Genomic DNA, 72,089 nt, shown 5'->3' on the forward strand with positions numbered 1-72,089 from the left:
AGAGGACTCCCCACACTCATGGTGGTGGTGGTAACTCACAACATCAACATCCACATGTTAATGGGAAACGCAAAGAGTATTGACGAGCCGAGCTCACGCATCTCTGCCAGAACATTCCAGCAGGATTCATCATTTCCTGGCTATCTGCAGAGAAAAAACAGTGGTGGGCTGCGGGCTTGCCGTTTCTTCAGAAATAAGCCATCAACAAGCTGGAAGACAGTCAATTAGCCTGGCGCCCCCCCTCTCAGCAGGCTGCTAGTTCCCTCAATGTCAATCACTGTAGATAGCTGTCAGTCACAGAGAGAGTCTATGAGGGGAAAAAAGTCCTGAAGAATCCCATAATACCCCTGCTGTGGCTCAAGGCAGTGTGAATGATTGGATATGTTGAATCGGAGCGTCTGGTCTGAGGCCTGTTGGCTCCATGCCTCACCCAGCCGCCACCATTCTGTGCCGGCACCACTCCCTGCGGTCTGCTCCCATGCTCATTTACAGTCAGCTTGTGTTGTTTTCATGTGATCCATTTTCTCCAGCCCTGCTACAGACTTCTGGGCTTCTGTCTGCCTTGTGTCCAGCTCCCTCTGAGAGGAGGAGTTGGAGACGGATACCCGCTGAGTCGAGCAAAGCTGCTCCATCACCGGCCTGATGCACCATAAAGGACCACGAAGGACGCCCAGAACCTATTAGCAGTCTCTCAGGGTTCAGACTCCTGTTTTGACTAACTAGAAAGGACAAGCCAGAAAAATTCAAAGTGTGAAGAGTTGGAAAGTGTCTTGCTTTGCAATGCAGGCCTTTGAAGAAGTTTTGAGCTTTAGGAAAAAGGATGCGGCGGATGAAATGTTTTTGATCCTGTATAAGGTGCAAACTAGGCTTACTCGTGTTGGACACTAATGGAAAAAAGTTATGAAACAGTCTTTAAACCACACTGAAAAATCTGATCTATCGGTGCCTATAGAAGATTGAGCCACCTTGGCACAAGATAACAGAAATGTGTGAAGGAACTCTGAATGGACGGGCTTGGTTTTTTTTTTTTTTTCAAACAGAGCTGCTTTCTAGTTGTTGAGTTCATTTTTAACTTCCAATAGCTACCCAGGCCAACCATTGTCTTCTATTTTCAGCAAATCAATGACTCTCAAAGCGCTATTGACTGATGACTTGCACATAGTACATGGAGATACAAATATAGCTCTCTTGGGTGGTGAAAGTTTATTCACTGATAACACTTACACTTCTTCAAAACAGATGAAATGTCTCCATTTGTATTTTGTGTTCAGTACAACATTGACTTAATTTCTATACGCTTAATTGGAGCTATATTCAGAGACTGAGGCCTTGCATTTTCATGCTCTATATGTAATATAACGTTACCAAAAATCCATGATTAAAGTGGGATTTGTGCTTTTTAAAGTTAATAGTAGGTGCAATTGTATAGTATGAGCTGACAGTAGCATATTGTGACAAAGTGGGTTAGCCTTGTCTGTCTCCTAAAACCACTTGTCACTTGAACTATTCATTACATTACATTACAATACTCTTTACAGTTCTTTGTTTTGCTATAATTTACTTTTGCTTTTGTAACATGGCAGCACTTACTATCCCAGGTTTGTTTGTGTTAGCAGCAAGTTACAGTTCACATCAGAGTACAAAGTAATTTAAAGCACACACTCAGTCTTTAGTTGTTATAGTTACTTTTATTTAGTTATAGCTTCACATTAGTGATGTTACGAGATGTGCCGAGGCTTCGAAGCGTGTGTCGAGTAATGGAGGGGGCGTTTCCGTGAAGCGTGTATCGAGGCTTGCTTCATTGAGGGGAGGGGCCGAAAATGATGACGTCCGAAGCCTCGCTACCCGGCTGTACCATGTGACTGCTTCGGCAAGTGGTTCAGATTTTGCTGCGAGGTTTGACAGCCATATAAACCCCTCAGGCTCCGTTCAAAATGTGGGTGTTTGATGGAGAGTTGCGGTCTGTTCAGACTTCGGATAGAGTTTTGATAGTTTGGACACTAGAGTTTGGACAGCGTTTATATAGTTTGGAGAGTTTAGAGAGAGAGATGGTTTGAAGATTTAGGAGTGAGAGGAGGACAGGTAAGACAGAGCCAGCTAGAAAGAGGGGAGTCAGGTGCGGACCTGTTGCGACTCTGGTGCGGTCTTGGCCTAATGGTTAAGTTGCACGCCTATGATATAATTGGCCCGGGTTCTAGCCCAGCCTGCAGCTTTTTAATTGCATTTTCCCCCCACTCTCTCCCAGTTTCTACACTGTCCTCTCCTCTATAAATAAAAGTAGTCAAAGCCCAAAAAATATAACTTAAAAAAGAAAGAAAGAGGAGGATTTCCCCTGTGTGGCAACATTTTTATTTAATAACTCCTAACTCCTAATAACACAAGCATATTCAGTGCCCTCTTCCTAGTTCCACAATCACTTTCACTGTCCTCTGCCTGCTTAAGCCAATTCCATTTTCCTAAAGTGACAGAAAAATATAATTACACAACCTGCCATATCATATGATAATACCATTTTGGGAAAATGTACACACACAGAATACATTCAAAAATATTTGATCATACACATATATGATAATTTATGTACAGAAATTATTTGGTCATACATTTTTTTGTAATTCATAGTCATTCCCATAACAGACACAAAAATTAAATGCATCACACATTATGTGGTTAAGATCCAGCTGCTTGTAATGATAAACCTGGCCAGTAGGTGGTTTCGTGTGCACATGAAGCTTCGAGTAATGAACCCTTTCTCGAACCAATTGGCTCAAGTGGTTCGAAGCCTCATGAGGCTTCATCTCACCATCACTACTTCACATATTATCTTCAAATGATTCTCTGTCAATACTTACCTTTTGTTTGCTTTGTTTAATGTACCATGTGGTGCCCAGCAGCTTAAAAGAGCTGGCCCATCACTTCCTGGGTATTTATAGGATTGTTGATGTCATCACTGACATCATTGGGTCATACCAAGTGTGTGTCTGTGTGTGTGTGTGGGGGGGGGGGGGGTTCTGAAGTTTTCTATTTCCTTGTTTTATATTGATTTTTGAAAACATATTTTTCTGTTTGAAACTCATTTAGTTATAGTTATGAGCTAAGGTTAATTTGGAAGTTTATTTAGACTTCTGTGTTTCAGAGTATTGAAGTTTTGTTCTCTTGTGTGCTGTATTCCACTCAGCTGCTCTCAGCTGCAGCCAATCGGGTAATTGGGCAGTCTATAAAGATGGCAGAAGTGTGCTTTGTAGGAGGAGAGGAGACCATGCTGCCTGAAGCACATGTGTTATATTAATTCGATTATGAGTTAATTTGCTTTACTTTTCTTAACATTTTGTTGATTCGGTTGAGTTGACGTGTCCTTAAAAACACTGTAAATAAATACTCACTTCTGGAAAAAAAGACACCTGCAATGTTGCCTTCCTACCACCTTCCTCAACACTGAAGCCTGACTACACTACACATATACAAATCATAAACAAGATAAAGTAAGTGTAACTCTGCTGGAATATATTGATCAGCTATCTTGCTGGGCTCCAATCCATGAATTTGCAAGTCAAATTGGGGCAAATGTCAAAGTAACTTCAGGAAAGCTGAAGAAGAAGAACACGAAGCACCCTGCAGCAAAGGTAATGTCCGTGCTCTTGCTTTGTCTCTTTGCAGTTCACTCTCTGGCATGGTCCTGGTTGCCCCTGACTTAGTACAATGTGTCCTAATAATAACACATTGCTATGCCCAGTATGTGGCAGGAAGAAGATTGGTACAGTGTTAGGCAGCATCCCAATTTGTGTGACTTATGCTCTCATTGAAGCCAAATGACCAAGGTGTAAACAAACTGCCTGTTGGAAACATAACTCATATATGCAGCAGACCACAACAGGCGGAGAGTTATTTAGAAAAAAGTGCAACAGAAGGTACAAATTCTTCTTAAGGTCACAGTGCACAAATAAAAGGAAGCAAATAGGATGGGAATACTCTTCAAGATCCAACTATGAATCTGTTCCCCTCACCTACCACAATAACTATTTCTGATATGAATAGAGCTTCCATTTCTCAGCCAAAATTCCATCAAGCAATTTTACAGAAAATATATAGTGAGCTATCCAACTTGGCAACAATGGAACATGGCAGGACATCCAAACAAACTTCAAGAAATAGATAGGCAACAAAAGGAAAGGAAGACATCAGAGGGATGAATTGTGAGTGAAAGAGGCAGCAGACTTGAATTCCCCCAAACACCTCCAAGCATTTGAGAACCCTGAAGAGGATTTCAGCACCTCCCTTACAGAGAACACACCTCAGCACCACTGAGACTGAGTGAGCTGAGAGGTCATTGAGACTCAAAGCCCCCTGAATGCTACGAGGGAGGGAAAACAATAAAGATTAAAGCTAAGGTTGGTAGCCACGGAGAACACATTGTTTGGGTTTTGCACTACGTCAACTCGTCTCACTCAGTGGTAAGAAAACACCAAAACATTATCATAGTGAAAGTTAAAAACACAAACAAACATGAAATGTACGCAAAGGAGGCGGGCAGAACGGCAAGACGGGATTTGATTGGTTTCATAAATTGAACCTAATAACAGGGATTTGTTGGTGTTTTCCCAGGTTTACTCCTGCTGTAGATAGCTGCTTTTTTCCACTCTTTTTAAAAAACACTATGTATTGATTGCCATTGTGACATAAAGATCATTTTAACCAGTATAACAAAAAGTGTATCTAAATCTGACTACCAACCCCAGCTTTAAGAGAGAAAAATGCAAATGATGCCAAAAAGGAAAAAAGGATGTCTTTTTGTTTTTAAAGCCAAATCTAATATTGCAATTTATACGCATAATGAACTCCAGAGGTCCATGTCATTTCTTCTTTTACAGCAAGCTGTTAAAAGTTACTAGATTTGTATTCACTCTGTGTATCAATAGGAAGTGGCCAGCTCTTAGTTGCTTAAAAAGCTAATTACTGTGAAAGATTTTTATTGATTCAAGACCGAAAATATTATCTTGAGTTAGCATCACATTAGATTAAATACAATTTGTGTGGTTACAATAAAGTGCTTTGATGCTAGAAGAGCATCCCTACATTACAGTTTTTTTGTTTTCAAAATGCTCCATTTCGATCGTTTTTATGTCATTTTATTTTTATTCTTGTTCAGTTAACACATTTCTGTAAATGATAGAAACATCTGGCCTTATCTATGTGAGTTACATGTACATTTCAGAGTTAAATACTACATTGTATGTCGTGGAAGGTTGTATCCAACTCGGATTGGACTCAAAGACCTAGTCTGATCAAAATCCAACCATTTTTGATAAATTGTGTAGAAATGGGAATATTTAACGACATCTCGAGGTCAGATTCTCAATTGAATCACTCCCCCGCTCACTCCTTCAGTCATTGAAGCAACTGTGGCCTTTGTGGACAGACACAGCAACTACTCTCTTCTTGTAAGTCTTCAAAGTTGCACGGCCACTCACTAAATACAAAAATGTGTCCATTCTGTGCAAAGGTAGAAAGATGGCGGCGTAAGATGGTGCTCTCCGTGGACGAAAACCTTACTCTATGTCAAAGAAAAGAGGTTCATTCAAAGTTAACAGAGCAAAACTATTTTATTAGTCATGTGATTCTGAATTAATTTAAGCATATTCCTGACTGTTACATTCAATGTCCCCCAAGTCTGTGCTAAATGTCGTTAATTATTCCGCACAACACCTTTAAAAGCTGGAAATTAGAAAGATCTTGTAGTCTAGACGTTTTACATTGAACAATGTGGAATCTGCCTGCAGTCTGCAGTACATGTTAGAATTTTTCCGGGAGAAGTGGGGGAATGCTCCGAACATGAGCACAATTTACCAGGGGGGTCGTTAGACACACATCAAGTTTGAGCCTGTCATAATTGAGCACTGTACACTTCTGTGGCACTAGGGGCCCGGAGCCTACGCTGTTCACCTCGCACCTTGCTAATGGCCATCTGTGGTCATTATAGCCCACCAATGAGTCATACCCACGCTGCTGAATGCAGCCTCTGCTCCTCCAGGGCCATCGCTGCAGGTTCCTCTACAACACTACCACTGCCGCTGTTGTTGTTGCTTACTGTGGCTGTTGTTATTGATGTTTATTCTCTCATTCTACCCCCTCAAACACACCATGCTACTCCACCAGTATGCCTGCAGTCATGCAAGGCGTTGTTTATCTGCCAGCAAGATGGGTGAGATACACATACACACATACACATGCCAAATATGGGCTCTCTAATGGAGGATCCTCTCACGCTGTTTCTCCTCGCAGAGTATATCCTTTTCATTCTGGTTCAATCCCCCGCTCTTACTCCACATCTCCTCTATTCAGCTCCTTCAATCTCTCTCTGTCTCTCTGCACTAGTATATCAGCCGGTGTCCGGGCCCAGCTGTGGATTAGATCACTGTGGGTAAACCCATAGTGCTGTTCTATCAGGCCTGAGAATGGTGGGGCGTTTCATCAAAAAACTCATTCCTCATGTGAGAACTAATGCACTGTAGGCCAAGTCCCGGCTGTGCCAGACCAGGATATGCGGATTCAGCGACTGCTGCCCCCAGATAAAACCCCAACAGCAAAATAAAAAAAAAGCACAGCCCATAAAGGGATGTGGGGGGGGGGGGGGGGGGATTTATCGGCCTGCAAGTCAGGCCGAAGGCGACTTTATCTGTTTGTGTTCAGGGGCGGACAGCTACATTTCCACAATGTGTCTACACTTCCTGCTGTGTGAGCACGCATTTATATGAGTGTTTGTCAGTGACTGCTGTGTGTATGGATGATAGTGTCCAATCATGTCTCAACATCAGTGCGTGAGCATGCATCTTTCTCAATATATCTTGGGTTTAATTGGCTGTTGTGCACTGGTTGATGAGGTTACAGCAGGGTAGCATGTATTGCTCTTCCTACCCACTAGTGGGCAGCTCCCAGCAGGCTTTAAACCAACTATACAATCCAGCTGCCTCCCTGTGGCTTCAGTAATTACACCAACCATCAGGACAAAGAGTGAAGAGGAATACCAATGAGGGAAGACAGAGAGGACAACAAAGCTGCCATAGCAGCAGAGACTGTCATTTAGATGTGCATGGATGCTGCCTATCATGAGTGAGAAGTCACTTTCAGAGGCTGGAAACCTTAATAACCAAGGGAACAGTTGCTTCTCCATTCAAAAAATTGCATATGAGCAGTGGAAGGTGGGCAAAGACCCCTGCAAGGCAAAAACTGGATGTCAAATTAAGTATGACAGACGTAACTCAATTACTCTGCACAGATTTTTCTTTCCCACATCCAAATTGACAACTATGGCATGTGGCCTATTTTTCACAGTTAAAGATACAGTATATTGCTGTGTTGCACGCAGGGCGGCTGTTAGGATATATTCTGTCACTTATTTGGTTCAGAAGGGGACTGTCTTCTGTTTCAGGGGACGAGCAGCAGAAGACGCCGGAGGAGAGAGATGAGGCAGCAATCATACCAAACGTCCATCTGCCTCTGCCAACTTCAAGCGCCAAGGTCTTCTGGGAGAGAAAAGAATCAGCTGAAGCCCTTTTAGACAGGCCATTATCTGGACCAGATTCCCTAACCTTCAGGGCAGCACAGTGATAGCTCCATCTCAGGGGAGATAGAAGATGGAGAAAAACGGAGATGTATTAAACAGAGAGAAACGAGAAATCTGCATCCCTCCTTGGCAGAGGCTGTATAGAGAATAAGTCCTGTGTTTTCATTGATAAATGGCTACAGAGAGAGTGAGTGGGCATTGTGGCTCACTCTATCATCCAAACAACAGTATCTCTCTCAGGGAGTCCTTCCGCTTCCAAACCACCCCTACTGGCTTTGGCTTTGGACGGATCTGCCAAGCCTCCTCGCATGTAGCCGCCAAACACAGAATTATCCATTGCTTTCTCGCACCCTCGCTCATTTCCTCCTTTACTTCCCCTTTCCCCATCCAACCCTTCAGTGGAATGAAGCCACTGATAGGCAGATGGGCAGATGGGGATCGACAGCGTTCCCCGGGCGGAAAGCTAATTGGGAGAGACTGGGAAAGTGTTTGGCGCTGCTGAATAGTCCTGACATGATGGGAAAATCAATGCACACTTCCAGTGTATTTGCATCATGCTGAAGTGAGAGACCACAGCCTAATTTTCTCTCTTCTGGGAGTCATTAAGAGTTTTGTTTCAACTCTGACCCCTCCATCCAGCAGCTCAGCTTGAGTCTGATTGAAGTGAGCACAGCTGGTCTTGAGGGAGTCGGAGAGTTGATAAAAACTATAACATTTATGCATTTCTAATGACCACCACATGCTGTACTTAACATACTGACTGTGAAGCGAGCTGTTGGACATATTGTCATGCCAACTATATGCAAATAAACATGGAAATAACTATACTTACATGCTGAACACATGTACTGTACATGAAGCATGAACAGAACTTTACACACTTGCTGACAAGATATGTTTATGCTCCAGCTAACCTCCTGTAGGTATTTCAGTCTTTTTATGAGGTTACTGAGGACAAGCTTCTACCTCAGGCTTCTCCCAGTCCTGCTACGAGAAACAGAGTTAGCTTACTGGATGTGATGTGAGTACCACCCTTTACTGCATTCCCTGTTTGCTGTTTCAAAGTGTCGGCACCATAGACTGAATCCGTGACTTCACCCATTTGTTTCTGAAGCGCTGTTTTGAAAGCTATCGTTGGTGGGAGCCATATTGGACATGCTGAACTCAAACTAACTTCTGTAAAGCTAGTGTGAGATAAAGAGGTGGGTTTTGAGCCTCCTCTTAATCTAAATATCTTCGAAACTGCCACATTATGTAACCTCAACAGTGTGTATGCTTTTTTCGATTACCGGTACTTCCGGAGCCAGCCTCAAGTTGACACTTGCAGAACTGCAGTATTTAACACTTCTGCATTGGCTTCAATTCTTGCAGCCTGAGGTTGCAGCTTGGTCGGCACCTAAGCATTGTGGACAACCATGAGGGTACAAGACCAGAAAACAACTGTCTGAAAAATGCAAATGGCATGAAAATAGCCGCGGCTATCTCAACAGCACACTCTGTGATCCTGTTTTCTGAGTTTTTTCTTACTAGACTTATCAGTCATTTGGAATTAAAATTCCCCTTGAATTAGTTGCTTCAGAACATCCCTGGCTTCCATCAATCTGGTTGCTAAAAAAGACAATAAAGGACATGAACTGCATCCACAGACTGTTTTAACAGAGCTCTAAAGACCAGTGCATGCAGTCAGGGTAGTAAAAAAGACAGATCAGAGTGAGTGTGTAAATCCAATAAAATCAATGACCTAGGATTCACTCAAAAAGGATCAATGCTTGTATTGATTAAAGAGATCAGTGAGTAATGCTTTGGTCTGATATCAGATCTGTCGTAAAGACCTGGTAAAATAGATTTTCCTGCAGTAGCTGAAATTCTAGTTCCATCAACTGAAGTCATGAAGCATCAGACAGCCTTTGTGTGTTTTTATGGTAAATCACGATGACGTCTACATATGAATAATTCAAATTTAGGGACTCAATTTTAGAGACACTTAAAAGAAGACTGGATTTGCATAATTATGAGGAAGGTACTTTTTAGTAATGTTAATGAAGCTCTGTGGGTCAAGATTTCGATCACATACTTTTGATAATGTGTGGCTCTGTTGGGAATCAATACTTTACATATTCAGTAAGTGCTCGGCATCACTTCCCCATTCCTTCTAACCACCATGACTGCGCTCTGAAACTGAAATGTCTCTAAGGAAGTAGAACTATGCAATGCCATTCATCACTGGATTCATGCCATTAAATTCACCATTATAGCTTCACTGACATTTAGAAATGTTATTCACGATTGGAAATAAATATGTAACACCCAAGAAATGTTTCTGAAAGTAAAATGCAATATATTGATACGGCACACATTAATTTGCTTCACTGAAGGTGAAATGGACCTTGATTACAACCAAAGGCAAATACATCTTGAAACCCGTGCATGCTTCTGTAGGTCTGCGCCTTCACAAGTGACTCACTACCAGGAGAGGACACAGAGTTAGAATCCCTGCTCCTGAAAGAAGAGCCCACCTGCAGCTCCTAAAATGAGAGATGGTGGAACATAACATAAATGTAGTGCCTTAAAATCAGTAAGCCTACAGGGGACTGCTTCTCCCTGCATGCAGCAGATTGGCCTCATCATTTTCCAACTGTGTGACAATGGAAAAGTGGCCCCTGATTCTGCAAGAACTCCTTTCTTCTTTCTACATCAGGTCTGATTGTGCGCAAGCCAACATAGCTTCAACAATACAAGCCACAAAACACTTTGTATGGTGTTTTATGGGAGATGGTATCTGAGTCTGTGCCATCACTTACAGCTTGATGCCCTAATAGAAAGACTTGCTAGAATGCTGACTACACTTAAAGTGTCCTTTCATCTAAATTAAAGGTTTTTTTATATTCATACGTACCTCTGGTGGTATCTAAGCATGCAGATGTGTTTTGTTTTTTATCTGCTGATATTTAACAATAGTTTCTCCTCAGGCTTTGAGGCAACAATGACATGTTTCTTTGTCTTAAATTTTTTTATTAATTTGTCTTTCCTTAAACAATGCATAGATTCCCTTGATAATCTACATATGTCAGTGAGAATAACCTTCAACTAGAACAACTCTTCTTTCTTCAGAAACGCTGATGCTATCGGCAAGCATGGTTTATAATCGTGTCACAACAAGAGGCGATATATACCTCTGAAAATGACTTCTTACTTCTCAGTAATTCTGTTAGGACAGGCGGTTAAAGAAATGACTTTTGGCTAGTACCTCATTTTCTGTGCTGCATTTACATCAGCAACATAAATGCTATCTCCTGATCCATTACACTTCATGGATAGCGCCTGTTCATGTGTTTCAAGTACTGGTAGGTCTCAGTTCAACATTAGACATACACATGATTCACTCAGCTTCAGCATGAAGTGGTATGACCCCATTATGAAACCGCCTTTCTTGTTAAATGCATGCAATTTGCAGATCTTCTGTTTTCTGAAAGAGCAACATCAGGATAAAGATGTGTGAAAAGGAAAAATGCAAACTTTGTTTAATCTGTCCTCAAGAAAATTTAACAAACTATTAGTTTGTATAGTGGAGATTAGATCATTCATTTCCAATGCATTCCAGGTAGTCAGGAAATTTAACTGAATGCATTAAGGATGTCTGTACAATAGGTAAATAAATTGTCATCCAATTACTGCTGATGGGTATTGGGATGTTATTGCAGCAGTTTTCGTTCTGCCCCCTTTTGCTCTCCACACACTTATTTTTCCAAAAGCGCCACCGCCTGCTGCATCTGGACTGGTTGATACTACTCAGACTACAGCGGTACTACAAACAAAAACCAGAACACTATCCATAATACAAATCTGGACCCCTATTTACAGATTCTGTGTTTTACTCAACCTGCATGGCAAGAAAACGATCAAGAACTTGTGATAAAGCACTTTTTTGGGGGTTGATTTAGACAAACTTTGACTTTCCAAACAAGCGTAACATTTTGGTAACTTTGTGCTGAAATTTATGAAGTCATCTTTTTTCTTCACATCTTTCCTACATGTTGAACTGCATCAATGCAGTGTGTCAGTATGCAGCACCACCTTATCCAGGATCTTAGGGCTGATACATTTCATCTCAGGGATTTCATGTGCAGCAGTCCTAAACCTGATGGGTTGTTCTTATCTCTATACACAGCAATGGGATCTTAACCTGTGCATTCACTCTTTGTTCTGCAGGGGGAAAAGAGGCAGACTCTCTAGTGTCTCTTTTTTCCTGCTTGTATCAAAACAGACATGGAAAACTTGCAGTGTATATATCTCCGAGTATTCAAGGATGACTACTTTACTGTTTTGACTTCAACCAGGGTGTTAAACACAGATGTAAGACATTAGTGGCACTGCATCACAACAGTCTATAATTTAACTCTCACCGCCTGTGTTTGATGTAGAACAAGCAGAGTGACGATCAAAAGGCACAGCTTGATATGAGCGGAATTAAACAGAAGCGCGGAGAGAAAGATCTGAAGAGCAATGTGACACTGAAAAAAGAGAGAGATAAAACAATGTTCCCACCACATGGACAGAGCAACTGCTCCTCTTAGTTAAGTTCAGTGTCAGAGTCGCACATCCCTGCTTAAAGACCTTACGCCCCGTGCAAAAGCTCAAGACAAATCAGAAAGATGAGGAGAAATTCCTGGTTGTCATGGAAACATCATCCGTCCAGGTGACATTGCCCTTATTGTGACAGGCTCTTCCTTTACAACGACAGGTGAAATGAAAAACAGCCAATTCTCATTCTCTACCAGCCAGCTATTATATATGAATCCTGCCCCCCCTCCTCCCCCCCTCCCTCTACACCTCTCATCCATTTCCCATCTTTTTATTTGCAGCTCCCATCTTAGGAAGACAAACCTCCATGTCGATCTCCTGTTCTGTCAAAGAAACCCCAACACAAACTCTGAGAAGTTGTTTATAGTGCACAGACAGCTCCCTCCCGGGGTTCTGGTGTCCCAGAAAGCCTTGCAAATGCAGTGGGAGATTAGCTTTCTGAGATATTTTTCTCCTCAACATTTTTTTCTTCCCCCCAAATACTGAGGAAATTCATGCAAATGAGTGAATACCATTGATCATTTGCTATCTATGCAGATATGCATTTGACAGTTCTATATGGATATTTTTCCTCAGTAGGGACTGCTTGAAAGAAGAATACTGCAGTACCCTGGGGGTATGTGGAATATTCCGCCTGGGCTGACAGGTGAAGACTTTCAGTTGTGTAGGTTTTTATATATGAGACACTTTGTTTAACTATAAAGTTCTATATGGTTGCATAATACACGAGCAGGGATTCTATATAAAATACAGTCTATGCATTGCACTGAATGTAATGACATGTACTGCCTGGCTCATGAACCCTAAAAACACAACTACTATTACAGGGGAACAGGAAGTTAGAAAATCTTCATGAGAAGTTGAAATTATTGCAAATCATCTTACGACCAAATATTTGAAACTGTTTGGAGGACTTCGAACTCTATAATAAGCACAGAGGAAAACAAGTCTTGCATATGCAAGCAGGAACACTGATTCCTCTCAAGTAAAAGAGGCACAGCTGTTGGCTCTTGACTAGATTCAGCTGTTGCACTTCTGAAACTCAATTTGAAAGGAACTGTGACAGGTAAAAATAATCTTGCCACACATTTTGGAAGTGACTGTTCCGACACATTCCGGAGTGTGGACAAACTGCATCACCATTGAGTGTGATTCCTTCGCTGAAGTACTATTGGTAGGATCAATAACATTAATTAGCAGCAGATGCCTCGTAGGTTTTTTTTCTTTCCCTCTGGAATATTTTAATAAAACCTACGCAGCATGACTCATGTATTGCCTACATGGTTCACTCTCTACCTCTCTCTATAGGTACTCCTTTGTGTGCAGAGGTATGATTGTATAATTGTGTGCTGTGAGAACAAAAAGAGTTCAATGTATTAGATATCTCATACTTAGTATTATAACATATTTTCTCAGGGCTCCTTGAGGGCTTCAGCAACAAATTTGCACACAAAGTTTTCAAAGCATTCATCCACCCATCTCAAACATTTCTTGTTTCTGTACGAAAGGTTTTAAGATTGTAACATGCACTCATTATTTTGGCTTCTAACTCTTCCATCTTTGCTGTGGCAAGGGTGAAGCACAAAATTTAGAAGCATTAGCGGTGATACAGGAGTCACACTGCGTTAATTATAGTGAACAGATCAGTCATTACTCCTGAAAAGAACCAAGCAGATAAAATAATTGCATTAAGTGTCCCTCTTTTAGAAAGAAGTGAACTCATTTGACCCCCCACAGAGGTGTACGATTGCTCGGTCAGGACCCTGAAAGTAGTATGGTCCTGGATGGCATAACAGGCATTACAGAGATCAAGACTTGAATGGGTCTGTTCATTCAGGAAAGCCCACTGGTAGTCACAGCAAGGGAAGTGTTTACTGCTGAAGTGTCTACTTGTGGGTATTAACCAAACCCCATACAGAAAGTAGGCCATGCAAATGATGCCGAGGAAGCCCAGGGAAAAAGACGGCTATAGAAATAAAGGCACAAAGACAACCAGAAGCCCACACAGAAAAACAGGACGCACTGAACAGACCAACGAAAAAAAATGTGCACCACAAAAATTCTGGTGTCCTCAAAGAGGGGATGCAAAGCTGCTGAATCATAGCACCAAAGAGACAAGAAATGCGGGTGAAATAAACATTTAACTGGAGCAGGCTAAACAGATTTATGCTTGGTGCTGAGGGACTGTGATGGCTAAGTCTGCAGACTACTGTGAGTCACTATGTACACCAGTTAGAGTGCAGAACCTTGAAAGCTCTGAGATCTCAGACCCACACAGTCCGGGAGTAACTGGGGATTACATGCAGGGGTAAGGAGGTTGAAAACAAACTCAGCAAACTGTTATACTGAAACCACAGTAAGCTAACAACCGTGGCTTGTGTTTTGGACACGTTCCGTCTTAGAGGGATCATTGCATCCATGGGCTTCCCGGGGAGAAGCTGTATGATATACTCTTACTTACACAAAGCCAAAGTACACTTCTGAGAGGGTTCACGTCTTTGTTGTAAACCTTTTAGTTTCCACCCAAACTTAAAGGAATAACATCTGACGTACTCGCCAGGACTTTTTTTTTTTATCTCATCTGAAACAGAGTTCAAAGCGAAATGCCACCAAGGCCTTGTGTAATATTGTGAAGACAATCACAAGTAAGGTTTGACATTTGAAGCATTATTACAGGGGAGATTGGAGAGAAAGGGGATTTTTGGCTTTCGGAGTGTAAAAAACAACTTCACCTCGACCCTCCACTGGTCTCTATTTCTGCCTGTGTCCTACCCCATTGAAAATAAGAGGTCAGAAGTGGGAGGCAAAGAAATATAGTTTTGATGAAAGAGTCAGAAATGGAAAGAAAGTAAAAACAGCAAACTGCTCTGAGGAGAATGCAGCTGAGATATAAGATGACCTTGATACATATATGGGCCATCTTTACAGGCAAGAGAAGGGGGAAGAGATGAAAAATGATCCCTGAAGATATTTCTGATATTACGGTCCATCAGCGATACGGCATATCTGTTCCAAGTAATTATCACCTTCTACTCTATCATATTTATTATCAGCCATTTTCCCTCTATCTGATAAAGTGCAGATGAACTGATTCTTGAGATACTCCGGATGCAAACAATCTCATCAAAGAAATGATGACGATTTTAATATTTGAAATTGAATGAATTATTCTAATGATATAAGCATGAATGAGAAGTAAAAGGAGCAGCAAGATTACTGTTTCACTAAATACATTTTATTACCACACATTTTCTTCTGACCACTCAGCTTGATGTTTTTACATCTAGAATACATGAACAAATATTAGCTTTAATTTGCAATCAGGTTTTAGTCCTCACAATGGTTGTAAGCTGAAATTGTACTCACTTTCTATGTCCTGTTCTTTCAGCTTGAACTCTGATAAAGACCTGTGGCCTGTTGCACCAGCTCTGTATAAGTTGTTTCTTATTTGGGGTGTAGAATCTCCACTAAACCATACGTTGAAACCAATTAGTTTGTATCCTGAGTTGAGTCATTTTTTAAGTTGCACCATGCAGACACAAGGTTCAACTTAGAGCCAGAACGTCCAAACCATTGACTGTATCTACATTCTAAACTAACCCAAATAATGTTGCATAAAATATGTTTTTTTTTGTTATCCATCCATTCCTTTTAAGTGCTGACTCATGCCTGTTTTTCTGGGCTAACAGCTGAAGATATCTTCTGTTAACTATAGTTAATGACAGCAAAGTAAAGATACGTAAATTATCACAAGGCACTGTGATAAGTTGATAATGCATATGCAGTGCAAAATTATGGCAGTGACATTGAGTGGTGAAATGGTCAACTACAACATCCGTTAATGAAAGGGTGCTCTATTATCATGCAGAAAGAATGATATTTGCTAGTGGAAAATGAGAGCGGGAGTACACATCAAAGTTATCATACATATTAAGCTTGATTGGCGTAATGTATCGTGGAGAACATATTGCGGATACAAAACAGCCATCAAAGCTCTCTGATTCTCTACATCCTGAAAATTATCCCATATTCCAAAACAATGCAACATGACAACCAGGATTTTTACAAAGAACTTCATAACATACTCGAGACGATTTTTAATTTTTAAATTATGCTATTTTGGAACTATTTGAAGTGCCAGATCTTAGAAATGATGTTCAAACTAGGCTACGTTTGAACATATGAAGAGCTGGTGCAACCTAGTGCAGATCATCTCACAGCCACATAGTCCAACTCTTTAAAGATCCCGCTGGTCATTCTGTGTTTCTTCCAATGGTTCTCTGGACATGGAGTGTGTGCAGTGGTATTTACCAGGACCAATTAGTTGAAACAGGGTTGATAGGAGTCCAGACATGTAACCACAGCAACTAATGCATCGCAATCCAAAACATGTGAACCAAAAAAGGACTCTGTAAAGCTGCAGAATTCCCCACGGGTTCATGATAATGTTACTTGATCTAATGGTGAATCAAAACAACATTAAATGATTAAAGCAGCTCAGAGAACCCAGTTTAAAATCAACATCATTTCCACAGCAAATAAATGCTTTAAGGCATGTATTTTTATTTTTTCTGTGTTATTACAATTCACTAAGAAATTGGGTAAATTGTACTTTGCTGCAGTATCTCTACATTTGATGTGGAGTATATAACCTTTCCCCACAAGAAAGGCAAGCAAACCCTGATGAGTTAATCATGTAGCTCATTATAAAGCTAGCATGGTGCACGCGAATGTCAACAGTTAGTCTTGATCAGTATTCACAGTGCAGTCATTTTCAATGGTCATGGCCACTGGTGGAATAACTGCCTCATTATTCTGGGCACAGAACGAGTGGGCCGGGCCTCGGCATCTCGGAGCGTCATTAAAGTCAGCATCTTTGAGCATAGCAGCCTTGGCCCTGGTTACAGCTGCTGCCATGGCCTGTTGTCCCGCCATGCTAGAGGGAAGCATTTAGTGTTTTCATGTGCCAGTGTTTGCAGATTAGTGCCGTGATCCACACGCAAGAGGTGCAGCGCTCGGGGGCATCGTGCCATCCAGCTGCATAGTGACCACCTGCATTGTGAGACACACCGTATATCTCTAAAGACAATGTGGGGCAGGCAATCTTTGTCGCCTTCAGCTGGGCTTTTGTCTTGTCCTCTGGTGGCAGCACAGGCTACAGCACAGACAACACTAGCTTCGCCTAAGCTGCCCTCAGCAGCAGCATGTGCTTGTTTATCACATCGGAACATATTGTCAGCATTCGGTCAAGCCCAGAAAGATGGCAAACTGGACAGGAAGCGGGAGAAAGGGGGGAAGAGGCTGAAATTTACAGGGAGAAAAAATGAGGGAAAGCATTACAGGGAAGCTGAAAGAGCAGAGGAGGGGAAGGGAGCATCAGAAGATTGGCGAGTGTGTCATGGACGGGAGAGACTAATTAAGGAAGGCTGGATTAATTAGGCTTCCAGTCTGCCTGCCTCTCATACTCCCACTGAGCTTCATGCCAGTACATGCCCCAAACAGACTCCCCAAAGCCAACCCATCTATTGTCCCACTCATTTTCCATTCATTCATTGGAATGTGTGTTTCCGCTGCAATACACTACGGGTTTAAAGCTATGCTGTATATTTGGTAAATTACAGTCTACACCTGAAAAAGGCAGACATAACCTTGGACTGATAGATTACACTTGCAAGCCCAAGACATGCTCACTTAATAATGCTTAAATTTATAATTACATGTGCTTATTTTCTGCAATGATGCAAGTTTTTTAATGCATAATGAAAAAGACATTTCAATAAGTTAGAAATGTAACTTGTAACCCTGGTAAAACGGGTCCCTCATGTATAGTTTTTGTTGTCCCACATTCCCACACTCTGTGCCTCTGCTGCCCCTGTCCATCATAAAGCCAAACAACCAGTGTCACCCAGACATTCTAGCATCTGTCCCCCATCTATATTTCACGTTGTGCAGCACCAGTTCTTTTCTGAGTATCCCCTGTGAGAGCATATTGACATTAAAACTACTCAACTTTGCTACCCGACATTGCAACCAAAGGTGCATTTCGACCAAGAGTTCCAGGGTCTTTTAGCCCCCAGAACTACTTTACCCTGAACTAAAAGGTTCCTGCCCCCCCATTGTTGTCTGCGTTTCTGTCTGCGGGCGGAAGTCCCGGGTAGATTGTGCAAATCAAGCCAGTGACGTATGGAGAAAAAACATTATATTAAATAATATTTTGAAATCTTAAAAACTAAACTAGTATGCATTCCCAGAAACTCCCTCTGTGTTTCAACAACTGTGTTAACTCCACAAACACCATTATGTTCAACTGAAAGTCCCAGGACCTTTGGAAAGTACTGCCACCCTTTTCAGGGGTGAGATTATTTACCCCTGAACTAAATTTAGACCCTGGTTCCTCCGGTCTAAATGCACGTAGTTCAGGGGTAAAGTCCCTAGTTCCGGGGTAAAGTTCATGAGGTTGAAAAACGCCTCAATAGTAAAGGGAATTTTGGACCTTGGGACTTGACTTTTGACTCCTCTTGACCTGCTATTTAGGTGATGATGCGGCTGGGTTATGTGTTTGCTGTGATCATGTAGACATGAACTTACAATAAAGTAAATAATTCGTATTTCAAAACTTAAAACAGCAGTGAGTAAGATAGGCTTGTGTTCTTATCAGAGCCTTCTCAGAATCTTCATCTTATTTGCTCTTCCCACTCCATTATTGTCTGGCCTGAGCAAATTGATTCAAGCCCTTCATGTTGAAGAGGCTGAAGTGGGTAAAAATGGGTTCATATTGGTCTTGGACAGATACAACAAAGCTTCTACATCATATTCAAGGCAATGCTCTCAATGACTTTTTACTGTCACTGCCTGATCAGAATAAAATGAACAGGCTTAGCAGGAGAGGACAGATCTGATGAGAGAGCTTCATCGGGTCATCTAAAGCCAAACCCTAAACAGTTACGGACGTAGGCCTTCTTCATGGGAGTATTGGAAGAAACTTTTAGGATAACCTTTCAGCCTAATGTAATAAGTGGTCTGAGAGAAAAGGAGACCTTTACACCTTCTTTCGGATCTGTTTTCTGGCTTTGAACTATCATGATGATGGGAGACTCTGGCGGAGCAGAGGTCGTTCAAGTATGAGGGTGTTTCTATTTGGCTTGGTTCTACACATTTCAGACTTGCATCCCCCCTTAGAGGTGAAGGTGAAAGCCTTTTTAAATGCCAGAAAATCCTGCAGTAAAACGCTGCTCTTACAGCATGGGCAACAACTGGCCTCAGAAAACAGAGACTAAAAGACACTCAGAAAGCAACAGTAATAAGAGAATGGTTCCTTTTTTATGGGGATTTTAAATGGGGGGGGGGGGGGGGGGGGGGGGGGGGGGGACTGGTTTAAACTTGTATTCTAGGCTGTTCTTCACTTCTTCTACAAGGCAAAGGTATATTATTCTGTCATATGTTTAGGTTATATTCGTCAGTTTGGTTGTAGGTTGATGGAGTTATGTATGCATGCAGTGAAGTATGCAGCTTTGTGTACTGCAGAAGTATTTTTGAATTCCTTTCATTTTGTTTGTCCGTTTGTTTTCACCTGCTACAAAAAGCTGCATACCACAGCTTTACGCCAGGAGCTCAGCCACAAACCCTAAAAAATCAATATTGAAACTATATGGAATAGGTCATTAGGGTGAAGTTGTTAATGGGATAAATGAATCAACTATTAATTCTATTAACAGCAACAATGTAGGATTTTAGGAGATACACATAAAACACATATTTTCAACATCCATGTCATGTAGACTTTATTTGAGGGCAATCTAAGTTTCATCCAAGCCTCTTAAATATTTTCATTTTATTTAGATGTAGAATATTCAAACTGCCGTGATGGTTTTTGGTTATGCCAGAAGTCCTTCCTTTGTCGTGGATGTCTGCGTCAAATGTATTTCAAACCTACATTTATCTCTCCTTCACCTCATCCCCTTGGCCCTGCTTTGGTGGAATATGATGGGATGAATATTTATTGTGGGTCCTGGCTTTGATGGGCTACACAGAAAGGTTGGAGAAAAAACAAAGTGAGAAAAGGCTGGTGTCACCATTTCTGGCCTGATTGACACTCTAGCTTGCAGCAAGTAATTCATTCTGAGAGGGAGGCACAAGTGCCCTGCTCCTTCTCCAGCCCAAGTTTATGATAATCCTAATAAATTATGATGCGCTGCATAGGCATTAAAAACCCTGATTGGCACTAAATCAAACAAGCTGCGCCTCTCAGGTCAGAGAGCTGAGGGAGTGACTGTGTGTGTGCTTTGCCCCACTCTCTCCCGACGCTCTCTAACTATCAATTTCTTTCTGTCCTTAAATCCACCAATACTCCAGTTCCACCTGCCCATTTCTCTCCCCTCCGTCCCTTTGTCTACTCCTGTCTTTTGGCTCAACTTGTAATTTTCCATTGCTGTTCTGTTACAGACCTTCCCAAGCAGTGGACTTGATAAATTCTGGTGACAGTGTGAAATGTTGCCCACCAAAAACTCTGAGACATGGAGTTGGGTTGTCAGTACTACGGGCATAGAAGTTATCGTACCTTTACCGTATAAGTCATGCATATCTGCATTTCTATGTATGCGTTTTTATCCTTTTTGCAGATGATTTAATTTGCAGGTGAAAGGATGACCAGATTGACACCCAGCACTTTAATTTTACCCAAGCACCCTAGCAAACAGTGATAATTATTCTACCCTCATCAGCTATAGCAGTCATAGCTGCAAAACATCATTGTGTTACCCTAAGTCTGGTTGTTCATTAAAAAAGTAAGAAAAACTCCACCTGTCCTGATTAAAACGGGTTGATAATATCTGCTCAAGTGTTTAATTTGTGGGCAGTTCATCTCTTGAGAGAAGCATGGGAATGCAGAATTTCAATTACCACTGGTCAAATCTGCAGATATTCCAGAAACCGTTCTGCATTCTGAAAATAGCATCCTGTTCAATCTTTCTTTAGACACGAAAGGGCTCGGTTATGTCACAGTAGAGAGGCTGCATTCTAAAAACAGCCATGCATATGCCGCAGAAGTGAACCATCCAGTGGATCAGAACACTGCTGAAGGACGACGGCTGAGCTGATTAAAGTTTTCTATTTGCATTGATTGTGATGCACATTCCATCTTAAATGTCCACGTCACAAAAACCACTTCCCCCCTCTTAAGTGAGAGCAGCTAGTAAATCACATTCCCTGATGAATGTTTTAATGCTGAGGGTAGTGACCCCATTCATTCCCAGACAGACTGCATGCTAATGGTTATAATCAGTGGCAAAATAGCAGTGGGGATCATATCTCAAAGGCTGCATATCAGATAAGATGAATGAATGAAACATCAGACACATAGCAGATGAAAGAGCTGTCTATTCCTGGATTCCTTGGACTCTCATTGGACGAGAGAATGACAGGCAAAAGAAAAGTAAGGGAAAGGACATCGATAAATACAGTGCAGTTAAAGCTGCAGCTTATTAGAATGGTTAAATAATCAGTATTTCTGCAGCAGTTCAACACAGTAAGAAGGCAAAAGCAGTTTTGGAGAAGCTAAAGCAGTTGTGCAAAAGACACAGAGTGGGAGATTATTGTTGTGAATGATTTTACAGTATCCTTTTTTTTAAATATTCAACAAAAAGTTTTAATAGAACATCAATTTTGGAGCACAAAGAGGATTTCAACCTTCCCTCACACAGACCTGAGAATACAGTATTGGCAGAGCTTTTACTGCATGAGTCATTTCAAGGGAGAAAAAAAGTAGATTTCAACATCATTGTTCAAATAAATAAAACCGTTTTAAACACAAATATTTCAGATTCATGGATACACAAACAATCTGGGTACAGTTCCAAAGGAGAATATTAAATACTGAAACAATTTGAATAGCCAAATATGCTCTTGGCAGTGTTCTTGATTGAGAATGCTAACAGCTAATGTCTATTAACAGTTGCTAATATATTCATTTACATTTATAAAAGTCTGTCAATACTGTACTGGCAATTGGCAGCCTTTAAATGTTGATTTTGAACTCTTAAACTGAGGTCAGAATCCCTTCCTCAGCCTATAACAAAGAGTACTGTAGAACAGTCGGCTATATTGTCCTTGATGAGGAAGTATTGGAAGTTATTTCCAACCCGTGACCTGAGTAGGGAGTGAAAAATGGTGACGCCTCCGGCTTTAGGATTTGTTTTAACCTCTGCGTCGTTCTCTTATAGTGTGAGCAAGCCAATTTAAATAAACTTTAAACATAAAATGCTTGTGAGCTGAACATGTGCATACTTACAACTATGGAGGCATGTGCCAAATTTGATTTTCTGACATAGAGAGAGGCCAAAAGACAGAGAATGGTTCTGATCTTTGAACAGTAGAGATACAGCATTATGATATGTTGATTTGTACACTTTTAGAAGCTGAACACTTTACAATAATGGTGCAAAAATTCTAGCGAATAAATGCTTACTTCATGCTTGAGTAATGCATGACTCATGATTAATTTGTGTTTAATCTAAGCCACAATCTTAAACACGCAGTCATTACCTGAAGTCATAGTAACTTGATTATGAGTTCATGATGAGTACCAGGAACTAATTGTGCATCCTACATTTATTCAAACAGAAATTATTCATGAGTCATGCTTTACTTTAACACGATGTAAGCATTAATTCAAAAAAAAAAAAATGTGTGCCATTATTGTAGTGTCACCAGAAAACCTGTCCCTTAAACCCTTAACCTTTAAAAAAGGATCAACAACTTGTGTACTATTGTGTTGTATTGTAAAGAAACATTCATGTCATGATTAATAAAAACCAGAAGGCTCAGGTGGGTTTTGCATAATCCGCATTTCACATTTTACGATCATCATCATCATATATGATCGTTTTAACAGTTCAGGAGACAGGAGATGAATACAAAGAGGGGTCCTAGTCCCTAAGTAGCCTTGCAAGCTTCATGACACAATCAATCCTGAATGTAGCCATTGTCAGTTTTGTCAATACAGAGCTTTTATTACCTCGCCAATTCAGTCGATTAGAGGAAGCCGTTCTATTTTACGGTGAAAGATGGGCTCTAAATATACAACATTTGTTACACAAAGCGTGTTGCATCCTGGGGCGGTTATTGCTTGAGTACGTGTTCTTAACTGCGACTGTCCTGTAGTTATCTCCCTTATTTAGTTTCCCTTGAATGTTGTCCTGACTGTGCAGGGAAGGTGGGACATATTCTCAGAACAAGTTTATATTGTGTTCTTTGCAGACCAGACATTTGAGGCTGGAATACTAAAGTGAAGCGGTTTGAGAATAGAAGTCATCAATCATAGAAGGTGTACATTTTCCTGCAGGGGAAAGACAACCTGCATCCAGGCTGATGCAGTGAGAGGCCACAGAGTGGGATGCTGGAGGTTGACAGAGACAGGTAATTAACTAAAAATAATATGTGCTTGACACAGCAGAAGAAAGGGCTTAAAAAGGAAGAGGAGACACGACAAAATGAAGCTTCCGAGAATATCCGAGCTGGCGAGATGAAGGTTACTTTGTATGCAGGCATGAGTGGATGCAGCACATGCAGCCAAGATTGCTCCGACACCTACACGCTGAAGAGGGATCAAACTTGAAAGGCATAGGAAATTTCATTAGATTTTCAACATCAATATATTTCACTCACCCACAGCCCTTCATGCGAGTTCTTTCTGCATACAGCATAAAAGACTGGCAGAACATCACAGCAGTATCAGAAATGTGATGTCTGATTGCCTTTGCTGCTGTGTTGTGATTCTTTTTGGACTGGTGCAACTTGTAGAAATGTCAGGGATGTTAACCTCAGATATTGAACATTCTCTTTGATTTAAAATGGTGCATGTAACATGGCTTGTTTGTAAGGCATGGAAACAATAGGAGATACATAATGCATGTTTGTTGAATCTTTAACCATTGACTATCCAGCCAAAAGCTCATGAAAAAAGAAAAAGGGATGAGAGACGATCTTAATTTTACCATATCGGGACTCTCAGTGCATATTAACACAGCATTCATCGCCGGAGTTCTAAACTGGAAAGACTAGGATTTAAACAGCTGCTGGAATATCTTAATTTGAAGGCTTTGAACCACTGACTGTACGGAAGAAAGAAAAGCTTCATGCAGTGATCTGAAGCATAAATTAGCAGGAATAGAAAGTGAATGGCTGTAGTGTTTGTGATGTTATGTCTTCTTTAGCTGTCTCTCCTCCACTCTGCTTATGTGGCCCAGAGTGCTGTAGGAGCTTTAACTTCACAACCTCTTTTTATGCTTAAGTAAAAGTCATTCAAACTAAATTTCTCAGACAAATGAACACATTTACTTCCCCTTCTTTAAGTGGACAAACACAAGGGCCTGTACTCCCCATATTCACTTCTAGTCATGTGTATCCTGCGGCAAGTATCAGGAAATCTGTAGTTTTACATTCTAAATTCCTACAGATATTTAAAGATACCAGAAATAATGCTGATTTTGATGAGTTACAATCATTGAAAAAAAGTATGTTGGTGTGCCCCACATACAAAGAACATGCACATGTCTGCATCACTGTGCTCCTATCCAATTTTTGATGTCAACACTGCCGTCATCTTCATCCAATTCATCATTCATCCAATACTGTACAGCGTTAGTAAGACCCTACACTCCGAAAACAGACAAGTGAGCATCATCTAACACCCCTGAATTGACACAAGCATCACATAGTGCGCCATATGTAATGTATTTTAGGTGCTATTATGAAACCGAAGAAAGGAAAGGGTACTGGCAGCTGGTAAGAAGTCCAGTTGGCAGTATCTGCCCACTCCGTATCAAAGCACTGATTTGATAAGAAGTTTGATTTCATAGTCTGGCCCATATTCCATCTGTTCAAATGGAGAAGACGGTATTTTATGAGGTTTACAGCTGACCACATTATTTTGGCTTCACCTTTGAGAACCTGTCATGTTGTCTATCTTTTTAGAACAGCTGATGCTTTGAATTTGTCTTCAGGTTTAAGTCTATGCTTTCAAACACATATATGATAAATATGCCTACAAAATATGTGTGTTTGTTAATCTTTATATGCAAATACGTTTGTGTCATTAAAAATAGAATGTAGTAAAAAAAAACCTGCACTTGCATCTTCCAAAAGGCATCATAAACAAAGAATGGATTCATGACTAACTAACAACCATACTGGACATTACAAGTGTTTCTGATCTCTGTACTACTGAGAAGGAACATTGCTTTATCTTTATCTGCAACATGGATTATGTTCAGAAGTGTTTTTCTTTACAGAGGGAATCAGTTAATAGATTTGTACTATTTTCATCTCAGTTGTAATTTTCAATCCAAGAAAAATAATTAGCCTAACAAGTTTGACACGATTTTGATCAAAAGTGCCCTGTAATTCTTAGAAGCTGAACACACACTCACACATACACATGCACACACAAACACACAATCACACAATCACACACACACACACACACACACACACACACACACACACACACACACACACACACACACACACACACACACACACACACACACACACACACACACACACACTCCTACACACAATCCCTGGTTCATAGCAGTTTTAATCTGACCACTGAGGAAAACATGCCAATCTTTTCTGGGCCTTGCCTCAGACTTATTATCTTACTTCAAAAAAGCTTTGAGCCATCACCCATCAGAGGATGGACAGCTGTCCGTGGACAAAGGCCTGTGTGTCTTTGTGGACGGGCGCCTGCCAATCTTTCTGTCGAGCCTGGATGACTGCCTGATTTCTCTGGCTTTCTAACTGCTTCTCCTGTCCGCCTGTCCGACTCTCCATCCTGTTCAACGTGCTTCTCTGCCAGGTTCACTTGCCTACGTGTCTTAGTCAACTTCAACCTGAAGTGCCAGTCAATCTTCAGTGTGCTGAACAGGATGACTTAAATGCTGTCAGTACCAATAAAAGCACAAACATCTCCGGTGCTCGGGGAAAGGGTGGAAGCATTTTCTTAAACCTAATACAAGACATAAGACATTTACCACCAATTTAATTTAATCCAAGGCTGCTGTGAAAGGTGGACTAAAAAATTGACATCTTAATCAGATGGATGTATCTAAAGCAAGCTATTGGGATCATCCTAACCAATTAGGATGATACACACACACACAAACACACACACACACACTCACACACACACACACACACACACGCACACACACCTGTCCCAATAGCAGCCCGTTTGTGTGGCAGTCACGCTAACTAGCAGCAGGACGAGGTGCTGCTAGTAGTGGGCACGGAGAGCGTCTGTCTCTATCTTTACATCAGTGTTTCTGTCACGCAGCAGTGTAGTGTGTATGATTACATTTTAAAGCCTCTCTGGAAGTCTATGGAAATGCATGTGTAGTTGCCAAACAGAGAAAATCGTCACGTCTGTCACCAATGTTTTCTTCTTCTTTTGCTATTTAATGCAGTTAGCATTCTTCTTCTTCTGTTAATTAATGTGGTTAGCAAACAGCTTTAAGACGCACTATAACCACTGTCTGGAAGGAATACCGTATTACAACCAGGCACCGGTAAAAAAAAAATTTAAATTGTACTTTTTGTTTTTTAGGGGTGCTGGTGGCCTAGCGGTCTAAGCGCCCCAAGTACAGAGGCCCTAGTCCTCATCGCAGAGGTCGCTGGTTCGTCTCCCGGCCAGTCGACCATTCACTGCATATCTTCCTCCACCCTCTACTTCCCACATTTCCTCGCTCTCTTTAGCTGTTCTGTCAATACAGGCAAAAAAGCTAGTTAAAGTTAAAATTAAAAAAAAAAAAAAAAATCGTACTTTTGAAATGAAAAATTATCAAAGTAACTCTTTGATTTTTACAAAGAGAACGAATATTCAAAAATCATTGCCCATCCTTAATAGTCGGCCTATAAAAAAACAAATCATTATAGAGATAATAATGAACAAAAAGCTACCAGTTCCTTTAAACTATGATTACAAGCTGCAACATTGCTATCAGAAGTTGCACTATATCAATAAAAGCTGCAGTGACATCACATCTATGTTCAGTAAAGAGTAATGATATAAAAATGATGTAAAAGCCATGTTTGTAAGTACAATGGCATTAAAGTCTACGTGTAGAAATTATAGGCTTATATCATCACAGCCTAGTAGGTGCATTGGGTCAAACAGGGGGATCAGAGAGATGTCAATCATGGACAGGTTGGACACGCCCACACACTACTGACAAGAGGTGCAATCAGTTAAGTGGAAACACCTGGGGGGTTGTACCAAAGACTGGAGATGCAGAGATTTCCACAAGAGGTCTTGAGACGCTTCCTTGTTTTGGAGGTGAGACAAAAAAAACATTTTGCAGCACTAAAGGTAGATCCCTTTTCTTTTTTTTTTCATCTGTCTGTTTCCTCTTTCTTGTAAAATACAGACTAATTTAATAGAAAGACATGAGAGCTTTCTATTAAATTGAGACTTTTACAGGAGACATAAATGTCAGTGGAAAGTTCATGCACTTTGTTCTTGTGAGGAACAGAATAAATAACAGGAATCCTATGGAGACAAAGATCTGTGGTATTTCTGACTCTTAATACTCTGTCCACCCACAGAGAGCTGCAAAGACTAAGCCTCTCCCCTCTGTTTTTGTGGAGTGCAGCTCTTAATTACAGCAGTTGGTTAATTAGGACGGGCTATAGAATCGGATATCAACCCTTCCTAGAAGCAATGAAATGAGAGTTTAGTTCCTTGAAAGATGCAGTAAGTAAGTTTCTTGACACAAGGCCCCCTGAAACCTATTAAACAGAAATATAAAATTGATTTTGGAAGGCAGGAATATTTTCTTCTGACAGCAGCGTTATGCAAGGATGACAGGCTAATTATACCACACTCGTTGTCAATTCATTAAACGGCACATCATTTTCTGCTAACAGTGAACAAGTCTGCACAACTTGAGTAGAAGTACTTCATTCAATAGAGTGAGTGTTCTAAAGATTAAAAAGAAGTGATTAAAATGTCTATCATGAGGGTAGATTGGTCTCTCTTTACTTCTTCTGATAGCACTCCAGGCATGAACAGATGTACTTTGGGAGGTACTTAGAAGTGTATTCAGATGCAGACCCATGAAACACTTAACTTCATTTTCTCTCATACCAACTGGTTTACAGGTAACTGAATTTGTGACTTAAGGAAAAGGTGATTAGAACTTTTTCAAAACTTATAAAAAAAAAAAGGATTTTGTATGCTTGATAAAGTGAGGCTTTATTTCCATACGTAAAGATATTTCTAAAAAATAGATTTTTTTTCCTTTTTAATTAAATCCTGTCCACACCCTTTTGAATATTTCTTTGTCGACACAACACAGAAATGGTTGAAAATGTCTGCATAACATAAACACCACAGAAGAACATTCTGCGCATGTGTTACACGTCCTCGAGTTGTAAGCGTTGTTCTAAAAATTGTGTATTGAGTGACGAATGAAAAACTGTTGAGTGTAATATATTTATTTACCCTCCCACCAAGGTATACTGATACAGAACAGAAAGGTTTCCATTTAAACATACAAGAAAATCTGACCGTACTGAGCAAGCATAAATAAACCGGAGCCTGCCATCTTGATACACGTGCAACACGTATCAACAACAATTGCCATGTGCAGGTACATCAACGTTTCCCAAAACGTTCATTTTTGCTGTTCACACAAAATCAAATCTGTGTTTTCAAAACTCTTGTTTCTAATAATTTAAGTTTTCAGTGCCCTTAAACTCTTTAAGGGCATATGATTACTATACTTACAAATGTTCAAACAACCCAAGCCAAGGAGGGAAATGCCCCCTGTTTTGGAAAAACTTTGCACGTAATCTGAATCTCCATTATATAAATATTCTTTTACACTTGTACATTTAATCCTGTATTGCTTCAGTGGTGTGTGAATGCATTTGAATGGCAATACTGATGTGCACTTTCCATTGCAGCTTCTGCCATTAGTGTGTGATTGTGAAGTGAGCAGCTAAATATGACATGTAGTGGAAAAAAGTACTTTGAGTGGTCAGGAGTCAAGAGAAAGAGCTATGAGTACAGTCCATTTACCATTTTAAGTCTAAAGGCATTGACAACTTGTTTCACTTTTTTATTTGTTAATATTTGTGTTATATTTTCATCTTTTACTGCTCATATTTGACAGAAATGAGAATGGGGCTATGTATTTGGTGAATTCTGCACATTTCCTCTGACAGAGAGAGCTTTGTAATACAACCCACAGTAAATGTAGTTGTAGGATAAATGCTGGTTTGGGGACATTTTTGATTGCTGCCGCGATAAATAAATGCTGTGTCAAAAATGGGAATACAGCCGAACACTCCATCACTCCAGGGCGAGCACGCAGTGGCTCTAATGGGATGTTACCCTATCAGCAATAGTTCTGTGAGAGTTATCTTGGCTTCTTTTATTACAGCCGATTTATAAAATCTGAGATTTTTTTTGTGCGTTTTTCCATTTGTTTTCATGTCTATTCATGTCCACTTACAATATGTCTTCTTCAGTATCAGTTTTTCCACAAGGGGGGCTGAAAGAATGTGCTGTGTAGAGCAGCCATTGTTGTTGTTCTAGTTGGTACTGAAGCAAGTAAGAGGTAATATAAAGGGCAAGAGACCTGAGCAAAACAAATCATGTACACCTTTTGAAAAATTGCCTTGCAAGACGACAGAGCAGTAGGAAGAACATAATAATTGCTGTGCAAGTAGTAACAAAGTAAGTACATCAGCTTTGAATTGTAAAAGATTTGAAGATGAGTATTGCCAATCAGTGCGGCAGATAACAGAGGCAGTGCATCAGGAAGCTTAGCATTAATGATGCGCTTGGGTTGCATTGTGAAAACCAGGGGGAACAGAAAAGAGTCTTCCCTCTTTTCCAGGTAATGTAATTGCTATATTGGTGATCTAACACCCTCATTAAGCATGGATCAAACGGCGGTGCAGAAAGCAGCAGCATGGAGCCAGAGTGTGAAACAGACAGGATTAGGGGATGAGAGAGAGGTTCTCTCATGCGCAGTGCATGTTTGAAGTCTCCCACATGGCTAATTGTCGACTGAAGACACAAGCATCAAGAAGTTCAGCCTCCCCACTGAATTACAGATAGCTTACTTGCCCTTGGCTAGCCTCCCAATGCTTGTGTTGATGTTTTTCCCAGCAATTAACAAACCATGCCACCGTGACCTTGGACTGCAGGAAGAGGGAAGGGGAAGCAAAAGAGGGAAATTGCTGCATACTTTGAGAAACAGGTGCTTGTGCACAACGCCACAGGACAAATATACATTTCACCTTCACATTTTTCATATTTTCCAATCAAACAAGTATGTTTCAGAGTCAGGCCCTTATATTATGCTTTGCTATGGAGATTTTTAATGTCTTGTAAATGGTCTAAAGCACATGATTTAGGCAGATAGCACAAAGTGAAATAGGGCATGTCTGCCTACATTTTGCTAGTTAAAAGCTCACAATCAGAGTGTTAAATGAGGTGTAGGGGGCAAAGAGGTTGGAGCAGTTTGCTTGAGTATGTATAGGTGTGCTTTTCTTTTTAATTGAGCACAGGTGTGACATGAGTGTGAAAAAGATACAAGTTCTAAACGATAAAAGACTAAATACACAGCAGCTTTTGAATGCAGTAACAGAGAACACATGCAAGATAAGTAGATCGCTCTGCAGAACAAAATGATGAGGAAAAAATGAATAAAAAGCCAACATACAAAAAAGAGAGACAAGGAAAATGAAGGCTGAAAGAAAGGTAGAAGTTTTGTCTGATGTTCATGAAAAGGACAAGAGCTGAATACGATGAAGTCTTTCTCGGTGGACACAACAGCAGCAGCCACCAGACCCTCAGGAGGGGCTTGCCAGTAACAGGGCCAGGCCAGTTTAAAGTATGCACACATGGGGAGAGCCCCCCAGACCTGTAGGGGAGGGAGCTCTGTAATTCATGTAACATATCAGTGTGCTTTGGGCCTTGATCTTTGATCTTGCCCTTTTATACAGAGTCAAAGCTACAAAGAAAGCTCTGGCTGTTCTGGCTGACCACACTCAACCCTTAAATGCAGAGTTCAAGCTGCTGCCATCTGGCTGCAGACACACTCTGCCTTGGTGCAGTACAAACAGATTCAAGAACTAGTTTTTCCCTGGTACCACTGGTCTCATAGAAGGCGTCATGTGACAGTTTGTCCCCTTTGATGTGTCCGTTTCAGTGTTCATTGAGTGTATTTATGTGCTCACTGTGTGTATGTAACAAATGTCTCACGTGGATACAAAAGTTTACTTTGAACCTTGCACCTAAATGTGAATTTGATCCAATCAAGTCAGTCAAAGCCTGCCACTAAAAGAATACTCAATGTGTTTGAGTTGAGTTGTTTTTTGCCATTCCTGCTGAACATCTCAGTTCAAATGGCTACTGAGGTAAAAATATGAGGGCTGGGCAAAAACAAATAACATCAAAAATGTTCCAACAATAAAACTTGTTTTTAAGGCAATCTTGCCCAAATATTTTGTATTAATAGGTTTCAATTTGTAGAGAGCATCATGATTGTGAATAAAGATGGAGTTGGATGTCGTCTTCCCAGAGAAATTGGTAGTGTGAGCAATAACTTATTTAACATTTCAGTGTTAGTGCAGTATTACTAACAGTACATTTTCCCACCAACAAATAATCTATTTAAATGTAAACAACAGCAACATTAGGTCTCCAAAGAAACTTTAAATAACTCAATAATTACTTTATCCACTGAACAGGACACAGCTTTACAAGATCATTTTTTAAACCTGGTTTAAAAAGTGCATTTTGGAGAAGTTCTTGCTGTAAGATTTGTATGCTGTTTTTTTTTTTTGCTGATGAGTAAGCTTTTTTTTCTTTAGAGTAAGAATGATCATTTGTTCAGCAGCATCTGAATCCAACTTGACATTTGATGGAGGATTGGTATGGATTGAAAAGGGTCAGCAGCTAATCAGAAGAATGGTTGAGTAGGTGGAGTCCAGAGGGCGTCTAGCAGTCCTACTGGTGGAAATATGGAGGGACTTTCCAGGACAGGTTGGGGAAGATGGATGTGCTCTCTCAAAGTACATGATTGAAATCATAAGTCTGAAGACCCTGAGTTGACTCGCTTTTTGTGGATCAATTTTCAGCACTTTTTTATTTTTGTCTCAGCTGCATCACTGTACACAGAACAAAACAGGGGCAACAATATCCTAGGATGTCAACTTCTCTAAAAGTGATCCTTTGTTTTGCTTTTTTTATCACTGACAAGGTTTTCACAGGGAGGGAAATATATCTGCAGAGGTCCACCACATTCCTAAACACACAGAGCTGGTTATTAAAAGTAATGACACTGAATAAAGCTGTTATTTGTCTTAAATCTTTGATTGTCTGACACTTTCAGCAACAAGAGTGCTAACTTATCCTTAGTTTGCATCTCAGATAACACAAGATCCAGATATGTCCTGTATGAAACACATGGCATGACTTGTAAACACCAAGGAAGCAGTAGGATATAAATGGTTTAATATCCAGCTGTATGGTTGGTGTTTTCTGAAAACTCTGAGGATGTGCATCTCGCAGAGAAGTTGAGACTTATGAAAGATGTTTTATGAGTTTGGTGGGGTACAGAACTGCTAAATGATTCACACAAATCCCCGTTTTAAAGAGTCCAATCCAAAACAACTCAGAGGACTTGGTTCCAGGTTAAGCCCTTGTCAGATTATATGGAAGGCAGTTAATTAGGAAGTGTTACTGTGTGCAGAGCAGGCATAAAATATCAGCTAAATCTGTATCAAAAAATTCTAAGTTTTAAAAAAAGGACATACATCAATTGATTTAAGGAGCCAAGAGGTATATGCAATCTGTGACTCTAGTGGGTGCAATAACTGTGCAAAGCCACAAATATCACAGCTGGGTATTGCCTGGTAACCAGATGGGTTAGAGGAAAAAAGATGTCAAGTGATGTTCTGATTCATGATAAGGTGGCCGAGGCCAAAAGTGGCCCAGACTCAAGATCAGGTCAAGTCCACTGCCCACATTAGGAGTACAGCTAGAAAGGAAAAGATCAAAGTAAGATAGAAATGAAATGACAGAAATAGTCCTCTCAGGGATGGGAAGGTTGAGGTGACGTAAGAAAATGAGGATTGCTCCATGTTCAGGCAATCCACTAAAAAGGCTGCCAAACTCACATTCATGGAAGGTGGCCCTGGGGGCTGATAAAGGACAATCATGTGAAGAGGTCCAGGGTGAGTTATGGTGATGGCACAGAATTCGAATGAAAGAAATGGTAAGAGTGACACTGGAGGAATAAGCAATTCCCACTCAGGAGAGATGAACAGACCTGATCCGCTATAGCCTGAAGCCTGAAGAGGCAGCAGTGCTATAAGGTGGGGAGAGTGCAGCAGGTGCTGGTGGGAGCTGTCAGGTGATTTATGTCCACACGAGAGCAACAAAATGTAGAAACAAGATCGGAGCACATTCTGAGTTGAACTCGGACTTTCTGGACTGCTGACTGATAGTTCCTGTCTCCCCTCCACAACATTTTAAGACGGGACAGACGTGCTGATAAGGATGGAGAGTATGCATTTTCAAGGATATCTCAAGGAACAAAATGGAGGAGAGGGTGGAGATAAAAGGGAAGCTTGTAAAAACAAAACTGTGAAGGTGACATGAATCAACAGAGTGCCACTTAGATTTCCTTAGAAGTTGTAATAATTGTCATATGATATGGCATCAACATATTGCTATAGCTGTACAATTAGTGCTGTTAATAACCTCAGATCAAAATACAACAGGGCTCAAAATGAACTGTTTTACTTTGTAGCACTGTGCTCCCAACTTCAACAAGTTAGGAGCACCACAAAAAATGTAGGAGCAACCACTGGGAATTAAGAATCACCACAACTACAGTGCGCTACACAATACAACAGTGTTACCTGCAACTTCTGTCCCACAGGCTTTACAGTGAATGCAGTGCATTGTGCCGTTTTCATACCAGAGCCATTCAAAGTCTTTCAGCCACTCTCTCCAAAAACTGTGAGCCATCTTTGACGCTGGTTTATCCACAATCACTGTCATTCAGTCTGGAAACACCTCAGCGTTCTCTTCATCTTCTCTCTTCAGCTCTTATGATTTAACGCTAGCTAACTTCCTGTCATGTGACAATGAAGTGCAGGGATATGGAGTGATTGAACGCTTGTATCAACCAATCTAAAATCAGCATTGAACGTTAAAAATGTCAAGCTGTCATTTGATTGGATATGTAAGCACTGGATTGAACGGAAAGACGATTGATTAGTAATGCCTGCAATGAAGCCATTGTCGTTGTGGACTGTTATAGCACTGTGCCTCTTAACAGGCATTAGCAATTAACCACCAGTCACTGTATTGGCTAACATTGTGAAGAGTAATGAAAAAAAAGTTGCGCCAAAACAATTCTTTGCACTTGTACAAATGCGCTTAAACATATTTCAAGGTTGCATGGATTACATTTTGGGGTTGGTAGCAATTTCATGCCCTTTAAGATATCAACATAACAGACCAATTAGTCGGTTGATTAAAGAAAGACAGCGAAAACCTTATTTTTTTTAAAAATAGCCTATAGAAGCTAACCTCAAGGGATCCCACTTAGAGCCTGTACAGTAAATTTCTATCTGCTTTTGCACTTCTAAGATATTCCCCTTCCAATATTGTTTAGGGAGTCAATATAATTTACAACGGTCGTCAACAATCTATGTAAAATTGCTAGACTCGTTACTGACATGAAAAATATACGTTTGTCCAACAATCACACAGTAATACATCACTTAGAATTAAGAAAGGAGGACTTTTAAGCCTCTAGTATTATGCTTAATTTGTTTTGTTGATGATACTCTCATAACCTTAGTTTCAGTTATTCAGGCAGAACACCTTGCCTCCTGTCTGTCTGCTAATTCTCTTTAAGCAAGCTGTTCAAGTACTTGCTTGTTGATGTATCATACTTCTTTTTTTTCCCAGAACCCTTTTATTTCCACTGCGTTGTTCCACTCGTCTGGCTCTGTAATGTTGATTTGGCCCTTGCCCCTCTTAGCATGGGTTAATTCCTCTTTGATTTGGCTTGCAGGATAAAAGAGTCTGCTAAATTGCCAAGTTCAATCAAGTCAAGATAAAAGGCTAATGATAGATGCAATGATTTCAATGGTAAACAGCAGGCCTGTTTCAAGCTCAAAGTGATGGAGAGGGTGTGTTATTTTGTGTGTGGTCTCTAGAAGTGGAAGTAGATAGAGCATATTCTAAAACACTCCCCTTACAGGGCCTTCTTTGGCCTCCATGGATTAGGCAGTAGACTGAACATAGTCTCATGTCACTGACATTCAGTAAAAGTGAGCGTGTTGAATGACAATCAGCCTTTTATCCCTTGTAATGTGACATACTGGAAGGCAACCAATGCCTTTTTGTCTGCATTCACCTAGCTGACAGAGTCCCCTCTCCCTAGCACTGTTAATTCCTCCTTATCCCCCAGACAGTTTTTGTTTGCAAATTATTCATTACTGCTGATCTTTACAATTCTCCAACAAACATTGCTGGCATTTGTAATTTTAAATATGGACTTCTGGATTAGATAAAATAAACTAAGTAATAAAAACTTTTTTTTTTTTTTCAGTGAATCGTAAATGAATACACAATCCAGGGTCCCACAATGAAGGCTGACTGTCATCAAAGTAAGTAATTACTTTAAAAACTAATATTGGAAAAAAAAGTGATATTGAACTTTCAGATATCCTGTAAATAAAACAAGCCTGTTAAAAAAGAAAGAAAGAAAGAAAATCAAAGCTGAATAGATAATCAAAGACATTTTCGTTTATTTATTTGTACATTGGAAAGTGTTTGAAGCATCAAAACCCATGTTTGATATAGATCTCCATTGGTATCATTGCACCCCTTTCACAACGATATAATTCCCGTGGGTAGCTGTCTCCTGCTGTGTGCTTTGCAAATTAACTAGCTAATTATTCAAATTATAAGGGGCAGCCACAAGAACATGAACACCTGTAAAAGCTTATTATACCACCATAAACAAATACTACTTCTTAAAGAAGCTCATCTCAATCAAATACAACCTCCAAAAAGTTGAAATGCTGTCTATTATATATATTTTTTTTAAATGATAAAAACAGATTATTTAAATCCTTTAATCTAATTTAACTGAAAATAATGCAGACAAAATATCAAAGGTTGAAATTTAAAAATTCCGTGACCTTGCTAATAATTGTATGCTTGTTCTAAATTTGATTCCAGCAACGGTTCCAAAAAATTGTGATAGGTTTTTTTCAATGGCGTTTTTGCCATTGTGTTGCATCACCTCTTCTTCAGACAACTCTATGTTAATGTTTGGGAACTGAGGAGACCTGTTTCTGGAGTTTTGAGAGTAAAATGTTATCCCATTCTTGCCTGAGATAGGATTCCGGCTGTTGTCTTCATTCATGATGTGCAGAATGTTTTCAATGGGTGACCAGTTGCCAACTGGTCACCCATTGAAAACATGAACACAAATGAATGAATTGAGAAGGGGGATGGACAGGGGGTTCTCTCTCACAGTAGTGACAGGGACACAGAGTGCATCAGTGGTGGTCTCCACCGGTCTTGATATAAAATAAGGAGTCCGCCTAGCTCAAGACCAAGACAAGACAGAGTAAATAAGCTTTCAATTACGAGAAGAGACCGAGAACTAAAATAAGTGGTCTCGAGACCAACATCGGTCTCAAGTACTACAACACCACCAGTTAGGACTGCAGGTAGGCCAGTGTGGCCCCCAGGACTCTTCTGCTATGAAGCAGTGCTGTTGTAATACGTGTAGAAAATGGTTTGGCATTGTCTTCCCTAAAAAAGGCATTATCTGGATGGCAGCATACAAAACCTGCTTTTTGTTTAGCATTCATGGTGGGTTCCCAGATCTTTAAGCATGCCTTGAACGCCTATTCATATCACAGATCCTGGCTTTTGAACTGTGCTCTGTTAACAAGCACAGTGGTCCCTCTACTTTTTGGAGTGGTGGATGGAGAGGGTAACCAAAATAAATAAATAGATATAAAAATACCTTTTGATTAATCAAAAAGGACAGTTTTTCAGTTTGCCTCAGTCGTATTTAATTGGGCCCAAAGACGTTCATTTGTGGATGAAAGAACAAATTGTGTGACATTGAGCAATGCAGTGATTTCCACCACAGAGTCATCTATTTTTTTTTAGTGCAGTGCCGCCTGAGGGCCCAAAGATCATGCCAGTCCCTTTTGAGATTTTTCAAGTTTCTGAATCTTTTAATGACATAGTGTACTGTAGATGATGAAATCCCTGAATGAACTGAGGAACATTATTCTGAAATTGCTGATCTAGTTGCTCACTCAATCACTCACGGTGTAGTGAACATTTTCCCATCTTTACTTCAGCCTGTCTGGGATGCCCTTTTTATTCCCTGTCATGTTACTAACCTGTTGCAAAGTATAAAGTAATGAAGTTACTTCGCAACTTTTTGGAGCATCAAACATGTTTTGAAATGTTTTGTTTTCCTGGTGCACACTTTTCTGAAATCTGTTGCTGGCATCAAACTCAAAACAAGCAAATATTTTTCAATTTCCACATCTGATATTTTGCATTTGCATTACTTTAAATGTTTTAAATCAAATAGGGGGGTCAATTATTCACCATCAAAATCTGTTTATATCAATATTTTCCACAGCGTTACAACTTTTCTGAGATTGGGGTTGTATTTGTTTTGTTTTTTTTAACTGCAATGCAAAGTCAATCCATTACCACAGTATATTTCAGAAAATACAATTTTACTGGATGTTACAGTATGTTTCTTATTATGTCTTCCCTCTGTGCATTTCTGGCTTGAGACCATACTGTGCTCATGTACTGCTGGGATGAAATTGCACATTTTGATGGCTTGGAGACAGCATGGCATGTTGTTCTGAAGGCACATAACACATAATAAAATGAGGTCCTTCAATAGCCACATTGTTCAATTTGATAAAATTGATGGCAATGCATAGAATGAAAACAGAAAATGACAATTAAAAGCTTAAGCTTCCTCATTTTTCCCTCTTCAGCCGTCCAGCATCACATTAAATGGAATTTTACATAGAAAAATTTCCTTACCAAACGTAACGTGGTGCTGAGGGCTGAAAATAAAAGAGCTTATGCCGAGGTGCTCATGGCAAAGAACAACAAAATGGCAGCTGTGAAATGTGCTTGTGCTTCTTTACAATCAAACCAGTGCGAGCAACCTGTGAGCATTACATCAGGTGACCTGCCCTCCGGAAAGCCAGACGGTCAGAAACAGAAATGGAAAACAATGTGAAGGATCTAGCCCTCCTACTCTTCCTCCTTCTCCTGTTTAAACCTCTGCATTTACAGTCATTCCTCCTGAGAGAGCCTGCCAGAAATTCATGCCATAGAGATGCTGTGAATATCTAGGAACCAGACACAGTATGAGTGGGCTGATAATGTGAAAAATATATAGAGAGCTTATCTAAAATGTGTCTTGTGCTTTTTTGAATACAGTTTCTGAGGTTAGGGTACCTGATCAGGCAGGTGGGTTACAGCAGGGCCGGCACATCAGTGTTTAAGCTTTGCTCAGCTGTAGCTGAGGAAACTTGCAAAATATCAGCACTCACCGGCTGCAGCAATGTGGGAATAAGACTTTTTTCTCTTGCTTTCAACTGTTACACTCTTGTGTACATGGCATGCGGTACCATTCCTGGTTAAACCTTTCAATTCAACTGATGTTTTGAAGAAATTCACTTGCCTGTGTATGAAGCATTTCAAAGGATTCCCACTCCTTTCGGGACTATCAAAATACTACTTCTTTCTGGGTGAGAGTGTGTGCAGAAAATGTGTGTTTTTACTACCCCTGTGCAAGTTAAAATGTGCATGGCTACTGAATGTATCGTCTCAGTTTGTGTGTGACCAATCAATTAAGCCAGTGAGTAAACAAGTGACAAATTTCAGCAAGTCAGTGTGCAAAGAAGGGTAGGGAAAAAAAGAAAAGAAATGCTGTTGGGGGACCATAAGCATTTGGTATTTTCCAACAAATACCTCGAGTCACAGCTATATAAAATAAAGTGTGAAGTCATCAGCTGAGAGGAAGCTCTATTCACTGACAAGAGCCCCTATTAGCATTCACATCCAGTGTCCAAAAGTGAGCCTTTCCATCATTCAGCTATTCTCCCCACACAATACTGCTCATCAAAAAGTGAAAAGCAGCAGCGCAAACACACAAAGCATAAATCCTGTGTTATGCAAGCCAGAAATTAAAAAAAAAGCATAAGGGTACCTGAGCAAATAAATGTCTCATCATAAACAGCACAGATTAAGCTCGGGATTATGTAGAATAGGAAATGTAATCAGACTCATTTATCAGTATTTCTGTACAATTCTGTGCAAAACAAACATTTGCATCTCAGCAGAGATTAGGGTTTAAGCGTATATACAAACACCCATCTGAAAACATGAGAAATCTTGTTATACATAAATTGAAGCTGAAACCTCGTCTCCTTGATTCAATAGTAATCCATGGGTACACAGTATTTACCAAACCTGCTGTGTAAGGCTAAGTAATCAAGTAGCAGTCTTATCATCTATCAGAGCAGTGTAAATAATTACCTCTGGTCCTCTTGCTGTGGACAGAGTTTTGTATAGGAGAAGTGGCGGTGGTGTGGGTCATACCTCGCATTCTCGGGAGCCGGAGATTGTATAGGTGCAGGGTCCGGTTCCATTGACAAGCACATCCATGGCCTCGGAATTGGTGGGCTTGTAGTCCACATAGTACTCCTGCAGCGGAGAGCTCAGGGTGCGCTCCGTCTCTCTAGCTTTCTTGCGGCGTTTGCGAGCTGCTGCCGAATGCTCCTGTAGCTGCTTGACACTGCTAGGGTATCGCTTCCAAGACACGTAGATCACCAACAGGATCATTGCAACGGATAGAAAAAGGGCAACACTTCCAGCTACGATCTTATGGAAGGACACAGGCTCCAAGTCTTGCTCTGGGGGTAGTGCCACTGGTGGGGTAACAGCTGATGTGGGGCCTCTGATGGATCCCTCTCCTCTTTTTCCAGACCCAGTTGGTAAAGCCAGAATAGCTGGAATACGTTCAGTTTGCACAGGGACAATGGAAGGGGTTGGGGGAATACTCACAGGGAGTGTTGTCACTAGATTTGATTGACATACACCAAAAGCTTCAACAGCATCCAAAACTTTCTCCCCCTGGGCTTTCTTGGGGAGGCACAGATCATGGTGGTTTCCTTTGCCCCTCTGAAGTTTCTCAGCCAGCCCACCAGAGGACAGATAGCAGGGCCACAGTCCCATACGTTCCCAGCTAAGCTAATTGTAGTCAAGGAGATCCAAGCATCAACCACCTCTTGGGACACATTGGTCAGCTTGTTAGAGTCAAGATTGAGGGTCTGCAGGTTGGGTAAGCATTGATAAACTACAGCATCCACCTCTGTCAGATCGTTCCCAGACAGATCCAGTTTCTGGATAGAGGCCCAGGTCCAAGTTAGACCCTGGCTCATTGAACGGATGCGATTCCACTGCAGGTAAAGTGCCCGCAGATTGTACAGACGAGGGAAGTGAGAGAAATTAATCTTTGAGAACTGGTTATGCTCCAAATGCAGCTCAGTGAGCTTGACTAGGCCTGAAAATGCATTCCGAGTGATACTGCGCAAGCGGTTGTAACCCAGATCCAGGAACTCAAGATTCCTACAATCTTGGAACAACGCATTGGGACAATTTTCAGAGAGTTTGAGCGTATGTGAAGGCTGAGAAGCTTCCGTAGGCCCTGGAACTGCCCAGGCTGCAAAGCCTGCAGTTTGTTGTATGACAGGTCCAGATTACGCAAATTAGGGACAGGGTGGAATGTGGTGTTGTGGAGCGAGGTGATTTTGTTGGAGCTCAGAATCAACTCTTTGAGCCTGCGGACGCCCTGGAAGGCCATTCCATCCACAGAGGCAATGTAGTTGTGGTCCAAGTAGAGCCAGATAAGGTGGTTGAGACCAACGAACTGGCCTGCTCGTAGACTGGCAAGGCTGTTGTACCGCAGAGACAAGCCTTCACAACCTCCTGAGAGATTCTTGGGGACATCGCGAAAGGCGCTGGACTCACAGTAGACAATTTTTCCATCACAGCGACAGCTCTTAGGGCATGGGCGTTCACTCAATGATGGATTTGCCGCCAGCCACACCTGCATCAGAAGTTGGACCACTAGCCAGCGACGCCGCAGAGCAGAGCCTGTTGAGAAAGGAAGCAGGAGAGGAAAGGTGAGAGGAGTTAGGAAGAAACTTTAAATATAAGCTTTTGTTTTGTGCAGTGTTCTTTCAGGAATTGAGCAGCATTTACAACTACAGAAACAGCACTCGGAAGTGGTTTCTGTTCTTATTCAGGGTGATACCAGCAATTCTGTTCAGACATTTATCTATCAAGTCTTATGAGGTCATACAGATAAGGAGAATATCCTTGAAAGTAAATCATTTAATCTGGGGGTATTCCAAACAACAGCAATATCTGCATTGGAACACCCACTGTCCCTCTACTGATAAGTTTAGTAGCCTAGCATATGGGTCCTCCTGTCCCCTAAAGCCCGAGATATATAGGACAAATGTGTGGCGAGAGCCAGCACATCACTGGGGTTATCAAGTGTGAACCTCCCAACACTGATGTTTCGTTTAGTTAGGCCCACAACACCTCAGAGAGGCTTAACAGTTAGCTCTGGCATCCCAGAGCAACCCCCCCTCTATGCCACCATCCATTATGTTCACTAGCAGAACATTTTAATTTAATAACCCAGCCCATACAGTGTTGCAGTAAGAGTTACAAGATTTTAGTAGTTCACATGGCAAAATTTTAGAAACTGAGGTCCAGTTTTACTTAGCTTCCAAAAAGGATGCAAGTTTGGAAAAGTTCTTGAAAATAGCCTGTGACTGTGAGTTCCGTGAATCACTACCCCAGATGGCTCAGGAAGCATGTGAGCTAGAGAAAGAGGTAAAAAGAGACAGGATTCTGAAAATGTATGAGTTGGTTTTTTTCATCAATTTTAATATTTGCAGAACAGACGGCATGTATTTGTCAGCTTTTGTGACACCAGTTTGTTCCAAGTAAAAGTGGCAATAATATAATCAGAGAACACTGTGTCTTGCTCAGAACTTGAAGGTTAAATTTATGACTTGCTGCTCTACGTGAACATATCACAGCAATTGTTGAAGTCTAATAAAAAACTGTCTTGAAGTTAAAAACTAGTTTGACTGACATAATTGAAATAAATGACTATGTTCTGGTTCCAGCTCTACCCCTCATCATTTATTTATTTATTTATTTATTTATTTATTTATTTATTTATTTATTTATTTATTTATTTATTGCCAACTAAAACATTACATTAGTAAATAATTATGCTACGTTAAGTCTGTAGCAACGAAACTATGTCACCAATAAGTGGTGTTTTTAAGAACTTACACACATGCTACAACACACATAGATATATATTTAGTTGTAAGGCAATGTTTACAGACTCATTATCTCAAATCACATGGTCTTAGCTCTTTGGATTGATATAATTTGTGCTGCATGTTTACAATGAATACACAGTGACAACTACTACAGAGGCAAAGCAACTTCCAATATGCTCAGTCATATTTCTCTCTGTGTTTGTACTTAGTCACCCTATAAGCCTTCATTACACCAATGGTGGAGTTAGATAAGTCATGAAAGGCAGTCTGTACAGCGCAAATTAGCATTCAAGGGGTAATGGTTGTGTATACAGTGCCCAAGGCATTTCACTTTAGACTTCAGCCATTTCTTTTTTTTTTTGCCAAATCCAATCAGTAGAAGGTTCAACATGAACCATTGCCAAAAAGAAAGAAGAAGGCGAAACCCCCTATGGAATTACGTAACTTATCCCCTCTACGGAGATCATCCTCCCACATGACAAATCTGGCATGTTGTGTCTCTGGAGAATGGTTGCATATATGTGATGCACATATCTTATAATTTTGCTGTAGACACTTCCTTTCAGTACTATTTTAAATCGAAGAAAAGTGGTTGGTAGCTTCCTATATCACCCCTTGTTCTGCGGTGAGACAGAGTTGTTTCCATTAAAATCGTTCCCCTTTGCAGAGCCACTAATGATCTGTCATTAAGATACATTGATTTCCCCTTGAGGAGGTGGTATGGGGGATTCACTACTTATGTGTGTTTCTCAAGGCGATATAATTAAGAATGGGCTTTATTGCCATTATCACAGAGAGATAAGGGGAATATGTCAGGATGTAAGTTGTCCATGCTTTAATTAGCTTAGAAAACGTATGATGTGTTGGCAGGAAGCAGGCTCACTAAAAATGAATGTGTTGTATGTTATGTTGATGTGTTACACTAATGATGAACTTCTGCTAAAACACAGTATCTCAGGGCTCTTACCATTCCTGTACTGGAGTTGAGCCAATAAGGATGATTTTAATTTTCTAGTATTTTCTATAATCCTTGCAGGATGTATCAGAAATATTTTTCCTGACATAGAGTTACTGAGAGGCATCATACAACATATGCTATCTAACATAGCCATTTCACTCTTTGCCAAGCATCTGCTGATCCCATATGGGTATTGTATGTGTGTGTCTGTGTTTCTATGAATGTGAATGAGAGAGATACACTTGCTGTTTGTTTTCAGAGGAATCTTTCATCATTCCTTACAGATGGAAGGAACCAAAGAACTGTACAGATAATTTGCGCTGGCTATTGATTACAACAGCAGATACATCAATCATGTTTCCTCATCTTGGATCCAACGATTGTCATACTTTTCACATAGCATATTGCAGAGAGAATGCTGGGGGATCACAAGATGTTGTATTTGTGAATGCTGCAAATTTGCCAACAACCCTGCGCCATGAAAGACTTACAAATAAGAGAGGCACCAGATGAATACTGATACATACAAAGCTTGTGGGCAGTGTTCCATGTGTGTTTAAAGTAGTTTGCAAACACAATGCTTCAGACTCACATAAAGGGTGTGTGGGCTGTTCTGCATCAACACATGTTTTCTAAATTTTGCCTTTGACTCGTTTCCCAGGAGAATGTTGTATCAGCCCTCAATTGCTTTTATTTCCCATGTGCATAATAGGCCTGCTTTATTAGAAGTGACTTCGCCATCTCTTTCAGATTGAGCCTGCCTCACAAGACACCTCTCTCCCCTTACTGACACTGTATGCGGTTTAATGAGCGCTCCGTGTGCTAATGCCTCGGTAAGCCATCTCCTTCCTCAGTTCTCCTCTAATCTTATTCACAAAGGAGCACAAGTCGCCCTCTGAGGTGTCACTCATGGGGTTTGTGTCGCTATTACTCCTTACCTGATGTACCTCTCACCATTACTGTTCTTACATCGTATCTACTTATACGAACAATTTCTTCGTTTTATCCTCTATCCAACGGAAAATATGCTAGTTATGCATGTCCTTGAACCCTGCAGCCATCAGGATGTTTTTATAATGAGAAGTCTAGTTTTATGCAGGTGGTCAAAACCATCTCCTCAGCCTCTTCACTTCCCTTCATGGATTCCATTTTTTCTCCCAAAGGTCTTTTGTTCTTTCTTGTTTGCCTTCAGCTCCAACTTCTAGGATGAACATTTCCTTATATTCTTTTTTCAGCTTTGCATGGTATTATATATATGTAGGTATGCTGTCATTTTTCTTTGTCCCACTCTGCACTTTTCTGTCTAAATTTAAGATGGATGGATGAAACAAGGCTAAAGTTTGTCTACAGGAATGTTAGTAACGCTTAGTTATATAGCAGACAGCCCTGCTGTCCTCAGCAAGGGGAGATCGCTATTTCTGCCTCTCAACTCTAACACATAGAGAGTAAGTGCACTTTACTGCTGACCTAAAATAAAACCAAATGTAGCTTAATAACTTGGCAAATGGACTCGCTAACTGGTGCACTTTGAGTGCACACAAGTGGCTCATTGCTATTTGCTGCCTGTCATTGACAAAACTGCTAGCAGCCACAGCCTTGACTGCACATAGAGGCTGGACAGCAGCCGAACACACAGGGAAGGACGTCCCCAGACCGGCCTCAGCCATCCTATTAGTCTCCAATTATCTTTGAGATGATAGCAAGGCCTGCCAAGTTAGACCCATTTAAACAGTGGTCCGAAAACATTGTGTCCTGATGTGCCCATCTTGTATTTGTAGTTCTGATTAGGTGGAATAAGAGGATATGTGCACACAGATACATACTGTACATACACATATTGACTGTTTTGTTTTGGCTCCATCTAATCCCTCATTTCCCTTGGTGGACAGAGCGTAAGCGAATATCCAATCAGGATTCATCCTTGTCTGTAGTTCAGTGAAGTGAGTCTCTGCATGGCATAGAGTTAATTACAGTGCATTTAAATACTTACAATATGTTTATAAATCTGCTAAAGGTGTGAAAAATAAAGTGTTAAAGATGCAACTGAATTGAGTTCAGGTTCATGAAGGTATACAAGAGAGAGAAGAGTAACCAATAGGCTGCTCCTATTTAGTCTATCATTTTAGAAGTCTTGCTCCAGGTGTAAGTGTCAAAACAAAATAGATTGTGACCTCAAATATCACTGTAGAGACTGAGGAGGTTGAGCTTTGTTTCTTCTAACATAACACTCTATACGACCTCGAACATCAAGCAAAACATAAGCGTACTGACAAGAGAGAGGGGGGTGGTGTCTCTGACTGTTATATCTTGAGAGGAACTATTGATATGTTGGCCACTCCACTTTTCTTAGGATTAGGGTTACAATCAATTATAGGCCAGCCTTATCAGTTCATTATTAGTAATGCTAAGCCTAAATTAGGAGATCAGAAATGCATGCTATTACGGAGTGTCCTTGATATTACTGCATGCACAGTAGCACTTTGCCATCCACAACTGTGTAAATCAGCTGTTTTGGGGGCTATCCTTTTTTACACATCAGACTGAAATACAATACGGCTCACTTGTAGTCTTAAAGGTACAGGTTTTTTTTTTCCATTCTGGAATTTGTAGTATTTGACATTTTTAAAGTGACAAAAATTAGATTATCTTAGTGCACAAAGTGACATATGCAAACCTCTCCAGGCTAATGTCTACGTGTAGCTCAATGACCCAAACTCCTAATCCTAACAGAAGAAGCAGCTTTAACATATAGAAAGGATTCAAAGTGATCTCCCCATTATATATTCTTTCTTTCTGAATAAGCTAATGTAAATAATGAATGCCTCAAAGGACTTGTTCATCTACCCACCCCATCCCTTCAATTTCTTCACCTGACATTTCAGAAATGCTGCTTATCACATAGGACCAGCAAAAGGTCATCTGTTACCTATACTGAGCTGGTGTAAACTTGTAGATGAGCTGCTATTCCTAGCTTTACTCACTGATTACAGTTTTTAAGAAGTCACTATATATTTGGAGCATTTTCACTGTGCAGACTGGTGACCATGCTTATTTTAAGACCAAAAAGTTTCAGATGTAGAAAAGGCATGAGAAATGTCATCAGTGTCTCTAAATTTGTCTTACATTTCTGCAAAGGTATTTCTGGCTGTGGCTTTTTACTACCCCTATCCTAGTGTTCTCATCCTGCAAAGCAGATCTCTAATGATATGGTCCATGAAACATAAGTGCATTGCATGCTGCTAATGAAGAGCATCACAGTCAGCCACACTGGTGGATAACTGAGACTACAGCACCATGTAATCATCAAATAATTGTGGCAACAGCATGCAGCTATATGGTTGATGAAAGTTGCAATTTTTGGGCTGGCTGGTGCACCTGGACACCGACTGCATGCAATCACGTGTGTGCACCTGGGTGTGTGTGTGTGTGTGTGTGTGTGTGTGTGTGTGTGTGTGTGTGTAGGTGTGTGTGTGTGTGTGTGTGTGTGTGTGTGTGTGTGTGTGTGTGTGTGTGAGTCTCAGATAAAAAGCTGCACCTCAAGTATGCAGGCTTCTCTGCCATGCTCTGAAATTAAATTAGGAAGCAGGCCCATAAAGCAGGCTTCTTTGATTAACCATACATGGTGGCTTTGCAGTGCACATAAATTGCATCTGAGCTCCTGCAGCCTGTACTGTATGGCTTTGTGTGCTGTTGTAGCTTATATTGATGTGGTGCAGTAACCCACTGTGGGTCGATATATCATGCGGCCTCACAATTAATGGCACAGCACCACCAGTGAACTTGGCCATCTGTATACCTGTTAAGATTGGCTGGGTAGATTAGGCTACCTAAGAAAATAATATGAGATGGAAGGGAATGCAAAAAGATGGAGGACAACTGGGTTTTTTTGGAAAGCAAAATAAAACCCAACAGTTAAATACCAAGAGAATGACTGAGTGAAGGCAGGGAGGGGGGGATATGTAGTGGGTTGGGATAAGTGTGGAACTGCGCAAGCTTAAGGGAAACACGAGGAAAACTGGTTAATTATCATCACTGGGAATAAGATGAGAACACACGCACACACACAGGTACAAAAAAAAAACATCACGCAACACTGAAGGAGAGAGATATTGACAACACTCTCAAACACACGCTGGGTATTGATAGATTGACGCACAGTTTCAATGCTCGATTTGGAGAGTCCCTCTTAAAAGCAGGTGCAGAATAAGACGGCTTTCTTGAATGAGAATCAGTCTGCTGAGCAAAACCTGCACGACTGAAGCTCTCAACCCGCAAGAGTTTTGGGGAGGCGATTGCACTGAGCTGTAACTGGACAATGAGCTTCGTGCGTACAGATTAAGCACAATCAATGGTTATGCAGGGCCATGATTTATAAAGTTGACTGGCTTCCAACATCCACCGTGATTAGCATTTCAGTCCATGTCAATGAGCCAGCCAGTCTAACTAGAGAAGAGGAAAATGATAGTTCACACTAATGAATATCGGATTCTTTGCTTTGCTCGGGATTGTAAATCACATATTTACGCGGAAAAACGACGTGAAATACAAAATAAGTATCCTCAGCGTCTAATAAGTATTGCTGTCAGGAAATGGAGGAGAAAAAAAAACACGTTGCAGCTCTGCGTCTAACAGGCTACAGCACAAGCTTCAGCCACATTCCTCAAGATTCCCGAGCCACTTAACAAAAGACACTAAAACCCTGATTAAATGTTACCACAGTGAATTTGAAAGGGCGACCATTTTTGATGCAAACGTCTAATTCAAACTAAGCCCTGCTCGGAGGAGACAATGTATTTGATGGTGTATTATTCCAGGGGAGGAGAAGTGGAGTATATTTTGAAACAACCGTAATCAAAAAGATGGTAACATAAACAGAACTTACCCATATCCGCTTATCTGTCAGCTCCAGCCTACAGGTTTTAATGGCTTCTAGTGCGCGACATCCGAGTCCGCATGACGCGCGTTCCACAGACAGGTACCGTCCTAATCCACTAGCCCGGTCTCTCCGCGCAGCCGCCGACTCCAAAGCGCACCTGCCTTTTACTCTCCCGGACCTGGATGTGCTATCCGGTTTAGTTCTGCATCTATAACCATACAGTTGAGCCGGGGTGAATGTCATTTACTTCCAACTCCAGATTTAAAGGGGAAAAATCCGGCTTCAGAACTCCCTTTCCATGTCCTCGCTCCACAGGAATCGCTCTCCTTTTCTTCAAGTTACAGCCAAAAGAGTACTGCAGTAAGCGCAGACAATAACGAAGCCACGTTCAAGTAATTCATGTCAGTCTCACATGCTCGTGGAGATTCCGCGAAAATCCTGTCGCAAAAAACTTCACAAATGCGTTTGGGTGTTGCAGAAAACGCAGGGAAAAGGACGTTATTTTCCTAAGGAGTCACGCAGCCTTAAGGTTCCTCTCTTAAGTAAAACCCGGCTTCCCTTTTCTCAAGGATGCTCAGTGTGATCCGCGCATGGCGCACACAGGAAAAGTAACGGTCGGTTATCCACAAGTCCCCTTGAAATGCTGTCAACGAGTCTCACACAATCGAGAAAACATCCAAATAAGCACCTTTTGGTCCAAATGTTCCTTTGATTCTCGTTGTTGCTCGGCTGGAAATGCAGCATGACGCTGTTGTTAATCACGTCTGCTTGTCAAGGCAACTTTGTCAGGCAGAATCGGAATGCCCTCTTCTGGTGAGACTGCGACCCCATGAGCTTGTCCAAAGGGTGCATCGTGAGTTGAATGTTACGATGCTACGATTAAAAGCACTGTTGTCACGGCAGAAAAAGCAGATTAATGTGGTCATCAAAGGGACACGAAAGCAAATATTACAAGCGAGCCTTTTGTCCACATGAAACCATGTTTCTTTTGATGAAATGTGATACAGATCTAAAATGAGGTCTCTTTTTAAAATTATGTATGCAGTTTTACCATAAATGGTATCAGGGAAGAAAACAACCTTGCCTGTCTGCTTTTCTATCTGAGAAGATAATTTTTAGTATTAAACATTCCTGTCTATGATAAGTGGTGATATTTAAAACGATCGAGGTTATTCGAGGTCAAGATAAAGTTTTTGGCTCTCTGTTGAAGCCGAGTTAAAGGGCAAGGTTTTGGCTTTGTTGTCATGATTATAGCTATGTTAGAGGGCAGTGGAATCTCTGCATGGTTAGGGTCTTCCCGAGAAGCCTCTGCTCGCACACACAAACCTGTGTGTGTGGGTGTATGTGAGAATGAGCTCCGTTGTAAATGCAGTTAGAAGCCACATACTGTGGACCAATACAAGCAGCTGCAGGACGCTGTCCATGGTGCTGAAATGATGCATTTGAGTGACTGAATACCAGCGGGTTGCTTCGTTGAAATGCCCAGGGAGTGCTTTCTACTTTCCGTGTGAACACGTTGTGAGAAACGGCGGGACCAGAAGTCATAAAGAGTATTATACTTAACATTACGCTCTAACCCTATTGGAAATGCAATGGTACTTAATCGACAGCGGCCTCCCTCTGCGTCATCCCAGCTGCGTTTTAAAGCTTGTGTGTATTTAAGGAGGAAATAGGCAGCTGAATATTTAATGGGCGTTTCATCTGCACTGGGTTACTAATATATGTTGCTTCTTCCTTTCATGTTCATAGATTGCTGGGGCTAAAGTTGCATAATAAATCTATTAGTATTTTCTAGAATCAAGGAATTATTTAATGTTTCTCAAATAACTGGTTCAAGTTGGAACCTAAATACACCATATTATTTAAATGTTGCTAACTAAACTGATGATTAAATGTGATATATGGTTTTACAGTCGCACTTGATCCTTTACTGTTTTTATATAAAGACATGAAAGTATACTGAAAGATATATTATGGATGCAGGGTTAGATATTTCATTATATCACTTGTACTAGTATGCCAGTTCATGATCTGTGTACTTCTCCAACCATCGGTCCTTGGTTTTATTTAACACAAAATTAATTGGAGCCCTCTTTAAGCTAAATGGAACATCATTCTTGATAGCATATTTCACTGTGATAGGTGGCATTATTTCAATGAAAGCTTTCCTATAAGCCTTTGAACTGACTAGTCCCTGCAGAAGCATCTGCTTCTGCAAGAATACTAAGCAGAAGAGTAAATCAGTTTTGGTTCAAGCATCTGTCAAAGGAATGTTTATGACGGCTGCACCTTTGACTAATCTATCACCTCTTTTGACACTAATCCTGTCCTGATTAATGAGCGGTTTGTCATAACATCAACCCACAGAGCATAAAGTGTACGTTTCCTTTTTTTGCATGACAGCAACCTACAGTGTTGGTTACCTTCAGTTCACCTCTTAGAATGGAGCCAGACAGACTGCAATTCTCCATATACCATCTTAGACTGTGGCTCTGTATCCGTTCCCATGCAATTTGGTTGATGACTTTACTTCTGGATTTGGTTCAACAAGCAGAGGCCATTCTGCTGACGGCGCTGAAACAATTAATACCCTGTGAAGTTATGGAGATACAGACAGTGCCAGCCCACAGCCTACAGCAGTGATTTCTCTACTTAAGAAATATAACTGTCAAGCTTACCCTCACCTTTTTACTCCTCCAATGAATTGCCTTCGCTTGTTGGTTTTAGTGTCTGTCCAGATGGTAGTATTCCCCATTTTTAAGAGAAAACATTTTTGAAAAAGATAGAAAAAGGAGGTCTTGACTGGAAAAAAACAAAACTGTTGTGCTGTGCTCTCACATCAAACGGTGTTCCTTTGTTTTGGCAATAGAGAGGCAACTGTTCACCGTCATAAGTAATTGTATCCTCCTGGAACCAAATGTAGTTTTAGAGGTAGTGTTTACCAGAACATTGGCTGGCTGAAACTCTGCTCGTTGCCCAGCAACATTCACATTTTGAACAATCTTTCAGGTCGCAGATGTTGAGGCCTTCAGTGATTTCAATAGCACCTTTTTTGTGAGCTCCCTCAGAACCTATGAATAGACACAAATGGAACAGACATCCTGAAGACGATTTTAAGGATGAGAAATTGAGTGTTAGACTTATTCCATTCTAATAATTTAAACTTGGCATCACATACAGTATATTGTTCCCTGGACATGTAGTGTGGTATGGAGACTGTGTCTAACACAGAGCAAAGGGGAAGACACATAATCCAGCAATTGTTACAGCATTCAGTGTTCACACGTGAATATGTGTATACTCTTGTGAAAATTAATCATGAAAAAGCTTACATAATACTGTAAATCCAATAAAAGTCTGAATGCATGACTCAGGAACTGAAAATAGAGGTATTTGCCATTGCATGGAAGCAGTGCATAAGCTAATAAGTAAAACTGCTAGGAGTCAAATAGAAATACTTGCACGGACCAGTCTACACTGTCTTTACTATAACTGACAAAGCTCCATATTAAAACTTTAAAATCTACTCTTCTGAGGTTTTTGGAGAAGCAATAGAAATACAACCTGGAAAAACCAGTGCAAAATATAGGAGATAGATCTACGGATCAATGTACAGACTGTGGACTGCTCGATGACTGATCTGGAAGAGTCTACACTGGTGCATGTCCTCTGTCTAAGTGATGCTGACAAGAGATGGTATTTTAAGAATTCCTCAAATACAAGAGACAGCTCTGTTCTGTCCTTCCCATGTTCACATTAGACTGGGACTTGTTCTCTCCTGTGTTCTTTTCTTTTTCCATTTCCTCTGATCTTAAGCCTGGCAGAATCATCGTAACCTGCCTTAAGGCAATTTTCAACCTGACACTGAGTTTCTCAGGTTCACCTATGAATGCGAATCATTGGGCAAGTATCCAGGGACAGCTTAAACAGCCAATTCTGTGCCATGTGAAAACAAAACATCTCCTGGTTCCCTTTTTTTCCCCTGTATTTTTCTGTTAACGGTAAAAAGTTGTTTTCAGTAAAAGAGGATGTTGTGGTGCCAAGGTTGCCACAGCAGATGCAGTAGTTGAAAATCTCTATTTTGCAGGTTGCTTCCATTAACCTTCACCCCCCGCTGGGCTTCAATCTGGAGGGCTGTGTTCCACACACTGCAGCTCAGGTTGAGGCTGGGGTGTCTGGTCTTGGATGTACATGATAACAGACATATGTAAAGCGCCTGAGGCATGTTAAACAAACAGGACTCTTTGTATCAATTGGAGAGGGGAGGAGTAGCATTCACATTTGATATGAGAGAACACCGGTGATGTTTTATTTTTTTAACAAAGTGACCACATATCCCAGGTTTTATACTCTGGCAAACCATTGTGCCAGTTTAAATGTCGCATTTTTTAAACATAAACTAAGATTCTCTGTCAATTTGTGCCTTGTAATACTTCTACCAAAGCAAAAGCTAAAATATAGATGAAAGATAAAAACCTTAAAGGTTTCTATGGTCTTGGTTTTTGTTTTTTTTTAGGTTCAATTTTGGGGCTTTTATGCCTTTATTCGATAGGACAGCTGCAGACGGACAGGAGATGTGGGGAGCAGAGATTGGGGAAGAAATGCAGCAAATGGTTGTGGCTGAGAGTCGAACCAGTGACCTCTGCAACGAGGACTGTAGCCTCTGTATGTGGGGCGCTTAGACCGCTAGGCCACCAGCGCATAGCAGTGGCCTTTTAATCTTTTAATGAAATATTTGTATTGTACTCTATTAAATTATATTTACTATTACTATTACTATTACTATTATTATTATTATTATTATTATTATTATTATTATTATTATTATTATTATTATTAATAATATTATTATTATTATTATTATTATTATTATTATTATTATCATAATGATACATTGTAAACAGTACTGTATTGCAATACCTAGTATACCATATCAGTACTTTCTGAGGAAGTCTCATCCTTTGTTTTTTTTATAACTGCCCCCTTGTTTTCAGACCTGTGTGGGGGTGGCTATGTGGTGCAGACTTCACTTTGGTCCCTCTGCGTTTTTGAACTGGACATGCTAGCTAAGTGTGGTAGACAATACTTTACCCCCACCTGTGCCACATGATCAGACATGCAATGCTTGGTGTTCTTAGCCAATTCTTAGCCTACGAACAAGCATCATCTGATTGAAGTTGGAGGGTGTTTCATAGTTACCCTGGGAAATAAGCACTGGGAGCCGTCACTTAGGTCATGTCATCAGGAGAATTTTGATAAAATTATGAAGCAAACTTCATTATAATATCAACACTTTGTGATGATGTTGTTGTTGATGATGATGATGATGATGATGATGATGATGATGATGATGATGATGATGTTAATAACATCATGATTTCATGATCTTGATGATATGTTGTTTAGTTGCTGTGGTGATTATAATTTAAACAATACTCCCAAAAAAATCCTGCTTCTTTGAGCCCCCGTGCTCGCCTCTAGCGCTGCGTGGCAGCACCTGTGTCCGATCACACTTGAAGCTGTTTGTAGCACTCACGCTGTTCCCCTCCTGTCTAGATCTTTCATCATGTTGGATTCACTCTTACATGTGAAAATAGATAGGAATCATGAAGATTTCATTCCTCTGTTTTTGTTCTACATACTTATCTACTGCTTTTTAAAGTAGTGTATGGATTTATGATAATCTCCTTGTATTGTTACCAAATCGTACAAAAAACCTAGTTACTTAGCATAAAGTAAACATTTTACCTTACATGCACTAATTATACAACACTGACATTTGAATTAGATTGAGCTGACACAAACAGCAATTGTTTTTTTATGAGCTACATGTAACAATTATACTTATATTGATTTATCCAACATTAATTTTTGATCACATTGATTATACTTTTCCTGAAATTTGTTTTTGAACTAATGAAATTATGGTGTCACAGAACTGAACAAACTGTCAATATTCTTAATTAAGCATAGCATTAGTTCAGACAGGCAACACATGCCTAAAGTACATCAGCTGTTCATAACACCTGCCCTATCAGCTGACAGCACAGCCCCTCTGTTTTATGCTATGTCTGATTCTACTAACTCTCACATGTATTGTCACTGGTGCCTGTTCTGTTTTGTACACTTGGGGTCTTTGCTGCCCCTGCCTTGGCGTTCCACGGATGCACATGGAAAGGCAGGGAGCTTTAAGAAAAGAACCATACAGCCAAATGTAACTTATTGCTTGCAAAGAACAGCTCTCTTTGACCAGAGTGGTTCTAACTGAATTGAAGGTTAAGTGAGTCAAGAATGTATTTAGAATAAATATTTATCCTTTGTGCATTCATATATTGTTTGCTGACTTACTGAAGCCTGAATACTTACTTCTTTTTAGCAGAATAGGGAAAAAAACACATTTCTACCTGTCCAGTGGCCTTACAGATGAAGCTTTGGATTCCCAAAGTAATCCTGATTACAATCTAGTGATGCATTTATCTGTCTGGTTACCCTGTGATTAGATGCAAACGGCTTTGATTGGATGAAGTATTCCAGACATATTTGGCTCTAATTTAATTGACTCCTTTTTATGTTGGTCATGATGGTCAGTTACCAATATTTAATCTGATGAAAAGCAAGTCTGCTCAAAACTTCCGTACTCTGGTTCAAGTAATCATCTGGAATTTGGAACCCTACAGTCTGAGTCGTCTCTATCTTTGTTTTTGTTACACTTATACTCGACTCAGCGTCTTTCCTCTTTGGCTAATTCCAGTTCCTGATTATTATATATTTTTTTCTAAATACCAGTTATTTTCTTCAATTTATTTCAGCATGTTATTAGTGGAATGCAAATACACTTAATTAAACCAATTAACCTTAACTTAATACCAAGCGGCAACCTCCGCAACAATGAAGCCCATGAGGAAGTGTTACAAACTGCAATTCATCGAGCATCCACTTGAGGCTGGCTGCAGAAACACCAGAAACCACATACACACCAATTCAAAGAAGACAGTCTTTGCAGCATTAATAAACATGTTTACAGCCTTGTTCAAAAAACGGCTTGGCTCTACATTGCTAATTTCTCTATCAGCACACACTGTACGGGGGTGAATTTTTTTTGTAACGCGACAATTCAGAAGATATTAAAATTAAAAGTTTTTGCCCAAATAAGGTCATGACTGACTTGACTCCCGGACAGGGGCACATAGCTGTTGGCTAGGAGGCTGAAACTCTGCTTCTTTAAGTCACACTGCCTGGTTGAGTTCTGGATTATCAATATGGCTGCCGCCACTGATTAGCTTCAACAGAGCTCTCTGGAACAGATGGGTGATGTCATGGATACTGCGTCCATTATGTATACAGTCTATGCTTCATACACACAATATATTAACTGCATGTGAGCTTTGTGACTGTTGGGCTGATGTGTCCACATCCTCATTGATTACTCTGAAAAGGTAGCCACAGGGAACTACTTTAAAACTACTATTACAGTAAAAACTAATGTATTGTTGTTTGATGAGAATTTTAAATATAATGATTATCTGCTTTAATTACTTAATGCTGCCAAAGCATAATCAGAGGCAATTATCACTGTCTGTGCACTTCTGCAGAGCTTATTATATTGCCAATAATGTTACTCTTGCTCTGTTCTACACAGGGGTATCGGATCATTTCTCTACTTCAGTCATTCAACATATGGATGGCAACATACAAGAGGTATATTAATAAGAAGATTGAAAGGTGGCGCAAAGCAGAAGCTTTAACTTACTGCCCTTACTGTACTGATCTACACAAGCCTTCTAAAAAATAAATGAAAAAATCATTGGAAATGAAGCAACTCAAGTTCAAAGTACACCCGTATTGGTTAAGAACAGTTTTTCTTCAATCAGACTCAAACCAAGACTTCTCTGCAGCTCAATCTGATTTGAATTTGAATCCATCTGCCTAAAAGAAAATCACAACAAATCTCCAAACACAAAATTGTCAGTGTCTAAGCCAAACATGACAACACTAAAGATATGAAATTGTGCTGATTAGACACACTTTATCCTCTTAGTGTAAGAGAACTCCTTTCTCATTAGTGTTCACCCTGCTTTTTTCCCCCACCTGCTCTGATCTCATTCCTGCTTCATGTGTTTTGTCTTGGCAAAGATGTGAGAGATAAGAGGTGGGCATCTGTGTATGGCAGTGCCTTACCATCTGTCAACTGCCCATGGGGTCTCTGTGGACATAAGCTCACATGGGTAGAACATGGGCAGGCGGAGACTTTCCAGTTTGATCAGGGGATATGCAGATTCTAAAGATTTCAAACAGGGGAAGCACAATGGTCAGACAAAAAAAACGCACAGGGGTTTAAACCAGCCTCTTAAAGGGCTCAGGGATTTCTTAGTGGCCGTTATAAATGGACCATTTGTTAGCACAGCATTAGCAATAATAACAAAAGTGAAGCTTCATTGTTGCAATACCATCGATGTGCATTTGTGAGTCCAGCTGAAGCCTTTTTTCATCTTACCAGATGTGACCTCTCTGAAACTCACACATATAAATTGTAATTTATAATAATAATTTTACATGTAGATATACAATGCAAAAATTATCCAAGCAGAATTCCATATTTCTATTTTTTGTATTATTTAACTACTATTTTTTTAATGTAAAAACTACCTCTGCTACTCACCACTGCACTTTATCATATTATTTTAGCCTGTACATATTAGTCATGCCTATTTGTTGTTCTTTCGTATTTATAGCTGATGTTATTGTTATTATTTTTATTTTATTTTTATTTGGAGGTCTTATTCTTATGCCTTGTACAAATAGAGCACAGTTTACCAAAGTCAAATTCCTTGTGTGTTCAAGCATACCTGGCCAATAAAGCTGATTCTTATTCTGATTTAGCATTGTTGCTAAGTTTTTCACTTCTGACCTGCTGGTTGTTGTTGGCTTGAGGCGATACACCACTGGCCAAAATCTGACACCAAGAAACCTTGAAAACACAACAAAATGATGAGAACATGTGCCAGTAAGTAGAGGGAAGGGTGCATTGTGACACTGAGGCATACACTGGAAAAAATGCCCCTCCGAAAACAAGAAAAAGGTACTTTTACTTTGAAATAAGAAGAAAAATCTGCCAATAGAACAAGTGAAAATTAGCTTGGTAAGATTTCTTAAAATAAGACGTAATATTAAGAAAAACTGTGATCTCAAAATAAGCAGGGAAAACTTATTTTAAGCAATATTTAACCAGTATTTTAAAGCTTAGTGACTCAAAATAAGACAGGAATGATAACAATTAGTATTTTTCACTCAAAAATAGATTTCTGCACTAATACATTTCATGTCATCTTCTTCATTTGAGATATATTCACCTTAATTTGAGTTGTATTATAGCAACACTTCTCTAGGTTTAAGACCATCTTTTACTTGAAATAAGATTGCAAAGTTTAATTTGAGCATTTTGAGATATAATGTCTTCTCATAGTTAGCTGGATATACTAATATTCAGTCATGTTGTTTTTTAGGATAAGCCAGCTATACTCAAAAGTAGGTGTTTCATTGTGTGCATGTAGTCTGAGGATGTATATTTTTATCTGATTTAGAAGAAACAGTGTATGAAAACTGTAACCCACCTTAAAAAAAAACAACTTTCTTTCTTTCTTTCATCAATAGAGCTGTTTTCTGATATATTCTACAATAAAATGCATTTACTTAAATCAAGTTAAGTGTTTGTCTTAAATCAAAGATTATCCCTCTTCTACAACTAAGATCTCAGCTTGAAAAATTGATGAAATGTAAAATAAACCTTGTTTCTTCTAAATGACAACTCAAAACAAGATCATTTCACGATTGTTTGACTTAACAAGACATTTAAGATGCATTGTCTTAAAACAAGTCCCTCTATCTTGCTCAAATGTTACTTGTTAAGTAAATGTATCTTAAATTAAGTAGGATAAGACATTTTGACAAAAATGAGACAATTTCACTTGGTAAGATTTTGAGTTTTTGCAGTGTACCTAATAAGATATGATAGACAGGGATCATTTGTGTATGAATTGATGTTTTTGTTGAAAAATCCTGCTTTTTGGAGGAATGGAAATAATCAACATCCATTGCTATGATGCAAATTATGATGGTTATTAAAAAAAAAGAGTAAAAAAACATAACAAATTACCTGACATTTTGCAGCTCATCTCCAGAATTTCTTCAAACCGAGAACATTTTTTCAACCCAGTGGGGTCAAAAGTAAAGACACTGGGGATGTCTGCAAATGCTCTTGCAAGATAGAAGAATTTACATAATGTATGATGATAAGGATCTATAAACCCAGCAGATCAATGAGGTCCAATTACAGGCCACTGGAGTTTCTTATCTGCTTCAGTTTAACTTTGCTGCCTGTGGTCCTCCACTTTCATTAAATCCCCAATGTGATTAGGCTGACTGATTGGCACGAGTTGAAGATTATCACCGGGCGCAATCGCTGTTTGGCTGCTTACTTTTGTGTTCAAAGACACAAGAAAAGCATCCTCAAGGACACATTTAATGTGGTTAGTGACAGATAGTATTTCTGCAGTGGCAATACCATTGAGCCATTATCATATTGTATCTCATTATTTTATATTCTAGCAACGTTAATGGCTCCTTTACTTACGACCTCTGCTAAATGAGCCCATGACACATCCATGAAAAACAGAGTTCATTGTTGTGTTTTTTTGTCTCTCTCACTCATGCAGGTTTTGGGGGGCCTTTGGGAGGTCTGCTAGCTGCAGAGGTGCTTCTTTGTTAAAGTGCGTTCACCTGTGAGAGAGAGAGAGAGAGAGAGAGAGAGAGAGAGAGAGAGAGAGAGAGAGAGAGAGAGAGAGAGAGAGAGAGAGAGAGAGAGAGAGAGAGAGAGAGAGAGAGCCATCGAAGGTCATATCCAGAAGTAGTAAAGAGAGGAATAACAGACTTTTTTGTTTGCACACAAACACACACACACACACTTTTGCATACACACCTCCACAGATATCCTCTGAAGTCCAAAACACATTTTCCCGTACCTCGCTTTCATCCACATTTGTTATTCTAAGGCTTACGTTCTATTCGTATATTTTTGTGTCTGATGTTTTCCAAGTCTGACTTCCATCTGAGCTGAATGAATAGTATGTGACAACTGAAGGAGTAAAAAAATCAGTCTTTTCATTCTTTCCCCTCCTTATTGTTGACTTGTGGATCACAGACTCTGTGTGAGCATCTCTTTCTAGTGCTGAGAGGAAGGGGAAGAGATTCCTTGCACATAGTGTTTATAGTGTCATGGTGACACACTGGAGGCGCACAGATTAGCGAGGCACAGTCAAGCATTTCCGTGTGACTCAGCATGTTTGGCCAATTACACAGCATGCTACACCCGCTCCCTCCCCCCTCGACACACCCACTTTGTGCCACATCCCAACAGTAACGGTTGCTCGTCTGACTCGGTCCCCCTCTTCCCGCTCGCTCCCCTCATTCCTCTATTTTTGGCATCAGACATTCTGGGCACGTAGACCTCAGCACAATGTAAATTATTCAGCCTGGCTTGCCAGAGGCTGGGAGCGAATCATAAATCGCAGATGGTCTCAGGCTATTTCATACGGGTGACCGTAGTTAAACACCAATGCACAGAATCATTTTCAAACCCACACAAATACAAGGTTTCATTACTTGTAGCACGGTGTGAGAGTGTTTGATTTCGGTGGCACGAGATCTGGCCTTTTTGTTGTGTTCAAATGTGTACCGTGTGCAGGTAGCATGTGACATGTGCAGCACCTTTGATTTGTCGCCTGGCTTCAAAGACAATTTTTACAGAGGTTAATCAACCTTTGCTGGCAGCAGATTTCTCTCAGTGGGACTGACATTCCTCCCATCTATCTATCTATCTATCTATCTATCTATCTATCTATCTATCTATCTGTCTATCTGTCTATCTGTCTATCTGTCTATCTGTCTAGTTTCTGAAAACACAATGTCATTGTTGGTAAACAAAAGGATTTAAAGGGGCAGTGTGCAGTAATTAGCAGCATTTAGCATAACAAACTTGGTATAAATGGAATTAAATATTTGTTGGTATGTTTAAAATAGTGAATAATCACCTGAATATGAAAATAGTTGTGTTTTTGGTAACATAAAACTAACCTTTTATATTTGCATGGAGGCCACCATTTTGCTCCGCCTTGTTTCTACAGTAGCACAGAAAGGACAAACTAGTCACATATGCGTTCTTGTATTTAGTAAACAGCTGCACAAAATGCAACATTAGGAAGAAGATAAAGAAGATGACAGTGGTTGTGTGCACAAAAAAAAGTATTGATGGATTTTTTTTATACCAAAAAAATGACAAATGGAGGATCATACTTAACATACGTCACAGGAACGTATTGTCCTTGAAGGCCACCGTCGCATCACTGTACACACTATACCTTTAAATAGTAATATAAATATTTGGGGAGGTCTAGGACAGAAGTGCTTATTAAAATGCTTTCATGTGAACTGATGATAACAAGGTCCAGCTCTGCAGGCAAAATACAGAAAAACAGAATGAGTCTTTATGCAGGACTTGAAACAGAAAACAAAATGTACTAATATCAACATTCAAATTGCTGGTTTCACGTTAAGCATATTTTTCTCACCAAAATCTCAGTTTCAACTGTAGCTTGGCATTTAGCTTGGATTCCGTGAGGTAAAGGAGCCAGGAGAACTGAGTGCGTATCACTTCCCCTTCTCAGTGCTGTTGTCTTTGACATTTCCTGACATTTTTCCTAAAGAATACATAAACCTCATCTTCAAAGTGTGCTCTTTGCTGCTATCTCTTAACTGGTACCTCAGTGCTTTGCCAGACACAGTATAATGAGGCACTTTGAGATGTCTTACTTCAGGTAAAACAAACTTTCCTTTGTGTTTTCCAAAAGTTCCTGACTCATAAACCTTCAGGGTGATGGTTTGGTGCGTTTCCTCTCCCCTGCTCTGTTTGTTGACTTGTTTTACAGTGTGAGGAGAGCAGTGAAAAATGGGCAAAAGATGCCAGCCTGGTGTTGAGCACAGGTGCAAGAGAGGGGAGGTGCTCAGTAGGGCAGCATTTATGTTTAGTGAGGCAGTTTGCTGTTTAATTACACACTGTGGGAGTCACCTTCCTTGGACCTCAGAGTTCATATGCTGAGGCCAAGGGCACAACACACTGGCTTTTGTGACTTAGATTTGGTTGATATGGGAATACCCAACACAGATGTGCACACACGCAAACAGTCTAACATTTTTAGAGGACACTTTATTGACTTATATTCATACCTTGGAGGATGCTTCAAGCTTCATCCACAGATCATCTTAAAAGTTCAACTGAAAAACGGTGGCAATAGCTTTTTGTAAATTTACACATTCTGCAGATATTATCATCCATTTCAGTCCAAAACTAGCTGGACTTTGAAACCCTCCAACTCCTGCGAGACATATTTGGCTTTTTAGCAGATAATGTTACCAGCTATTCACCAACATTTCTGCCTTTTAGTGCTGGGAATTGTAGCTTATTTGCTGCAAACAGCTGCCTGCTGGGTTTGGAAACAACACTGACGAGAGAGATGGGAATGAACCAAAACATTAACGTTGGCAGCTGTAAAACAAAAAGATGTTTGAAGATGCCAAAGTTCTTTAGCTGACAGGAGCTGCCAAGTGGTTGATAATTATCTCAAGATTCATCACTACCGGTGATGTCATTCATGTTAGAAGCAGTAAGATAATTAGGGCCGAAGCACTAAGCAGTGCAATAAACCCACTGGATCTGGTCCATATATTATTTTTTCCAATTAACAAAAAAATCGTTTTGGAGGGGTTTAAAAATACTGGGAAATTTTGCTTATGCATCAAAACTGATGGATAAAATGGTAATTTGTTGCTTTTACTACTCTTGCATAATTTCTCCTTTTTGGAAATTTCCAGTAGAGGTCACTTTCACCTACATGTATGAAATTTGGTAGGCATATGTGGCCTTAGGAGATCTACAAAAAAAAACCTAGTAAAAATAAAGTAGTAAAACTTTTGGTGTCATACTTGGATTTGGGCGTTCACCTGATCCACCTCTCACTTGGTTTGCAGGCAGAGGAGACCTGACTGGAACAAATACATCAACACACATATACGAAACTCAACAGATGTTTTGGCCAGCCTTTATATTTTCATGTTTTGCCACTAAAGAGGAAGTTGTACATGCTCTAATCTGATCCCAGACTCTATATGTAAATTAAAGGTCCAGACCTGAACACATTCATATGACAATGACAGTCATAGCAGCCCCTACTAACAAAATAAAAGTGGCATGGTCTGCTCTGTGGTGAAATCTGTAAGATTAAGTCAAAGGGCATTTAAGTGGTGGTGCGTCGACTTTCGCTTTCACATGATTCTTTGCCACAAAATTCCAACTATTGTACTTTTATTGTACTGTTTACTGTACATATTGTGCCTTTATTCAACCAGGGAGTTCCATTTAGATTACAAATCACTTTTAAAAGAGAGGCCTAGCCAACGTAGCAGCCATATAAAATCACAAACACTTTAAATACCATAACACAAACTACACACCATGGGAACATCACAGCAGTTTTACAATAGGTATTTGAATACACAGTGGTCTCCCAACAAAATCCTGTCACTAAATGTAATGTGCTTAACTGTACCAAGGCCTGAACATACTACTCTTTGAAATTTCCTTTTTTTTTTTTTTTTTTTTTTTTTCTCTCTTTTTTCTCTTCTCTTGTCTGCATATATATTTCTGGTTTGTGTCATGTTTGTCACAAACTGTCAAATATTAATGCAATTTATTCTTGCAGCAAAAGAAAAGAAAGAAAACCTTTTTCTTCTGTGCTTGTGACTGTGTGCATGCGACCATCACCATCCCTCTTAGAACTCTGGCCTATCTTTTATTGACAGCTAATATTATGTTCTGTAAAAGAGGGCGTGCACACCTAGGTGGGCCAAAAAAATAAATAAATAAATAAAAAAAATAAGAGAAAGTGAAAGAAAGATTACAGAAGGACATACAAAGGGACAGGGAAAGAGAAGGAGAGAGAGACCTAACACACTTAGATGGAGAGGGACCATCTCACCATGACTCCAAAAACTCCGTGGGGTGATACTAATGATTAAGCAACCCTTAGTGTCCACAATCATTACTGAAGCTTGGGTCGCAGAGGGTTGCCGCCGTGCTGTGTTCTATTTGTGTAACAAGACCACCACTGGTGCAGATGAAACCACTTGGGTCAGATCAGCTCTCGCGGTTCGGCCCGGCACCCGGGCCGCGAGAGCAGTCAGACCGAAGGACCCAACCCGCCGCGGGAGACCCAGGCCAGGGGACAAGCCAAGGACCCAGACCGGAAGCAAACAGATACCGCCGGAGCACCCAGGGCGACTCCCAGGTCACCCAGTAGGAGGAAAGGGGGGCGAGGGGGGAGAGATCCCGCAGCCCCCCCAAGGGACACCCCCACAACACCGCCCCCACAGCCCCCCAAGACGGAGCCAAGGGAGCCACCAGGGCCGAGGGGGCCCGGCACCAGGAGCAGACAGCCAGGGAGACGGGCAGGACCAGGACCAGAGCCCGCCAACCGGCGCGCCGGAGCGGGGGGAGGCGGCAGGGCCAATCCCCCCCCAGACGGCCCGACCACCCTCCCCCAGCCACGCCCCCCACCCACGCCCTGCGACTGATGGACCCGACCATGGGGGCATGGAGGGACATCCCAATGGCTGCCGTAGTAAGATCCCCCCCGCTGCGCGCCACCCCACCCCCCCAAGAGGACCGCGAGGGAAACCCCGGGAAACCCGGCCCCGAGGGCAGCCGCGGACCAGGCCCCCACAGGTGAGGGGGCAGCAGGGGGACGGAGGGTGACAGGGACACCAGCCACCCACCCAGCCCCGATGGACCCCCAACGAGTAGGGCCGAGCCAAGCACTAAGGCCCCGCCAAACCTGCCAAATACTCTTTGAAATTTCCATAACAGTCACAGCACCACCAGCGCCCAGTCTCTGCTTCTGTATTATCAGTAGAGTGCCTATTCTGTTGGACAAAACCCCACTCAAATATAATCAGCTGGATCCCAGGACCTTAACTATGCTCCATTGTGAAACCCATGAACCCACATGTAGTGCTCTTGCCGTGACAATTCATAATTCACCATGAAACATGAGGTTGCTTCTTTGAAAGACTTAACATGCTTGTACAGTCACCAAACCTGTTTCTTTGCTCTCATAAGGTCATGGCATTTTAATGACTTTAAGTGATAGACTGAGACATACTCAAAACCATGTCACTTTTTTTTTACAGACTGAACCTCTTTGCATACTTGCCACACTTGAAATTGCAAACACGTTAATGGAGTTTCTTATTCACAAACAGAACCAAATTTCATCCACTTTTTATGTGCCAACTCAGCCAGTCAAGGACTCTCATGCAGATGCTACATCGGCCAAAAAATGCAGATGCCTGGGAACTAAATCTGGCAATAATTATTGTGAGCAACCCTTGGTATATTTATTTGGAAAGTATTTAATTGTGCAAGCTAAACAAGCAACATTCACTTAAAGCTTAATAGATGCCTCAAGTTTTATATTGTGGAAAGAAACAACAGAGAAGAGAAAGACCCACACAACATACAGACAATAAAAACATCATTTTGAATTTCACACTAATGAGATTGTCTATCCAGCAGCAGTGAAATGCTTCCTTTAACACCCACTCACTACATTCCTCCATGGCATCTCATGGTCATATGTGGCTCATTTGTTTCAGAGAGTGACCACCTCTTGTAAGTACTGTTCCCTTTTCCCATTTGTCTCTCCACGGCATCCAAGCCCGTCATTCCTGCTCACACTAATTTCCACTAATGATTAGTCAAGGATAAAGAAACGATGGGGGCTTCTCACTCAATGCTAACAAGTCGAAGGCTCTCACCCCACAAAGATTAAAGGCAGGCTCTTTTGTGCACTGTGGAGCAAAGACCAATAAATCCTTATTGATGCTCTCGCCGGGTAATTATCAGAGGGCCCGGAGGCAGAGATCAAATCACTGCATGCTATTGACGGTATAGCTTGATACAAACAGGTATGTTAGATCGAGCCACCAGAGGAACCAGCAGTTATCAGTTTGACTTATCAGCCCCTGATCGTTTAAAAATTGTGCACTGCTCTTTCATCTATCTCTGCTGGCTTTTGCCATATCCACAGTGGCAAATCGAAATATTTGATCTCTAAAAGTGGAAGCTTCGTATTTTTTTTACCTGTATGTGGATCCAAAGGGACTGTATGTGCATGAAGTAAAAGCTCCAAAACACATTTGCTAATATTGTTTGCAAAATGGTGACACATTATGCAAAAATAAATCATCCAAAAAGGATTAAAAGACAACACGTCAATCATAATGAAGCCACAGGTGTGCGCTCGAGAGGTCTTCTAACACAGGGGTTCCCAAACTTTTCAGCCCACGACCCCCAAAATATAGATGCCAAAGACTTGTAACCCCCACTGTCCTTCAAAGTGATTTAATGGGACTTCACTTAGCTGGTCTGCAGAAAATTAGCTTAACTATATGAGCATGTGGCTGTGTTTCTACTGCTACTGATGCTTTTGATAATTAACTGTTCACTAAAACTAAACGTAGGAGTCATCTGGCAAAAAGACAGAAAACTCATTACATTTTCTTTTTTCGAGGTTTTAATCCAAGTTTAGCCACTATTTTTGTCAATATTTTTTACTATAATGGGTAAAATGTACTATTTTTTGATTTTTCAAATTTTTTGCATTGCATTTTTCAGTAATTCTTTGTTGACCAAGAGTTAAAAAAGTGTATGAGTAATACAAAAGCAACAAAGAGAGGAAAAAATAAATAAATACAAAAAATACAATAATAATAATAATAATAATAATGATACTACTACTACTACTACTACTACTACTAATAATAATAATAATAATAATAATAATGAAATAACAATTAACAGTACAAACAAAAAAGAAGATAAACATACGAAAACAAGATAAATAAACAAAAATAAATAATAGAAATAATCAGAATACCATTTTTTAGATAACTTTAAAAAAAACAACATTCTGCAAGACATCTCACGAACCCCCATTTGTGTCTCGCGAACCCCCAGGGGGTCCCACACTTTGGGAACCCCTGTTCTAACATGCCACCGTATTCTGAGTGGTGTCCTTGGTCAATTAAAGTATTTGCTCTTAGAGTACATTCATGTACTGTGTGCTGTACTGCAGCTATTCAGCATGCACATAATAATCTCGGCTACTTTCCTTTAATGCTATAGATTATTTGTAAACACACGGCTGAAAGGTTTTGAATGACAGCTTTCCACACAAATCCCAGCTTGATGGGGTTTGCCACTGTGGAAGTGGAGGAAAACAAGATAATCTCTGAATAGCATGAAGTATTGAGGGGTGGGAGAGGCAGGGGAAGATAAACAGCCAGAGAAAAAGAGAAAGAGTGGCTGAGAGGCAGAGACACAGAAGCAGAGAGATTCAATTCTTTCCCCTCTCTCATTCCCGGGGTGTGTGTTGTGTCTGCTCTGTATGCGATTCCGTGCCTCCAGTAGGACCGCTGTTTGTGTGCACACACTGATGATTTTGACAGCCGGGCTGTATCAGCAGAAACAAGGCCCATAAATTGCGATGGTTTCAGATGCCTCGTGCAAGTATTGACTGCTAATATTCTGTCTGGGCCTCGGTGGAATAGCACACGAAGAAACCAGACATAAATATCTGTTATCTCTGAGTTCACACATATGTACGCCTACAGGCTACTGTATCTTTCAACTGGACATAACGTACTGTAGATACATACCTTTGAATGCACACAAGCAGGTTTACATTCTTTACAACATGCCTGCTGTGCACAGTTTACGTCCAAGCAAATGCACTGATGGAGGCACCTAATGTGAATGCAATGAAGTCGTTGTCTTGCTGAATGTGACACATAGTTGTGCATATTTACTAAATATTCACTCATTCTGCACATTCACCAAGGTCCCTCTGACTCTGCAGAACAGGAGAACTTTGGGGAATGCTTAATCAAATGCATGTTTGGTGGATTCATTAAACTACTTATGCAGTGTTTTAAATGCACAACATAAAAATCAATCAGAATTACAAGAGCAACATAGCAGCTGTTTAGGGAAAGGTGTGTGCTAGCAGTGCCCTTATTGTGAGTCATGGCACGTAGAAGATCATGTGCTTTGAAGAACAAATTCTAAAAAAGGAAAACAATAAACATGATTTTTTTTTGCCCCTGAGCCAACTGTAACAAGTATGTTTTGGCCCAATATTCACCGCTGTCCTTGGAGTGTTGTTTCAACCTGCAGGAAAATGTTTGTGAGATGAGTCATTCCTCCTCAGATCTTATCAGGTGTGTATGAAAGTGAAACATGCAAACCCAAACAGCAATGTTATGTACCTCTTGGGACAAGTAATAAGACATTTTTTGATACAGAAATAGCTGGAGCACAGACTTGAGAGTTCTAATTTTGTCAGTCTGATCAAGCTGGTGATGAACCTCAGGAGTTATGAAACCTTAAAAGGCGCGCATCCTGAAAATGACACCAGTTTTTAACTTTCCTCCAACTGACAGTGTTTGACAGCTTTGACATTCAGGTGAGAAAGTAACCGCAAAGTGACTTTTTTTATCAAATAATATATCATGAACATAAGGTATGAGTACCCCACTCAGACTGACTAATGAGGCATCATGAATGTTGCAGCTGGTAGAGATTTGTTAAAAATGTACATAACTTCATGCACTACATTGATCATGATTAACTTTTTCCTCTGCTCTAAACTGTACAAACAAAATGACTCATACTATATACCCCTCCCTACACAGAGCCAAGTTCCTCACTCATCCAGAAGTCACCAGAACATTTTATACTCAAGAAATCATTACATCAGGAGCATTATTTTGGCTTTAGTCTTGCATTAATATTGTTGTTATACAGCAGATGGTCAAGTATTGTGCATGTATACAATTTTCACTTGAATCTATTGTGAAATATGTCATTGTTTGCAATTTTTTAAATGTACAATGACCTGGGCCAGGGGTTCCCAAACTTTTCCAAGCCTCTGGTAGGTACCCCCCATACAAAGTTTATCAAATTCCCTTAAACAATACTATAGCAAGTGTCACTACTTGCAATCCCAGAACCCATCAGCAATCTCAGAACCCATCAGCAATCATCTTATCCAACATTTTCAATAACTCCAGTTCAGCCAGCAGTTCACCGACTTCCAGCCAAAGACTTATTTTCTGTGCAGCCTTGACATCTGCTACATTCATGACATCATTGTGGTCTATTACATCCCTTAGAGTAGAGTCTGTTCATCTGTTTGAAGTCGGCCTCAGTTCAGGGACAGAACCATCACACTGAGGGTTCACTCTGGCTTACTTCAGCGATATGAGCTAAAAAAAAAAAGAAGACATTTTCTCATCTTTTACTCAGAGTGAGTGTTAAGTTTAACTAAATAACAACTTTTGAAATAGTTATTTGTTTAACAACAGTCAGATGAATCATTTCAGATTTTTTTTTTAAAGGGACAGTGCGTATGTATGAACATTTCAGCATGGCATCCATGTCAATTTGAAAGAGTTAGCCATAAGGCTAATTTTCATTTGTAGTCCCCAGCAGGTCAAAACAGAGTTGATGCATTCAAGGTAGTCAGGAAATGTAAACTCTTTTGCAGCAAGTCGATCTGTTTGTAATGTTCAAATTTATAATCCAGAATTATATGTTAGCTGCACATGAAGGGTGTAAAATTAACACTCGCCAAGCGCAAATGGCAGGTAAAAAAATTGTTTGGCGTGTAAAACAAAAACACACACCCACCAGTGGCTGATGGAAAATTTTGTATTGCATGTGAGGTTTTGTTTTCATACTTTAACTCGTTTCTGCCAACTGTCAGGCTATTTTGACCCTTGCGGCGTGCTGTACATGTGTTGTGATTTGGTAACGGCGTGACGTCAGCTACTGGAGCTCTAATAATTCTCTTTGCTTAAAGAAGCACAGTGGGAAGAGCGTTTTTGAGGAAGATGTGGCGACACATTCCTGGCGTGAAACCACCAAAAACAAAAAGGATAAACAAAGAGGCAGGAGACGATCAAGAAGAGGAACAGACAGCTTAACAGAGTACTGTCACAATACGACGTTTCAAAGAAAACTGGAAAATTGACGAGGTTGGCCAACCTCGGTCCTAGTTGACTTAGTGATGCTTAAGTTGGTAATTATTTTAAATCAAATAAGGCATGATTGTTTTGGGGGGGCGGTACATTTTTGGAGGTCACTAGCCAATGGCAGATGAGGTAAAAAGTGAATTTTAAGCCCTGTGCGCATGCTAGAAGCATCTCTTTAGAGGTACATAAATTGCCATCAGATTACTACAGTCAGATGTCAGGATGTCATTTAGGTGGCATGCTTTGACCTACATGCACACTGTTTTTCCTGCATTCACCAAAGCCTGCTGATATGTGATTTGTCAATGCTACTTGGACTACAAACATACTAAAAATGGCGACACATAGCTGATAATCCAGATCCCGGAGTACAGATTCTACATTTATGATGTAGAATCTGCAAATACAGATGGAAGTCAGAGTGAAAAGTGAACTAGTTGCTCTCGATTTTTATGTGTGGCACATTTTCCCCTCTTCCACCTGGGGACCTCCTGATGGCCGGGTCCCCCACTTTGAATAACACTGACCAATCACATGATGTAAGCAATTCTGATACTGATTCCAACCCTCCCCTGTCTTTTGTTACAAGAGTCCTGGGCAGTGACAGACCTGGATCCCGCTCAGTCTAATCTTCTGTTTGCTGTTGCATGATAAGGGCAATAAGGTACGCCCTCAAACACAGTAAGTAAAATATATCCACCTGTAAATCCAGTAGAACCTAATCTTTAAGCCTGAGTCAGATTAAGAGGCTGTAGATCTCATGCGTGTTGTGGGGATCACTGCATTCCAAGACATCCATTAATACTCATTAATGGGATTCTCACAGGCTTAAAGCCGAGGCTGATCTCCTCTAGCTGGTGTTGCTTTCTCTCTTCAGCCAGCTGGGCCAACCAATGAGAGGATGATGAAGCAAGAATGCTGCCAAGGTAGTTCATCAGAGGCTTGGCCAGGATCTAAAATGTGTTATTATTAGACAGAAATACATCCAGGAGTTCATTTCATCAAGTAAATTTGGGGTATTACCGCAGGGCATTTTGATTTATTTCTGAATGTTTATTCTGCATAGGGAAACATTGGCATGAACTACAAACATGTTGATATGATTCTGAAACTGCTCATGCCCCCCATCTATCCTAATTTATATCTACCCCTATGTATCTATTTATCTTAATTCATGCTGGGCTTGGCTTCTGAATATGGGATCTTAAAGCAAAATACACTTGCTGCCCTATTTGTGCGCACGGCTTCCTAAAGCTGGTCATTAATTTTCATTAAGTGCTGTCAGTAAGCACCATTAACCAGGCTTGAGAATAATCACCTCCCCAGAGTGGTGACCCGTTTATGGCACAGGTAAGGGTTAACAGAAACAGCCCACCTTACATGTAGCAACACAACACTCACAGCACATAACACAGTAAGCATTCTGTAATGAGCCGTTTTGTATCAGTAACACCAAAGGGTAATACTGCTCTGGAAAAACAGGAAGAGATTAAAGTCATATTTTTAAACCGTTTGATACATGAAGATAAATGTTCAGAAGATACTTTTTCTTATCAGACAAGTGTAAAGAACTTAAGTCCCTCTCAGGGAAGGTTATTATGTACAGAGTTATGATTATGGGTAACATTTGCATTGGATAAATATGTCACTTTTGGAATGCCCACTTCAGCATTTTGGCACATGTTAACGCCTATAGTCTGACCTTAATCTACTGGATAAGAGCATTATCTCCTGCATTTCACACTACAGCTGTGATCACTGGGATTACAGTGAGCATTATGTGAGCATTTTTTCTTTTTATCAAATACATCTTTGGGATTAAATGTGTGTGCTGAGGGATGATTTAGAGAGCTACAATTGTAGGATTTGTACTATGCCAATGATTCCTCAGTGTTTCTAAGGGTGAATGGGTTTGCAATGGCATGGCAACAATTAAGCAAATTATAATGAAAAGAAATCAATGTATTTGCTAAATGACAAAAGGAAAGATGAAGAAAATGTTGCTTGTTACTTCTCTCTGGAACAACATAGATGCATTCATTGTTTTAATGTACACCTCTTTTGCCAAAGTGAAGTAATTTGTGCTTTCCAAATGACTCGAAACATACATCTTTTTAATGGTTGGTAAACATTGTCATGGGACTTTTAGGATAAAGCAATACAATTTCATAAAGTCTCATAGAGGGACACATAGAAACCAGATAATTTGTACGTGTCTTATTTTCAAGCGGCCCCCTCCGGTCTTAAAATATGAAGCCCATGCGAAAGTGCTAAAAACTGTAGTTCAGCGAGCGTCCACTTGAGGCTGGCCGCAGAAACACCGGAAACCACATTCACACTAATTCAAAAAAGACAAAATTTACAGCATTAGTAAACATGTTTACAGCCTGGTTAAAAACCATTTGGGGTCTGAAAAGCTTATTTCTCTCTCGGCA

At 40.4% G+C, this 72,089-nt stretch overlaps 1 protein-coding gene across 1 annotated transcript; it reads right to left on the bottom strand.

Annotated features, from left to right (window-relative positions):
* Positions 1 to 19,906: 19,906 nt before the first annotated feature.
* On the bottom strand, positions 19,907 to 48,502 carry LOC117831532 (leucine-rich repeat transmembrane neuronal protein 4). The gene is given in 5 exon segments (XM_034710261.1): positions 19,907 to 20,164; positions 39,849 to 40,390; positions 40,393 to 40,893; positions 40,896 to 41,405; positions 48,460 to 48,502. Coding segments are annotated over 5 exon segments (1,644 nt in total). The 5' UTR covers positions 48,464 to 48,502; the 3' UTR covers positions 19,907 to 20,077.
* Positions 48,503 to 72,089: the final 23,587 nt, after the last annotated feature.

Source organism: Notolabrus celidotus, chromosome 19, assembly GCF_009762535.1.
Source record: "Notolabrus celidotus isolate fNotCel1 chromosome 19, fNotCel1.pri, whole genome shotgun sequence".
Lineage (NCBI taxonomy): Eukaryota > Metazoa > Chordata > Actinopteri > Labriformes > Labridae > Notolabrus > Notolabrus celidotus.